Raw genomic sequence first — 72,089 nt, forward strand, 5'->3', positions numbered from 1 at the left:
ATATCCTCCAACCTACACGATATTCTTAAATAATTCAGAAAAAAATCATTGATAAAATATTTGAGTTGTCTTATTGTCTTGCTTAACTACATTAAGTATCGTTCAAAGTTTAATGTACCTCTGTCGCATGAGGAAAACTTGTGGATCATCAATGTTGATATAAATCTTGGTAAACGGAAGATTGCCAATTACATATGTATCTAAAATATTCCAAATCATAGTTAACTCATGAATAGAATAATGCATGTGAACTTTTCAAAACATTGAAAATAGGTATGAAATGCAATAATTTACTTCAAAATACTGAAACTCTGGTTGATGCCAGTATAACAATAACAGGATTCTCCAGCTGAGTTTCATACAATGCTTCATAATGTTCAGGAAATGGAGAATAAAAGGATACACAGTGCCTATTCCTGTGAATTGTGTAAAGTATAAGGAGTTATAACATTTCTTCAAAAAATAAGGAGTTATAACATTGAATATACGCAAGTAAGACACACTGAATTAAATCACACTCACAGTCTATCACTAATATTGAAGCGTATAAAATCCCTTGAACCATGTCGGGTCTACACAGTCCTCATGGCTTCCAGATTCTCAACAACTCCAACGACATCTGTTAATTTATACATTTAGCCATAAGTTCAATACAAAATATACTAATAGTTGGTATTGCTAAATCTTATAAGTTACCTGTAGAGTACATATGATGGTTTTCAGGTCCATAAAAATAGAAAGAATCGTGAAGCTCGTTCAATGGTGTGATATGAAACTTATGCCTCGGGATGAAGAGATCATTATTCAGGTCCAATACAATAGTGGTGGAGGCAGTAAAATGGATCATATCCTTCGAATGTACAGGCCTAAACAAACCAGTAGTTGGGGAAACATTCATGTTTCTGATGCAATAGATGGTGCCTGGAGTAATAATACCAGCAAAGAGATTCCAAAGCTCTGGAGCAACGACCGCGTGCATTTGGTTATTCTGGAAATTGAATAACAGAAATAGGTAATGTATTTATATAAAACTAAATGCCACATTTAGAAAATATGATAGATTATGCAATGTTGTAATGAATCATATTATAACGAATCAATATGGCAGAGCTAATAGTATTGTTCAAAATATACAGATTTATTGTAACATGCCTCACAATCTAACAAAATCATATTGTAACGAATCAAAATGCCAGAGCTAGTAGTATTGTTCCAAATCCTGGTGACACGAACTCTCAGGAACCAATCGTTCCGAGTCTCACTCAAAGCAGACAAATGACTGTGCATCTCCATATCTGCAAAATGTTCAACAAATAATGAGTATAAAAGGCTACATAAAAAAGCACAAATGTGTTTATAATGGCTGTTCTTACCGGTTGCAAAAAAGCTATTGATCAGTGGTAGTGAACCAGGTATGCGTGTTGTTTATTCTCATATAAATGATGTGATCGTGTCCTATATAACTACCATCTTCCCACGTATCATGTTTCACAATTGATTGTTAGGATATTGATTGATCCTGTAATCATGCATTATTCTGATTTATCTAAACAAATTAACAGCTAAACATTCCTTAACAAATAAACTGATAAGGGACAATCAGATATCTTTGTATATATTTCAAAATAAAGTTGTTCCCAACCCATTTTATCTTCCATTTCTGTATACCTTAAACCAAGTAATTAGGTACATTTGCATTGTTTGTCTTATAATATGCAAATCGTTATAAATATTTGATTGTGCTAATCATATGGAAATTAAGAAATTACCATATATGATTAGGTGATAAGAATGTAACCTGATTTTGTTAAAGTCTAAAATATATTGTTTAAACATAATAAATAAGTAATAATAAACTTAAATCATGTGATCTATGTGCTCCATATCGGAGAGAGCTCTATATATATATTATATGACTTCATTAGACTTCTTGATAAAATCACTTTACACATTAAATTTTAAATAAAAATTTAAATATTATTAAGTGATTAATAAAATATATATTGGAAAAACCTAATAAGGCATATTGTTTAATATTATACTTTGAACCTAATCGAACAATTTTAAAATTATTATTTTATATATCAACAAATACTTGATTCTACAAATAACATGTTATATTTATGGTTGTATTATAATAGTTGCATTTACATCGATTACAGAGGATATGTAGCAGCAGAGACCATGTAGTTCCAAATTATTATAGCTATATTATTACATTTATTTAATTTCTTGAAATATTATTTAATTTATACATATTAAAAATGTTTTATGATTTATCATATTATATATTTCACATTTCTATTATAATTTGTTATATATTTTGTTATCCAAAAATTAATAAGATAACACTTATTTCATAGCCAAATATACTTTTTCCGTTTGCTGTTTTACAATTAGTATTAGAAATGATCGGAGCAATGGTAGAACGTGCGGAAAAATAACTTCAACTGTGACAGAAAGCCCAGAAAGCCGTTGATGCAAATTAATGAAATGATTTATATTATAAGTTTCATTATGTGTCAATACATACTTTGTTCCGTTTATAGGATATCATATTTCCAGTTATTATTATTATTATAATATAATAGTTGCATTTATATCATGTAATATGGAGAAAACACAAAATATGGATAGGATGAGAAGCAACAGACATCATGTCATTTATGATTATTATTATGGATCTTAGTTAATTTTTTTATTTTTTTATTTTAAATTTTTGAGATAATAGTAATATCATATTGTCTGTTGGGATATAATAGTTACATTTAAACTGCTTAAAGGTAGAAAATACGAAAAATGGAGAGGATAAATAGCAGCAGCCACCATATCTATTAACTTTTTATTAATTTAATTTCTTGAAATATTATTAAATATAATAAGATTTAGAATTATGTTGTACATCATTTTATCACATTTTAATTGTTTTATAAGTATAGATGTGACTTAAATGTGACTTGTGTTATAGACATGGGTATTAATGAAATATTTGACTGTAAAAAATTTAAGATTACGTTATTTCTTACAATTTAATTAGTTCTCTCATTTTCCATCTGATATATTTCAATTACTTCATTACTAAACATCTTACTACTCATGATATTTTACAATTAATATTCGACATGAAAAGAGTAATGGTAGAACCTACGCTGAACATATTGGATAAGTATTATTGTGACAGAAAACCGCTCATGTCAATAGATGCTTGTTTCTGCAAATAACATATCAAATTTCCAGTTGTAATATAATAGTTGAATTTCAATCGTAATCTATGGAGAAAACACACAAAATGGATACAAACCAACAATAGACAGCAATCAGAATAATGATTATTATGGACTCCAATAAATTAATTTTAATTTATTTAATTTTAATTTATTAATTTAAATCCTTGAGACATTAATAATATCATATTGTCAATTGTATTATAATAGTTGCATTTACATTGTACAATCATGTAGAAAAAGTGAAGGTTGGAGAGGATACAAATAAGCAGACACCTAACTCTTTCTGAATATTTTATTTATTTTATTTTATTTCAGGTAATTTTTTAATCATAGAAAGTTTTTAAGCACTTTTTGTTCTATTAAGTTATAGTTCAACACTTGATGTTCATTTGAGTGGATAATGATAAAAAAATATTACGTTCTACCGCGGTTATATAATATATCCGTATAATCTGATTGTAATGTATATTTCTTGAAATTATAATATTAGTAAAATCCATTAATGACACAGGTTTTATGTTAGTTGAGTAAATTATCTTACATATAAAAATATAGGATATTCATAATATATTTTCATTATATATTAACTAATAAAGTGTTATTTAAAAATATAAAAAATTATTAAAATAATCTCACATATTAATTTAACTGTACTGTAGTCTACTTGATATTTATTCTTTTGGTTCATTTTGGTTGATAATGATGAAAATATTACGATCCTTAGAATATTAATTTAACCTATATATTTTAAAATTACCCATACAGTAAAATTCATTAATGACAAAGATTTTATGTTAGTTGAGGAAACTATTTTTAAATTTATTTTTAAAATATCTTATATATTTATATTTATTTTTAAACTACCTTACATATTTATATTTATATTTACTTTTAAAATATTTTACATATTTATATCCCAAAACATTGGGACACAAAACCATTGCATGCAGATCTAGGAGAAAACGACCGGAAAAGAGGGAGAAGAGAGAAAAAACCGGTTGAGCGAACAACTTTCACTTCGATTAATCAGGTTTGCATTTCTTCAAGATTTATCTTTCAATTAACACTCAATTTTGTCACTAATTGAGTTTGATTTAACTTCATCTGCTTCAGTAATATCAATAAGTTTGTATAATTGCTCAATGTGTTGCATTGACCAATGAATATTGTTAATTGGTATTGACAATAGGATTGAAGTTGTGAGTATTGTATGCACGGGTGTGATTATCACTGAAAAATAGTGAGTATTGTGAGTATTGTGATTATTGTTTGTATACACTCTGTTATGTATGTTTGTAGATTATGTATGTTCTGCATCTTTATATGTTGTGTGTATGTTTAAGTTCTTATGTATATTATAGAATTTGTATAATAATGTTTGTACTTGTGATATGTATTAAGACTATTACAGTTAATTGTTGGAACAAACTCTCCTGCGAGAGCAGCAGACAAATGCACAAACTGGTGAACAGTTTGGGATTAGATTCATATAATGTTTAATCAATTAATAATCTAATATATTACTCGATATGTATATGACAGATACCTGTTAAAATATGGAAGCATGACGAACAAACATAAAGTTACTGGAAGATTCAAACATCGTCAGTAAAGCTATTATTTCCATTCTTTAACAGTCCTTTTACGTATATAAAGTTAGTTTAACCTCATTTAACCTAAGATCGGTTTCACAAATGAACTTGAATTTTTTATACTATAATTTATGTTTTACATTATAGCTCAAGTACTATAGCAAGGACTATCCTTCATTCCTTGTTTTTCTGCCTGGATTTAGAGAAGACAGAGAGCTTGATGTTGTGGTGAGATTTTTTTTAATGCTTATTATGTTCGAAATATATTAAGTCTTTGATACATATGCCATATTAAATTGTAAAAAACTTTAATACTATCGCAGAGGCTACTAGAAAGTTTCATTACGGATGTTCGGCCAAAGATACCAGGAACTGTTATAATACAAATAGCCAATGGACATGAGTCACATGTTCGATTCAGGAAAACAAAACAATCTCTTTATAATATGTCAGAATTTAATAGGGATTGTCGTGGTTTGTTTGGATCAATAATGATTTTCTCTTATAATGGAAATGGAAAGTTCTTTGCAAGTTTTTTGAAAGATGACTTTAGTGAGGTGATTTATTTCCTGAATCGAACTATACCACGTGGCACGTTTTATGATCAAGGTGACTTTCTCATTCTCAATTCTGAAACTTAATCATATTTGTACTTGATTTATTATAATAGTATACATTTCAACCTGTAATTTGAATCAAATTATAATTTCAGATCTGACAACTGGGTTTGGATGGAAGATACTTGTGTTTCTCAACAGTGAGGAAATTAAATTTGGAGAAATAGTAAGTAACTTTCGAATAGTGTTTTCTGTGTTTTTTTCCAGCAAGTGTTCATGTAACTAAATTTTAAGATTTCATATGATTTTTAAAATTTTAAATATTAATTTTAGTGTAAAGCTATCATAAATTTGTTTGTTCGATTATATTGCCTAGGTTGTATAATGCGCTTTAACATTTCAGTGTTTTTCAGCCAATTCCGGGACGATTCTGGAGACAGTTTGGAAAAGTGCTTCCACCTAATTTATCATTTTTTCTGAGAAATGGAGATCAGTATGACGGAACCTGTTTCCCAAATTTTCGAAAAATATATGGCATCACGGATCTTATGGCTGACTATGGTTTAACCGAGTCTGATAAAATCCTACTTACTTACTTTGGCAATGGAAACTTTTTAATAATGATATTTAACAGTTCAGACGTCGAAGTTATGCTGATGGACAACCTTTCAAGTGATACAGGTCATTGTGATTTTTTTTATCAATATTTATATTGCATTATGCAGCAAATCTATCTAATTTCATCTATCAACTTGCTTTAATATTTTTTAGATATAATTAATATGACAATTGTTTACTTAAGTTGATTAATCAATGTTTATTTGAATGTGACAGAATTGGAAAATGATATCGAACCTGGGGAACCAGAGAACGATGAGCTTGATCTGGAGGCTGGCGTGGAGCACATTGCAGAAGGAATACAACAAGTAGAATTAAACATTGATCCTATCAATTTTACTGTTGTGATGAGCCAATCTAATGTGGACAACACAACTCATGGACCTGTACATGAAATGTATAAATCTTAAATTAATGCTTTAAAAAAAAATCTTAAATTAATATAGTTCTCTGTAACATCATATTGTTTGTATTATTCTAATATTCTGTAAATAACAACTATAGTTCGCTTTTGATTGTGTTGGATTCATCAGTTAAATAAACAACTCTCTTTCTGTAGTATATCCCAAAACACGTCAGTCCACGAAATCGGTCTTTCAAAGTTGGCGACAGAATTGTCCTGAGGACTCCAGATGGCGAATGGAGTGTTGCGATTGTGATATCCGGCAGAAATTTTAGGATGTCAGGAGGATGGAACTAGTTTGCAAGAGATAATCATGTATCTTTGAATGAAACTCTGGTTTTCACCCTTTTGGAAGAAGATGATGTTGTGCTTCTTGTTAGCTTCCCCGGTAGAAATTAAGTAACCAGCTATCTGTTAAGCTGATTGAACTTGCTTTTATCATGTACGGTATTTCAAAAAGACGTTGTGAAGGTTTCTATTATTCTGGCATTTCATAAATTGCCATAAACTATGTTCTAATTCTATCAAGTATTTCAAATTATGTTGGTACGTGTGAGTAATATACTCCGTTTATTTGTCATTTTATGAATGTTGTAGATAATTTTATGCATCATCAACTGAAATCATGTTACATTCGATTGCTTTGTTTAATTTTGATTAGTGTATGGAGACATCTCACAATGGATTATTTTCTTCTATTAAATGTATAATAGAATAACACATATTGTTTAACGATTCTTAGAAAGATACAGAAATATTGATCAACACTATGTAAAAAGTGGAAATATTATGTTCAAATCTTTGTAAAAATACTTTACATATGGAAGATCAAATATCGATTCCATATTACTATAAATTAGGCTTTAAATAAGGCAATAATGAATAACGTAAAGATTAGGAAAGTAAGTGATACATATCCACCCTATAAATTAGCAAGATATTCTACATAAAAAGTTCTTATTAGAGATAAATGTAAATTGTGCAGTCACCGATTTTGATTATCTTTGCTCGGCAAATTATAGAAAACTTCTTCAAAAATTACATTAGTCGTTACATTTGTATATCCTCCACTATCACTGTCAATCAGAATATGTAAGCCTGAAGGAGAAGTAACTTTCGATACAACAACATAAAGTTGTCCATGTGTAAACACGGATCTCGGCAAATAAAGTCCAACCTTGTGAAGTGACTGTCCCTGACTCTTATTAATCGTCATAGCATAACACAACTGGACTGAAAATTAAACTCTTTTGAACTCAAATGGCCATTGAGTATCTGAAGGTTCCATTTCTATCCGTGGAATAATGTGAGTTGTTCCAACTTGAGAACCAGTAAGTATATCACATACTATACTATTGGGAAAACACTTTTTGACAATCATTCTTGTCCCATTACAAAGTCCCATGATCTGATTGAGGTTTCTCATGAGCATAATCACGCATCCTTCTTTAATTTTCAAATGATGTTTGGCAGGCAAGGCATATTAATGGAATTCAAGTATTCAATTGGAAAAGCAGAACCAAAATTATTGTTATCACCTTCACTGTCTACCAAGGAATCTTGACTAAAATAAGAGTGCTCCTTTCCTGGAACCTGATCAAGAATGTATGAATTTATATCACCCATAATGGCATTCGTTGGAGTAAGAATTTATTTTTCCCTCAAATAGTCAGCATTCTTTATGTTCTTTGCAAGATCGGGATAAACTACGTCAACAACAGCCTTTAGTGGGTTCTCTCTTGTTCTAATCAGAAATTTATCCGGAATTACTACTTCCGGATCACTGATTATATCATCTGGATGAACATTGGGAAGAGTACCATTACTAACATCAAGTACCCACCTGCTAAATTCTGCGATTTCATGCTTTTCTTGTTCTGTTTTCCCAGAGGAAAGACGCATATTTTTTTCTAGTAAGAATACCCGACAATGATCCCATATCTTTGAACTATTTAAAGAAGCACTCACAACCTGTGCTTTTAAAGCTTTTGGTATCACATGGAGGGTTTGCCGAAAGTATCCTCCAAAAATAATAGTTATACCGCCAAATGGTAGGCTGGCTCGTTCAGGATCCACTGATGTCATAATATCTCGTAAACTGCGATCAACACTTTCGGCAGCATGTCGGTGCTGCATGGGAGCTTCATCCCATATAATCAAACTGGTATGCTTCAATAATTCACCAAGTTCAGTACCATGCTTGATTCCGGCAACCGAGTACTCATCAACCTTCAACGGAATGTGAAACCTTGAATGAGCTGTTCTTCCCCCTAGAAGCAGCGTAGCTACGATGCCGGAAGAGGCAACAGGAAGAACTACTTTTCCAACACTATGTAGTTTACAACAAAGAGTATTCCACAGGAAATTTTTTCCACATCCTCCACTACCGTATACAAAAAAAATACCTCCTTTGCCATTTTCAACGCTATCAATAATAGAAGCGTAGGCATGAAGCTGCTCTTTATTAAGTGATTTATAAAGTTTATCATGTTCCTCATGCTCGTGTTCCTTGTTGTAAGAAAGTTCATCAGACAGTAATCTGTTATCGAGTCCATGCATAAAGTTGTCATCAGGAAAAGGCATCGAGTTGTAATCTTTAAGACTTTTGCCAACATCGTTAAAGAGTTTTTCAATTTCTGCAATGTATTTATAAATCGGAATTGATGAAAAGATTAACAGGTTAAATGTATCGTATAACTTTAAAGATGAATTTTGTTGAACTATAACCAATTTAGAAGATACCTGCCAAATAAAAATTCTGAATGTCTGATTGATTAAGATGCAGTTCATTGTTGTTGGTTATCCGTCTTCTGATCAACAGGATATCCTCATACATGGATTCCCAATGTTTCTCCCATAGTTTTAAAGAGTCAGCAATCTGATTGTTTGATAATATATGCACAAATAACTGTCTGAGTTGACGTGGCATTGCATGAACTGTATTTTCTGACATAGCAACATCCCACTGTCTATCATCCTTTAGAAGTCCAAGTGCATCACATGCTTCTTGAAACAAATTATGAACAAATCCATTAATAGTCTTGAGATCTTGGTATGATGTGGCACCTTTGATGTGCATGAGTAACATCCTTAAAAAAAATCATCGGAATGCGAGTGAACGTCTAATAATCGACCAAACACCTGACCACGTTATCATGCCTTCCATTTACATAAGTCTGCCTTCCAAGTAAAATATGTTGGAAATTCTTCATAAGTGTATTGTCTTGCCTCTGGAAAACTTTTATTTGCTTCAAACCAGCCTCCAAGTTTGGTAAATCGAATTTTGTCTCTTTCAGCAACATCTCCAAGATCATCGTGTGGCTTAAACAAAACACATTTCTCATCTTCCACGTGTACAGGTAGGCGCTCAATAGAAGGGAAATGATGATGTATTTCAAAACCTAGTAATCTCCAAGCTGCTTCCGACGCACATATATAACGACCATCAAGGAAATTTTTTATCTCATCCTTTGACTTTGCTTTGGTAGTCGTTTCATCCGGTGTATCTTTTTTATTTTTCTTTCTAAGAAGCATTGTGGAAGTATCATGACCTTTCAAGTAGTATTTAAAAAGATATTTCAAAGATCGCGAGGAGTTACAGACCTCGAGATTTTTATGACAATGAAAGCGCAATAATAAATTTCTATTGTATGGTACAACATACTGGTTGTCAAGAAGAACTATTTTCTTCAAAACACTTGCTTCAGTCCGCCATCTACGATACACAGGAAATCCACAATCATCGAAGAAAGTTTTTGAGTTATACCTTTAAGCAGAGAAAAAAAAATTAAGCGATGCTTGTTTCCGCGTATATGATCAATTGCAGTATTCAATTAAAATTTAAAATCCTTGCTTGGATTCCTATATTTTTAACACACACTTACTTTTTAGGAAAATGACGTACACACTTTCCTTTCACCATACACGGAGAATAAGAAAAATCTTTACCACATGGTCCATGTATCATATGCGCTTTAACTACGTTGTACCCGATAAGATCTATATTTTTGTCTGGTATTTCGGTAGATATCAACTGATCAATCTGTTGCATATTTTTTGGTCTGCTTTGTGGGTGCAACCATATTAACATATGACAATGAGGAAGTCCATGCTTTTGGAACTTAATAACATGCATAACTGATATTAAAAATAAAAAAATAAAAAAACAAACGTGTTAAATGCATAAAAGACTACTGTTAAATTTAAATTTGTTTAGGCATAATGAGTGTGTGTCATGCAAACTTAAAAATTCGTACCAAACCTCCAATGCATTTCCTGAAGTAGTTCTTTTTCTTTATAAGGTCTAGGAGTTGATCAAGTTTCAGCTTAAACACTCTAGCTATCACATCGGGTTTGTTAACTACATCCACTCCGGGAAGATATTCCATCATTTGTTTAATTTCCGGCCATTGAGTATTACATGTCATTGTCAAGAATAATGATGGATGTCCAATCGTACGAAAAATAGCCAAAAAATCTTTGAAATACTGGTTCATGTATCGTTGAGAACCTGTATGGGTTGCTGGTAATATGACATTCTTATCAATGTTTCCAGTATTTGTATCACCTTTAGTAAGAGAATCACGAATAGACCTGTACAAATCTGAACGAATAGTGCTTTGTTGATTTCTAATCCAGTCCAATCTGTACTGTTCTACTACAGCAAATGCATCGACAACAAATTGTTGCCAAAGACGACCACCAAGATGTAGATTCATTCCTAAAACAGCATAAATAGTATAACGTATAAGATAAAAAGTTTCCTGCATTTAACATGAATTAAAATGTAACGGATAATACCTTCATCAGGACGTATCATAAGCTTATAAGCATAGTATTCCCTCATTGTGACAATAGTTCGGTGTCTGGTTTCGTCAGGATGTTGATCATTAACCGCTTTAGCAGGCACGTTCTGCTTCTTGTTCTTCAACGGTATATTGAGATGGAATCCATCATCACCATACGAAAAAAGTAACGGATACTGCAGAGACATGAAGTGCTTGCATGTTTCAAAAACTCTCTTAAGAAATTTTTGCTTTGTCTCAACTACAATGTCTCTAAATGGACATGTATCATCACTGTCACCAACAATTAAGGCAGCTACTTCATTGGATGGTCCAACCTGATTTTTTCTGTCGGATGCAGATTTTGAAGATACCAGAACCAAACTAAAATCATCTGTATCCGGAATATTAAGGCGATCACGTGCATAACGGAATCCTTCAGAGAGCTTATTATTCTCATCCAACATCTTTAACAGTCCTTCGACGATCTCTGGATCAAGACAATCAGATCTAGGGACCGTGTCCATCCGATTCTGTATTTCATTGTCGGTGTCATACACATAGAACTGAGCAAACTTTGGTGATTGTCCTTCCTTTGGTTTAAGACTTCCAATAAGATGATAATTTTGACCATTCAGCTTAAAACAATACGGACCTCCTCCATTGTTGATTTTACGATCTATTTTACCTCCAAGTGAGGTAAATTGAAATAAGGAGTTGTATGTCCTTATATTTTTCAGGAAATGAGCAGTCTTTTCAGATCCAGAAAGCAAATAGTAGAGGAAAGGAGGAGGACGTTCTTTAGTAAGTTCAACCTAACCATTTTTGCAGCAAATTGAGAATGTAGGTGGACTGTTTTTATACGTTTTATTATTCCTCTCTTCATTCCACATCCTTGCTTTACATTTTGCACATATTTTCGATGGTGGTCCAAGATCCATGTATTCTTTCCAAAAATCTGGAAAAATATTTATAAAGATTAGTATATGTTTTCACTAATTTCTTTGTATAAAGTGGATAGGTGAATTAATTGAATTGCCATATACCTAAATCCTCATCTATATATTCATCGTTACAGTCCGAGAAATCTTCACCTTGGCGTTCAGTTGCATCAAGTTCATCATCTGTAAAAACATTCAGCATGTAAAATTATCAACATTCATCTTTCATGGATGTTTCCTAAATTATCTGAAGAATATTAAATATGTGAATGTGACATTATCAGTTATGTATTGCTCATATTCAAGCATGTCTTCCAGTACTACATCACTTGCATCATTGAAAGCATCCAGCAGATTTCCTCTGCTTGTAGAGGTTCCTTCTATATCAAACACTAACTTCGAGAAAAATTGCCGAAAAAACAAAAATCATGCTAAAATAAATACCTTTAAAAATAAAAAGATATTCAGACATAACTAACCTTCATTACGGGGAAACCAGTCTGTAGAGAAATTTTAAATTTAACAATATCAATATAAAAACAATGAAAGAACTACAGATAAAATAATTAATATATTAATATTAAAATGACCTGGTAGTGGAATACCAAGATCACCAGTCTCTGGAATTGTAACTAATACTATATTTCGTCGTTCTCTTTTCTTAGCCATGGTAGAATTCTCAGTAATGCGAGCATCAGTCTGCGCCTTTCTGTCTTTACTGTGTAACTTTGACGGGGATCGTAAATTCTTAACAATATGAACTGGATCTTTCATATTTAAGTTTGGATTATTGATTGGTATTATCCTAGACGCAGGGAGCTCAAACATACTGTGTTTCTTAGCCATTGTTGGCCTATTCTGTAATATTCGAGCTACTGGACTTTGCTGCAAGACTTGACAAACATTTACTGAAAAAGTTAAATGTAATACTAATAACTATCCGAAAGTTATAAAGTTTTTGAAAAGTAATAGTTATACTTGAAGACGCTGACTGTTTAGCACTATATGGATTAGCCGATGAGTTTATGTGCGTCAATCCAGATTGAGGTGTTAAATCAAATAAATTAAGCCTTCTTTGTGATGGTGTAGTAGTAACTGCAGGATTACTTGCATGACGGAGAAAACCTAACATACGAATATTATAAAAAATGCGTGAACGGGCAAGATATATGTTGGCAAACAAAGATGCAAGTGAATGGAATACTATATTTACCGTTTTTACTTGATACTGAAATATTGGGGTCTGCATTCTCATCAAGTGAACATTGACTGAACAATTTAGATTGTTCAGAATATTGCGGAGTTCTTTTCCTCGAAGCTGAAAATATGCTCAAAATGTTTTGTTAGTTTTATTTATTAATTAATCTAGGTTAGTTGCATTACTACATTTTAAAAATGGCAGAACTTTAGGAGCGGACGAAGGAGACAATGGTCCAGGAGAGATTCGCTTATGACCTATTGTAAACAAATTCGCTTATGACCTATTATAAATGGGAGGAAGATCATTAATTTGCAAACAAATTGTAAACAACATATCATCCAACAAACCTGATGATGATTCATGGTTCACATGTCCTTCCTTTATTGAACCCGTTAATTGAGTTGTTCCAGAGTGTTTAGCATGCAAGAAGCGTTCATCCAAGCCTAAAAAATTCAGTTACAAATGCTGAGAATTTTGATGAATACCCAAACCTATAAAAACAGAACACGAATTAGATCATAACCAAACCTTTTGATGAATATGTCTGAGACAGTGGGCCAAGAGAATTTCATTTAATACCTACAAAAATAGAACACGAATTAGATCATTTAAGATTGCCACAAAAACAGAACATGAATTACACATACCTGAAACAGAAGATCCTTGAACATTGTGATTGTGTTTCTCAAGAACCTTAGAATTAATAGAAGAGTTCTCTTTACCAACTGAAAATGTAAACAACTGACTGGTTGTTTTTCTCCTAGAACCTACAACAGATCATGCCATAAACACAATCAAAACATGATTATTCGAATAAAATTTTCACGGGCAAGAGAGTACTACCTTTCTGTGCAGAAGAAGGAGATAATGGACCATTGTTACGACATTTCTGTGCAGTTGGATTATCCTCTTCAATCATGGCAATATGCTACTGTGTCATGGAATCAAAAAAATCAAATATTGCAACTGATGTACTGTTAATTGATATGAAGAAAGAATATATTTGAATTTGAATTATATGTTTACACTTGATTGAAGCATTAGTGTTTTTGAATTTGAATGTTACTTAAATTGAGGAGTAATCTTAGGCATGATCTTGTTATCTGTTACTCAATATTTGATATGGTTTTACATTAATAGACATGGGTTTTATCCATGAAAACGGATTATCCATCTTTTTACCCAAAAAAGTGTAAAATAAAAGAGCTGGTTTACCCATTTAAATATGGACTATCCATAGCTGAAAGTGTATTTACCAAAATGGGCATAGAGTAGTATAATTTTTTTTTGCATGGGAGGGTATCTAGTGTAATTTGCTTTTTTCTTAAGAACCTACATACATTAAGAAATCAAAATTATATTTCTAAATTAGTCCTTACGTCCCTTGTCCAAGCGCATAAAGCAGCATGCTGAACCAAGCTGACGATTCAAGTCTATATTTGATTAGGTGCTTGCATGTGTCTGAAATCATGATACATGTACAATATTCTTCATTGTGGAAGCAGTTGTTTCGTTCTCGCCAGATGCCATGGCTTATAACTGAAACACCAAAACTCAACTTGAACAGTGTAATGGGTAAAAACTACGGTGTATTTAATACCAGGGTTCGTGAGCTCAAGACTCGATTTGACTGCTCTCGTGTTTCATTACTCAATCTTCCTCCACAAGATGCTTATGTACCTTGATATATGTTAAGAATCAATTCAAGTTCTGATTTATAGGGTGAGGCACTTATATAGGCAGGGATGCCTTAAATTGGATTAGGGTTAGGAGACTTGGTGGGTAAGTCTCGGATTTAGAATAGATTTTAGAGTCCTAGATTGTAGAGATTAGCTTCCTTATAGGACTGTGTGGCTTGAGAACTACTCTTTTGAGAGTTTGATTCTGATTTGAACTTATTTTCTCAGTCACAACTTGGGCTGAAACAAGGCCTACGAATTTTAATAATAAATACTTGGTTTACGGGCCTTTGAGCCCAATTAATGACATATTAATTATTTCGTCTTTCAACCAAATTTGGCAATCAAGATTATTTGTATCCCCAATCAAATACTGTTAACAATTTCATCCCGCATGCGTTCTCATAAGTCTTTCCTAGTCATGTCCAACTGATTTCTTCCTTGATAAACATAGTTGTAAATAGTTTCAGTAAATGGGCATTCAACTTATGCAAAAATAGCATTGGTCTGAAGTGACTATTCCAAATCTTCTAAGCCTTGCCAAGGGTATTTACTATTATATTCATCATCAACCAATGTAAGAAAGAGTATCTGGGAACCATTATTTTGTGACAAACACTCGACTCCTAGTTAACAATCTGATCTCTATGCCGTATGTTGTGCCACAAGCTCCGTTACTCAAATATTTCTAGATACAATTCCATCACAGGCGATGTCATGTTTTTTGTGGATATCAAAGTGTAGTGTAGTGTCAAAACTCTATCTCCAGACCAGTATATCTTGATAGTTAGACTGAGGTAAAACCCAGCCGGTTTCGTAGATTATATCTGTTACTGTAGTTGTTGTTGGACAAACATAGTATTTTAGACTAAGTTGTGAATCATTTTGAGACTCTATATGAGTGAGACACATTATGTGTTAGTGGTGTGTATTTTATTGGAACGTATTCTCCTCTTCGAGGGGATTCCAACGCATATTTACACGCTCAAAATGAGTAAAAGGTGAATGAGAACTGATGTTCCAAAGTTTTACCTTTTAATATGGAAAGTGGTTTTGTACCACATCGAGAGTAGCACAAACCTATTCCTTAGTTTTTCTTATAAATACCATGTACCACATCGAAAAAAAAACAAGTCCTTTCAAGCCTCTCTTTATAAATAGAGTCTTAGGGCATCGGTTTTATTAAGTCGAGGAAATAAGAGTCATCTCTTTCATTCTCGGTCTCTTTAGTCTTAAATTTTTCCAATATTCCGGTGATAGTTCTCGGGCTCAGTTCAAGTTCACTGAGAGTATATTCGATCTATCGATTATACTAGTGTCTTGTTTTATCCTGGAAAGCAGGTCGCTAAACACGGATGGTGCGGGACGATACTGCTTTAAGGAGATAGTTTTCTGGACTCGAGATTAAATCCAATCCCTGTTTGTTTTCTCAAACCCTTCTCCTAATTTAATTGTTAATTCTCATATGCTTATGTGATTTAAGAATTAGCAATGTTCTTGTGAAGTAGTTATATATTCAATATATATATATATATATAATAATGTCTTTATCGTACAAGATTGATAACAATCTTAAAGCAGTTTTCTTCAATTTTCATACTTTCTTGTGAGTAGACGCAAAAGTCAATTTGATTGTTTAAATTGGATTTATTTATGAGTATATGAGTGGCCATTATTTGCCTCATTAATTAAATTAAATTTAGTGCGTTAATTTCTTTGATCACTTGTTGCCATGTGCTTGAAATTAATATAAATTTGATTTTAAGTGGTGCTTTGTTTAAGCATAATAGGTACGAGGCAAAAGTAAGCATAAAGTTGTTGGATAATTGGTTTCTTATAAGGCTATTGATGCTTTAATGTTTATTGATTTATGATCAACTTATATTCAAGTGGACATATTTGGTGACATCTCTCTCGGGTTGATCATTATAAATTGGTAGATCAAAACCAAATTTATAATTCGTCCATGTTTTCGCTATTAATGGAGAGCTTATTATGTTTTGTTAACATGGTGATTGATAATATATATGAGCTAGAGTTTCTTAATTCTGAATTGATTTCACAATTATTAGTATACTAATACAAGAATCGTATATGGTATGGTTTACCTGCGTGTTTGCAAGTTCATAACATGATATTGCTATGCAATTAAATGATATGGCTACATAAATGTGACCCTTCATGATGGAACTTGATTATTTGGTGATTAATTTTTTAATCATTGTTGAGTGATGATAAGGCATCAATTATTATTGTTTAATCTTTAATAATGGAGTTATATCACAAACTTGTAATACTGGATATAATGCAGTAACATGTTTGTTGTTAAATAATGTGACGAGTTGTGCAGCTGAAGTGAACCAGATTTACAATTGCTCAGGATTCTCCACATTATAAAACCTAATGGGCCTGGAGTACAGGTTATGGGTCGGCACATAAATTATATTTTTCTGGTTGGATTTTTCCTCCAGTTAAATAGTAATTTCACGTGTTGGTGTCGGTCTGCTGTGGCAATGACACACGAGCCTATTATAGTGATCCATATGATACTTAATACGGCGAATATTGATATCAGTATTTATGCTGAACTTCGGAGAGAATCCGAAAAGTTGTTAACCCTAACGCATCAGTTGATCAAGGATCACTGAATGTGGGGTTATTGAAGATTTATGTTCTTTCTTGGGCCTTTTCTGGTTGTACCAGTAGGTGATCCAGAAATGTAGGTTCGTGTGAACCATATAAATATTTTAGAGAAATTCGGTAATTGAATTTTTAATGATAAGAACCACGGGAAGTTCTTTAAACATGATATTAAAATCTTATAGGTTTTAATGAATGACGTAAAACCTGCTCAGACGAGAGGTAGTGACACGATACGTGTTTACTGTCTGGTTTGATAGTAAAACATTTATCACTCGTACTCGTAATCGAGTCAATATTGAAGCTAAATAGAGAGATGTGTGCTTTATAAACTCAAGGGTAAATCCAACTTAATACAGATAATTAAGATGGTAGTGAATAAATTTGATGATGAATAATCACCGGGCAAATTCTGTTTGCAACGTGAATATTCATGAGGTCGTTGCACCTTACTCGCATTAAATAAATAGAGTAGATGCAGGCTTGAGTTGCGCTCTGAGAGAGATGCAAAATTATTGTGATCAGCTCAGACTATCACTGAATTTGAGGATATTAGTTACGAAGGGCTAATCGTTCCTTAAACATGATACCACAGAAGGAAATAATTAAATTTCCTATCAGTTTTGGAATGTTTTCTGACATTCTGTAAAATATTAAAATTGTGGGGTATCTAAAATAGAAAATTATTGAATTTTCTATGAATAGTGGAATGTAATGAAACATTCTTGAAAATAATTGAAATGTGGGGGTATCTCGAAACTTGATACCAATACCTCTGTTGGTAACATAAGATCCAAAATCAAATGAGATATTTTGGATGGATACATAGACAATGGTTGAGTCTAATAATATCTGATATATGAATCTAATTTTTGAGATTCGTAAGAATACTATTACAGAGTTTAGGAATGCTTATGCGATAAGCTAGATCCTAGTAGATCTATAATTAAAAGTCATCTAAAAAAACTTACGAATTATTGGATGAATATGAGGATGAACCTGCAGAGAGTAAAAGACTTGGATAATTTCTAGTCCCGAATGTCTTGATAATTTGCTTGAAGGTGAACTCGTAAATTTAATAGAAGCAATGCGCTTCTCGTATAATTCCTTGATAAGTGAATATATCAAGAGAAAATTTGACTATTATTGAGAGTCAATAAATCAAGATTTTCTAGCACGTGTACTAAAAAATGGATTGTGCATGTTCTCTATATATCCTTTGTGGGGGAAAGGATGTTAAGAAATAGAGAGAGTGATTCTGTTTGACAGAATCTTGTTTAAAAAATATATAGATCTTCTTACGAGATAGAAGCATTAGGACCCAAATGAATTTTCAAATTGGGAAAATATATCTGGGTCTGAAGGAAGTATAAGTTCAGACTGATAATAAAATATTCAGTCAAAAGTGATGACCTTATATAATTTATGAAATATTCTCGAGTTTTGAGAATAAGGTTCATTAAGATGATACTAAAATTATCGTATTGTAAATTTAAAAGTGCATCAATGAACATTGAGATGGTCTTTCTAAATAGATATTTGGAGAAATATCTATTTACTTGAACCCGAGGGTTGCTCTAGATAAAGCAAGAGTAGAAAATCTGTATTTTTGGTGATCACGTTGAGTGAAACAACATTGACACGAAATAATGGCATATTAAATTTGATATTGCTATGATAAGCAATGGCTTCAAATAAATGACATGGTTGCCATTTTGAGGACGCTCAAAATTGGGTGCTATGTGAATAAGGATTTCCAGTTTAAGGACGCTTAAACTCGGTAATGATGCAAACTGAAATTGCTGGTTTTTGGGACGCTAAAAGCTGGTAATATCAATAACAAGTGAAGCCTTAAGTAATAACTAGTAAAGTTATTTCATAAATGTGAAATATGTCAATATGAGATGTCAAACTGATTCAAAATCAGAGAATTGACAGGTGTGCATGTGTTATTTACACATGATATGCAAGTCATAATTGATTGCATGTGAGTGATCTGATCATTAAGAGAAGTAATGACAAGAGGATCATCTCTGAAAATCTTGATGAGATTGAAAAGTTTTGATTTGAAGATTACAATCTTCGTGACTTTAAAATTTTTAAATGATACATGTCACATGTTGGTGATGTGAATTTTGAAGAGATCAATGAAGCTAAAGTTATCATAGCTAGAATGAATTTATATTTATCCAAGCGTAGATGAACGAGGATCTCTCAAGAAGGATTGCAAGTCTGTTGTACTTTTCAAAATTGTACAAAATTAGACATAGGCTATATAGTTGGTAAACTGTGTAGATGCACGAGTACAATGGAAATTGGTCACTTGGAAGTGATTGCAATGAGATTTAAGGTGTATGATATATGCTCGTGAGCTTGGACTGCAATACGAAAGATATCTAATTGTACTATGTGAATATAGTATGTAAATTAGATATTTGACTTTAAGACCTTAAAAGTCATTCGAGAATACATTTCACACTTAGCAGCCGTGTCATGGAAATCCTAAACTTAGCTCGATTCATGATGGAATACGAGTCTGGTGCATAAAATAAATGCAGTTAAAAGGCTGAATAGCCACTTTGTAAGGATATTCCTAAATGACAAGGAAAATGTGTCTTCGATATGCATATATCGTGTAAACAATATGCAAATTGGGAGATCACATTATTGTGTATGAAATGGTATGTCTCACATCTATGATGAGGACATAATACCATTAAACAACTATTCTCAACGAGAATTATCATGATTGACTATGTAAAGTCAAATGATAATGTTTGGATCCATTAACCAGATGGTTAAACTGAGCGAATCTGTTTAAGCCAAGGAAATCTAGTTAGACCGAGAGATAGTTGTCAAATCATCGAGAGGAATGAACCTTGCCTATTGCTTAATGGCGTCATGGCGGACACCCAACCTTGCTGATTGGAGATCCCAAGAACTTGGTTCAATGGGACAACTAAATTATGATGATCAAATCACTGTGGGGGTAACCCCTGGCCTATTTCTATGATGATGAAACAGTGAGACCCGTAAGGTACGAGGTTAAGCTTTATGCTTTTAATGATCTTTGACGAATACAAGGATTTCAAGTTTGAATACATAATATTCGGTTGAGTAAACGCGGGTTACTCTATAAGATAAAGATCACCTATGTAAGAGAGAAGTATGGCCGCTTCAAAGGAGAATTGCGAGGCACAATTCTTTAGAAACTCTTGCAGAACCAGGACGATGTTCTAGGGCCAAAATGGATATAATCATGAGAACTGAATGAGTCAGGAAAGATATAGTGATGAGTATGTCATCATTTACACAAATGGTCGAATAGTTCAAGGACATCGCGTCATACTGTCTACCAGTAAAGTCGATATACTTATTCGAGCGAAGGTTTAAGGAGCATTCTCTACCTATCGTATGCTATATCTGACCGCCGGAACTATCACCAAGTCAAGCTCCGCGTATGTCTGTCTATGTGGTGCGTGCTACTGGACCATCAATCTCATTTGTGGGGGATTGTTGGACAAACTAAGTATTTTAGACTAAGTTGTGAATCATTTTGAGACTCTATATGAGTGAGACACATTATGTGTTAGTGGTGTGTATTTATTGGAACGTATTCTCCTCTTCGAGGGGATTCCAACGCATATTTACACGCTCAAAATGAGTAAAAGGTGAATGAGAACTGATGTTCCAAAGTTTTACCTTTTAATATGAAAAGTGGTTTTGTACCACATCGAGAGTAGCACAAACCTATTCCTTAGTTTTTCTTATAAATACCATGTACCACATCGAAAAGAAAAACAAGTCCTTTCAAGCCTCTCTTTATAAATAGAGTCTTAGGGCATCAGTTTTATTAAGTCGAGGAAATAAGAGTCATCTCTTTCATTCTCGGTCTCTTTAGTCTTAAAATTTTCCAATATTCCGGTGATAGTTCTCGGGCTCAGTTCAAGTTCGCTGAGAGTATATTCGATCTATTGATTATACTAGTATCTCGTTTTATCCTGGGAAGCAGGTCGCTAAACACGGTATGGTGCGGGGCGAAACTGTTTTAAGGAGACAGTTTTCTGGACTCGATATTAAATCCAATCTCTGTTTGTTTTCTCAAACCATTCTCCTAATTTAATTGTTAATTCTCATATGCTTATGTGATTTAAGAATTAGCAATGTTCTTGTGAAGTAGTTATATATTCAATATATATATATAATAATGTCTTTATCGTACAAGATTGATAACGGTTGTACTCGGTAGACCCGATTGGGAGATAGAGTGCTTTAGCTCACTGTTGCACATTGGCCCATTGTTACTCCACGGGTCAAACCATAATGAGACATTTCTACCATCTCCAATGATGTAAGATATGTGGTCTCTTGCTAAATCCCTCATATCAAATGCTTTCTTTAAAATCCATGAACCATACTGCGGAGGTTGGATGACCCAGTAGGAGGCATCCTTGATCAATGTTTTCCTTACCCAATCTGCCCAATTTGAGGTTGATCTTGGATTCACTAGGTTCACAACCTGCTTTAAAATGAGGGCTTTATTCCATTCATTTAAATCTTTTATCCCAATAACTCCTTCCTCTTTTGGTAGTGTTAGAGTTTCCCAAGCTACTTTTGCTTTAATAGGAGCATGCCCATTCCACAAAAAGAGAGCTAGGATATGCTGCAACGACTTTGTTATATTCTTCGATAATATAAAGTGCGCACACCAGTAAGCTTGTATAGCATGGAGAACTGATTTTGTTAGTTGCACGCGACCTGATTTTGCCCATGAAACAATCATGCTTTGAATTTTTTGCAGCAATGCCCGAGAATCTGTGCTTTTGAGTTTCCTTGTAATGATAGGAACACCAAGAAATTTGGTAGGGTGAGTCCCAATGTTTAATGTTTCTACCATATTTTCCCAGAATCCAATATTGCAATGCTTGAGAGGGGGAGGCTAAATAACATGTACTTTTTTTGAGGATTTGCTCTGAATCCAGAGAAAGATTGGAATTGATGTAGGGCTTGCATCATCTGATCAATGGAATTCTCATACGCTCTACATTAAATAATTAAGTCGTCCGCAAAGCATAAGTGGTTCAGGCGCACCACCTTGGATATCCTATGGTGCTTAATATCAGTATTAACCGCACCACAAAAATTGAAACCGCGCCTTTTAAAACCAACTGAATCGATCCGACATTTTTCGGTGTGATTTTGGTGAAGAGAAGAAATTAGATGATTATGATAAGCAGGTGTACAAATACTTCAGCGTTATAAATTACTGACATGAAATGCATGTAGGGTGTGGCTTGTGGGATCATATTACACGAATAAGTAACAGGGGGGACAGATCAGGCTAGCCCCAAACAAAATTGGTGAATGATTGGGATGTGCAGCTAGATACAGAATAATACTTTGGGTATGAATAGAGATGCATAAAAAAATTGAATAGGCAAAGCCGTCCGATTCGTTTTGAAAAAAAGTCGGTAAAAATTCAATCGTAGAAAAGTCCTACCCGACTCTATACGGCCCGCGGGGGTTAACGGACCACATATTTTTTCAAAAATCGGGCCTGTCACCATCCGGTAAAAGCCCGGATTTAAGCCCAAGTAAAATTTAGACCCGATACGGTCAAAAGCCCGGACCCTATAAAAACTCGGATTTTATAGTGCCTTTTGATAAATATTCAAATAAAATTTTGAATAAATCATGTCTTATCCAAATTTATTTTATAATTGAATATAATTTTAAATAAAATTCCTAAATTTCTACTATAATTTTGAATAAAATTTCTAATTTAAATATATTAAGATCGAAGTACAGAGATGTAAATTTTAAATTCTAAATTAATCTAGGGTATAACATAAAGAAATTGTTCTAAAATTCTGATTAAGAGTATGTACGTATAAATAAAAAGCTAAACTTACAATTACAATCCAAAAAAGATATTACTTCCGTCCCCGTCATTTTTTTTACATATCTTTTTCACTGCTCAGCATGCATATATAAAGTATTGTTTCATAAATTATTTTTAAAATTTTCTTTTTCTCAATAAAAATTTAAACATCGAATTTTTATTCAGAATAATTTTTTTTAAATAATTTATGGAATGATACTATATAGAAGTTTTAAAATGTGTGCCGAATCATCTCTCTCAAATGTAAAGAATTGATAGGGACGAAAGGAGTACGAAAATCGTTTATTACTACTGAAAAAAAAATTAATATTATTTATATTAAAATTATTTAAAAAAACCCGGTGACACGGCACCACCCGATACGCAAGCCTAAACATGTCTATTTATTTTGAATAAAATCCGGTCCGATTTCATAAAAAACCCAGCCCGGCCCGATTTCAAAAAATCCGAATTTTTCAAAATCCCGCCCGAACCTGGCCCAAATCCGAATTTTGTGCATCTGTAGATATGCATATACTCCCTCAGTCCCACTGGATTGTTTACATTACCTTTTGGCATGCTTTTCAATACTCATTTAAAGTATACTTCCATAATATTTTTAAAAAATAAAAAAAATTCTGAAAAAAGTTTCATGTTTAAACTTTTATTCAAAAAAAAAATTAAAAAAATATTATGAAACTATACTTTATTGAAGTTTCGAAATACGTGCAAATAGTATACGTAAACATCCAACGGAGGGAGTACTTTTTAGAAATTATACTTGATGTACTTCCCACCACTTTTACTTCAAAAAATTTCCTTCTTCTTGCCAACTCATGTCAAGTGTCAAGGTCCATATACTCATAAACTACTTAAATACTTGATCTTAAAATCTCACGTATTCATAAATGTAAGAGGTCTTCAAGAACTATTTATTATGCAGGAGATTACAGACGAGGAGTGGTGGAATAAGGTGCGGAAGTTTGGAACTCTATAGCACAACGAGATTAACAAAGTACATGTAAAATGGTACTAAGAACTGTATTACTCTCGAAGGAGAAACGCAGAGTCATAAAACAGTAATTATATAAAGCAACCCCACAGGACTTGAACTGATATCTTCCTCTAACAGGAATTGAACTGATATATTCCTCTAGCACTCAATAGCAAAGAAAATCAAGCTAAATCGTACTGTAAGAATTAAGAAATATGTGTTTAAGGGTGCTGAGCTTCTAATGACGAACAGAGTGAGGCTGCAAATGCTCAAACACCATAAACAAATTCCCCATGTTAATTGATCCTCTCTCCTGCAAACCAAACACACACATACACACACAATTACACAACATTTCCGCCCATTTACTCAAATTCCGCAAAACCCAAGTAAAAAAAATCCAATAAATTACAAATGAAACAATGAAATAACTACAAACATTGCAGTAAAAACAAAAGGGTAAAATTAAAGGGGTGGTAAAAACGTACACGCTGGCCATTATCCAAGCTCAAACCCAATGGAAGAAACGGCTGCTGAGCACCGCCAGAGAGATGAGACGGCGTTAAAGAAGCAGTGCTCCATCAGGGTTTGATAACCCGTTGTAAGATGGGATTGCAAGAATTTGTTCCAAGAAATCATCTGAGTAACCGTCAGGTGGGTTATTTGACATGCCGGAAAATGGTTTTTTTTGTAGTAAACACCATATACTATGAGTAGGCACACTCCCCAAAAAAATCCAAAAGAATTTAGTGATAGAATCTAAAAATTCTATAAACATATAATTATCAAAAATAGAGACAAAGACCGTAATCATCATATATAATTATCAAAATTAAATCGAAGGCGGAAGCGCACCCGAATCCATGAGGCGATGATTGTGACGGTATCTGAATCTGTATAAAGTTCTTGATTATTGTCTTACTCAAACAAGTACTCCTTACGGTTTCTCAATCTCTCTCTCTGATGGGTGGAGGATAAGCCGTTACGTGTATATCGGGGACTATAACCCTTTTTATATACCACCTAATTAAATCTCTCATTATAATTTAATTGGGTATGATATTAGGTATCCACTTATTAGGTCCATACAATAAATTAAAATTTAATTGGGTTTCTTATTTGATCACTTAATTTAACCCAATATAATAAATAGCAAATATAACTGATATATTTATATGTAGCCCATTAAATAATAATAATTATTATTATTATTATTATTATTATTATTATATTAATAACAATCTCCCACTTGGGCTTCATATGAATCCAGAATCAATTATACAAACTTTAGTGCGCAACTTTATGCTATTTATCGTCATTAGATTTTACCAAAACAATTTGGTCCGTCTACTATATATGCATGAGATTCTAGCAGCATTAGTCATAAACTTTACGTGACTAAACCTTCAATGGTCACCACACAAATATATTCAACGACATAAATCAATGCATGGATAAGTGGCATGGAAATTACATATAATGTGATCTATATAATGTCTATTCCTAACTAGTCCTTAGTCAATCTTTAACGAGATCGATTCCAATTTTCTCAACTCAATGTTAAACCATAATAAGAAAATTGAACAAAAATAGAGTGACATTTAATAAAATTTCATCAACTGTATTCTGCAGAACGTAAACAACTCAATTTTTACTACATAAAACACCAAAATACAAACTCCCACTATACCAAAGTATCACATAAGGTAACACTCATATGAGCACTATGCTCGTGAAAAAGCTTAGGTGTTAACGCCTTAGTGAGCGGGTCCGCAATCATAGAGTTAGTGTCAATGTGTTCTATCAAAATCTGTCCACTCTGAATCTTTTCTTTAACAACTAGGAACTTAATATCTATATGTTTTGCATCTGTAGTGCTCCTATTGTTATTTGAATACTCCACTGCTAATTTATTATCACAAAATATCTTTAATGGTCTTTCAACACCATCAAGGATACGCAAACCAGTGACAAAGTTTCGCAGCCATAAAGCTTGATTGGATGCCACAAAATATGTTATATATTCTGCAGCCATGGTGGATGAAGCTATGAGCGTCTGTTTGGCAGCCTCCATGAAATCACTCCACCAACCAGTAGATAAACATAGCCCGGAGTATATTTTCTATCATCTTTGTATCCTCCAAAGTCACAATCTGAATATCCTATGATTTCTAGATGATCTGATTTCATGTATGTGAGCTTATAGTCTTTTATTTTTTTGAAATACGTAAGACTCGTTTCACTGCTTTTCATTGCTCCATTCCCGGATTACTCAAATATCTTACCAACGTTCCAACAATGAATGCCATGTCAGGACGAGTACAAACTTGAGCATACATTAGGCTTCCTACCGCCGATGCATATGGTATCCTTTGCATTTCCCTTATCTCAAGTTCATTCTTGGGACACTATTTGAGACTAAATTTGTCTCCCTTAGACACGGGTGTATCCATTGATGCACAATCTTTCATGCCATACCTTTCCAGTATCTTTTCGATATAGCTCTTTTGTGACAATCCAAGAATACCTCGAGAGCGATCTCGATGTATCTGAATTCCTAATACAAAAGAGGCGTTCCCATGGTCCTTCATCTCAAATTGACTAGTGAGAAATTTCTTGGTATTGTGTAATAAGCCTATATCATTAGTAGCAAGTAAAATATCATCAACATATAAGAGAAAAATATAAATTTGCTCCCACTGAACTTGTGATATACACAATGTTCCACCAAGTTCACTTCGAAACCATATGATGTGATTACATGATGAAATTTATGATACCATTAACGAGAAGCCTGCCTGAGATCATAGATGGACTTTTTTAATTTGCAAACCATGGTCTTTGAATCTCCGTCGTTTCATCAAGATTATAGTTGTCTCTTATTGTTGTTGCCTTCAAATCCCAGCTTTCAGGAAGAGCCAACAGGAATTTAAGGTTTGAATCTTCAAGATCATACTCCTTATCAACCAGTGACAAATCATTCAAGAGTTTGACAAATATATCATATAAATCAGTCAATGACTCATTAGCCTTTGAGTCAAAGTGTTCATACTCTTGAGTGAGTATTGTCTTCCTGTTCTTCTTAATCGTATCAGTTCCCTGACATCTTATTTCCAAGGCATCCCATATCTCCTTTGCAGTCTTGCAGTTTATTACCCTGTTTGACATTACATTATCAATGGCACTATGCAGTAAGTGTCGTACCTTAGCATCCTTAGCAATTGATGCGATATCTTCAGCAGTGTAGTCACTCTTCTCCTTTGGTACTGACTTTGCTGCTTCACCTGCAACTGTAACAGCGAGCTTGGTTGGTTTGTGAGGCCCTTCCTTGATTCTATCAAGATATTCTGGATCTGTAGCTTCCAGAAACATAGTCATCCTCACTTTCCATATGGGATATTCAGATGGTCTCAATATTGGAACTCTAATAGCCTCATATTGGCTATGGATTTGTATCTTTGGAGGTTCTTCAATTTTGGTGGGCTTAGTTGGAGTTTCTGCTTCAGACATGATTGTTTTTGGATCTTAAACTATTTGTGTGTTAACAGATAGGCTCTGATACTACTTGTGAGGTCACATACACTGTAGAGGGGGTGAATACAGTGTATAGCACAATCAAATCGAACTTTAATAACTCAAGTAACAGAAAACAAACTTTATTTAGAACAATAAACTTTGTTACAGTATGGAACTGTCCTCTCTCAGTGATGAACAAATATCACGAGAGCTGCTAGGGTTACAATGAATAATCTTCTCGATAATGATAACACTTCTAGTGTAAACCCTATATCTGTGTTTATATACTACACAGTTACAAGATAATCGCTAATTGATATGGAATATAATTTTGCTTCCTAAAATATATCAATCAGATATCTTTTCTTCCAAGTATTCTATTCTTCATAGAATTCCTTCTTCATGCATATCTTTTCTTATGTTTGTCTCGATCTTCTGTTCCTTCAATCAGTTGCTTTCCTTATCTGAACGTTTCCTTTAAGTCCTGATATTATCTTCTGATAAATATCTCCTGAACCTTAAGTACTGATAACTTAAGTTCTGACTTCAGTATAAATGTTGATTTCAGTTAAGTACTGATTTGTCCTGTTTAAGTAAGATCTGAAAACTAAATATAAATCATATTAGCCATGACATTATCAAATATATCTAACACACTTAGAAAATTCTTTTCTCAAAGCTACCTCTCCTTTTACCAGTACAGGAGACTGCCACTCAAAATTTAATTTTCTCTCATAGTATTTTCACTCAGTCTCACAGAAAAGCATAGTCACACATTTTGCAAAGAAATAAGAGATGGCTGGGAGGAGTAGCATGCTTGTCATATAAATAGAGGTAACCTCAAACAAGAGACTATTTATAATCATACAAACATGAGGAATAACAAAAGAAAATAAGCAATACCTGAAGGTGAGTCCTCAAGTGGAAGTGAAGATAGTGGAGGAAAAAACAACACATCAGGATGCTTTTATAAGCTAGTCAGTAGCAAGGAATCATCAGTAGTAGCTGCTTGGATGGAAAGTTGATCAATAGCAGGATTTATTGTAGCATCATGATTTGATTTGTCAGGAGAAGGAAAAAGGCCAGCATCAGTACTTTGAACTGATGGTTCTTACAGGGCCTGAGGAATATGAGCTGCTTCAACAAGTATTGGTGAAGGTTCTTGTGTACTCTCCTCAAACATAAGATCAGTAATAACTGCATCCACCTTTAACAATACATCCCGCTGAACCTTTTTTTCTTGCAGCAGTTGTTCAGAGTCAGCAAGGAGATCACCTTGAGCAAAATCAATAATGATTTATGCAGCCTCTTTGTCTACATCTTCCCTTTGAGAAGATGGTTCTTGTGTGACTAGATGTGTCTCAGTTGTTAAATCCCTTTGAGACTTAGATTCTTGTGGACTGACATTCATAGCAGAGGATCGAGCTTTTTTCTTCTTTATAATGTACCTAACCACGTCTTCAGCTTTTCTTTTCAACTTGCTCTTGCAAGATGTCTTAGGCACAACAGTTTCTTTCATTACTGAAAATTTTTTATCGGAGCACTAGTATCAGTAGTTGGCTCATTAGTTCCAGTTGTGTCAACAAAGTCATCAGGAATTGCAACTGTTGATTTCTTTATCTTCATCCTTGACCAATGGGCATCTGATCATCAGAGTTAGAATCATCTTGCATGATCAGCCTTCTTTTCCGGACTGGAAAATATTCTTCTTTCTTCTCACTCTCACTCAGTGAGGCCTGTTGAGCTCTCTGTTCAGATTTAACAGATTTCTTAACCAGCCTTTTCTTTGGTACAACTGATGCCTTTTGGGAGACACTAGAGGAGGCTAATTTAGGAGCTGGATTAGAGTTCTGTTTAGGAGAAGGAATGCTTGGGTTATAAACAAGATGGGTAGTGTCTTGTTCCACAGCATCAGGAAATGTTACAGAAGTGCCAGCATCAGGATTTGCAGGAACTTGTGAAGGAGTAGGTCTATTTCTCAACAGAAATTGTCTGACCTCCTGAGGGAGGAAAGGAGGTCTTGAAAACTTATTCTTTTCATCTCTTTTAATATGATCAGTAATAGCCTTCTCAGAAATTTGAAACACAAGAAATAATTCATCATTAGGGCATAAAAAATTAAAAATCAGTTGAAGAAATCTAGTATACCCTATTACTCCTGATGTATCTCCTCTCCTAGAAATTTTGAGTTGAAGAATAGTATTACCATAGTCAAAATTACCAGAGTAGAGGAGAGAGTACCCAATTTTCAGAGAAGTAGACGGAAGAGCATCAAAATTTGTTGTCTTATTCAAGAAACATCTGCTAATGCAGTCAAAGAAGAAATTTCATTCTCTCTTCAATTTTGTCCTTGTCAATTTGCCAATTGTTGTGATTTCACCTTTATAGCTCAGAATTCTGAGCATATCAAACAGCTGCTCAGTTGCATAATTATCAGGAGCACCATCACAAGCAGGCAATCTCAATGCTTGAACCAGGACATCAGCATCAACCTCATACCTGCGTCCCTTATATTCAAAAGAGAAAGCAGTGTTTATTTTATTAACTAGATCTGTATTCCATACCTGCATTACAACCCTGTATGACACTTTAGTAGGATTTATGAGAATATACCCAATTGGACATTGGAGTAAGAAATCCAGTATACCATGAAAAGATTGTGGAAACTGCTAATGTGTAAGAAGAGCTAAATAATTATTTGTGCCAAAAGTGTTTCCATGAATGATAGTGGTTTGAATGAAGAAAGGTGACCTCAGAAGATGACATGATGTTCGTAGAAGTTGAGGAAGAATATACGTGAGATGTGGATAGTGGTACTGTGTGTATGATGATTTGTGTCATAGAAGTTCGTGTGCATATATAAGTGTACAAAGCTAAATTGTTAGTAACACACACGAAGAAGGAAGCTTAGTGAATTAGACTTCTGACAGAAGGTAATTACTGAATAATAGGATTTGAAAGTGGAGTAAAGTGCGGAATTGGTCACAAAATACGCACAGCTCTTGCAATAACTTACTGTGTGAATTTGTTCAACAAATAATCCATTATTAAATAATAATTAAATAAGAAATTCAATTTGCAGCACTAAACAATTCAGAAATCATTTTTTAATAATATTCTAAATTAAAACATGCTGACCTGTCGTCAGTATTTGGAACCTCTTAACTGTCAGGATTTGACAATGTCGGGATTTGGTGATTCAAATTCATCAGGATTTGTCAAAAAAACTCAAATTTATTAGAAAACCACAATTTCAATCTCAAGAATCATCAAAAGATACATGTTAAGTGTGTGATTTAGAGATTAACAGGATACAAATAAGAACAAGCACATGCATACACAACTAAGGAATATAGATTAGGTCTTGTAAACAGAACAAACAAAATTTTATTAATAGTTCATAAAGTTTTGATTACATGCATATGTGATTACAAGAGAATCCTAGTCTAATAGAGGAAAACAACTATAACAACCTTGGTCTAAGAAGCCTGACAAAGCTGATTGTGAAGAGAAACAGCCAGAGGATGTTCAGGATTTCTTCCTGCTTTCAACAGAGAGAACAACAAGACGAATGATCTTCTTTTGCTGACGAAGGATGTAGAGATGAAGATCTCTTTGAAACCCCAGATAATCATTTTTGGTGACTTCAGGAAGTTGAACCCAAATTTTATGTGGAATGGCATTGATATGATATTGAGTTTACATTTTCTCACGAAAAAGTGTCACAATATTAGTGCCAACGCTGTAAAACCAAGTGAAATTTGCCATTGATCGAGAGAAGAAGGAGATGTGAGAAATGAGAGTGATGAGAACGATTTGTGTTGGGAAAGATATGATTCGACTTGATGATGAATGGTGGTTTAAATAACCGAGAGAGAGAGAGAGAGAGAGAGGGAATATCAAAGGACTAGGGGTTTGATTAATTGTTAAGGCATAGTTAACTTAATGATTTAACCAAAAAATATCTTATTACAGCGCGTCTCCCTAGACTGATTTGCAATGATGATAATGATATATATTCATACCTACACATTTAGAAAATAAATTCACTTAATTTATCATGCATATAATAAAATACATCAAAAATTGCAAACGTAATATCTTCACCAGCATTTAGGACACATCAGGATTTGATCAATATACATCAGGATTTGATCAAATATAAAAAAAATTATATTTCCCAACTAACCATACCAAGTTCATTGACAAGCTTTGTAAATGTTGCTTCAGGTAATGGCTTTGTGAAGATATCAGCCAGCTGCTGATCAGTAGGAACAAAATGAAGCTCAATTGTTCCTTCCATGACATGCTCTCTTATAAAGTGATATCTGATGCTGATATGTTTAGTAAGAGAGTGTTGCACTGGGTTTCTTGTCATAGCAATAATACTTTGATTATCACAATAAATAGGAATTTTAGATAATGATAATCCATAGTCCATGAGCTGATTCCTCATCCATAACAACTAAGTACAACAACTCCCAGCTGGAATATATTCAGCCTCAGCAGTTGAAGTAGAAATGGATTTCTGCTTCTTACTAAACCATGAGACAATTCTTCCTCCCAAGAACTGACAGCTTCCATATGTGCTCTTCCTGTCTATCTTGCATTCAGCAAAGTCAGCATCCGAACATTCACATAATCCAAAATCAGCTTCCCTTGCATACCAGAGACCAAGTGATACAGTACCCTTGAGGTATCCGAAAATTCTCTTCACTGCAATAAAATGTGGCTCCCTAGGATTTGCCTGAAATCTTGCACACAAACAGGTGGCAAACATAATGTCTGGCCTACTAGCCGTTAGGTACAAAAGAGAACCAATCATACCTCTGTAGTTTGTGACATCAACTATTGTACCTTCATGAGGATCAAGTTTTGTAGCAGTTGCCATAGGAGTAGTTACAGTTGCACTCTCTTGCATATTAAATCTTTTCAACAGATTCTTTGTGTACTTGGACTGATTAATTAGATGCCATTATCAGTCTGTTTAATTTACAATCCCAAGAAATAGCTCATCTCTCCCATCATACTCATTTGATATCCTGATTGCATCAACTTTGAGAACTTATCACACAATTTTTGATTAGTTGATCCAAAAATGATATCATCCACATAAATTTGAACTAAAAGCAAATCTTTAAATTGATTCAGATAAAATAAAGTTTTATCTATTGTACCTCTTTTGAATCCACTTTCAAGCTGAAACTGAGCAAGAGTCTCATACTATGCTCTAGGTGCTTACTTTAGTCCATAGAGTGCTTTGTCAAGTTTATAAACATAGTCAAGATGTTTAGGATCCACAAAACCTGGTGGCTGTTCAACATAGACTTCTTCTTCAAGTTCTCCATTGAGAAATGCACTCTTGACATCCATTTTAAAAACTTTGAACTTCTTATGTGCAGCATATGCCAAGAAAATTCTAATTGCTTCCAGCCTAGCAACAAGAGCAAAAGTTTCATCATAATCATTGCCTTCATGTTGGGAATATCATTTAGCCACAAATCTTGCCTTGTTTCCGACAATGGTTCCATCAGAATCAGTCTTATTTCTGAAGACCCACTTTGTGCCTACAATTAACCTATTTTTGGGTCTCGGCACCAGCTTCCAAACTTCATTTCTTTCGAATTCATTCAACTCTTCTTGTATAGCTATGAACCAATCTTCATCCTTGAGTGCATATTGCACTTTCTTTGGCTCTTCTTTTAAAAGTAGATTGTGATACAAACATTCATTTACGTTGCACTCCTTGTCTTTACACCTTCATCAGGATTTCCAATGATCAGATCAGGAGTATGATCATTAGTCAATTTTCTGGCACTAGGAAATGTCCTTCTTTAGCTAGATGCTCCCCCTGAATCATATGCCTTATCAAATGCATCTGAGCCTCCCCCTGAATCAGTGTTGTTATCTCCTGATGAAGTATTGGGACTTGACTCATGTCCATTTGATATTGAATCGACATTAGATTCTGAATGACCACATTGAGAAAAACATTGAGTTGATTCTTCAGTGTTAGTACTATCAGTTGAACCTTGCTGTTGCTCCCCCTCAACATGTGTCGGTTCATTAGTAAAATGATCATCTTCAGAATCTGAAGGAGTATCAGGATTTGGATCATCAGTAATTGATAGTCCATTAGAGTTTGACGTAAATTCCAGCAGTACATTTTCATTTACAAAGATTAGACTTTCATGAGAATCTTCTTCAAAACCAGGAATCTTCATATCATCAAAAGATACATTGATGGAGATAACTACAGTATTTGTTCTCAGATTGAACACCCTGTATTCTCTTGATGGTGAGTAACCAACAAAGATTCCTTCATCAGCGTTTGATTCAAATTTTCCTAGCTGATTAGTATAAGTTCTCAGAACAAAGCACTTACATCCAAATACATGAAGATGTTTGAGACTGGGCTTCTTTTCTTCCATCATTTGATAAGGAGTGACACTATGTATGTTTATTAGTGTGATATTATGAGTATAACAGGTTGTGTTTACTGCTTCAGCCCAAAAGTAAGTGGGTAGTTTGGCTTCTTCTAGCAGAGTCCTGCTAGCTTCAATCAAGGTTCTGTTCTTTCTCTCAAAAACACCATTTTGTTGGGGTGTGCCAGGAGCTGAGAATTGTTGTTTTATGCCTTTGTACTTGCAGACTTCCTCCATTTTTGAGTTCTTAAACTCAGTGCCATTACCACTTCTCAGTATTTTCACTTTGAAGGTGTATCCATTCTCAATTTGCCTTATTTGATCCGGAAGAATTTTTGGAGTTTCATTCTTCCTGTGTAGAAAATAAACCCAAGTGTAGCTAGTGAAATCATCAACAATTACAAGTGTGTACCTTTTCTTGTTGATAGACATTATGTTTACTGGTCCAAAGAGATCCAAGTGTAACATATGATATGGCTCAGAGATAGAGAATTTTGTTTTACTTTTGAAAGATACTCTTCTTTGCTTGGACTTTTGACAAGCATCACAAAGACCATCAGATCAGTATAACATATTTGATAATCTTCTTACTAGCTCCTTCTTGGCAAGTTCATTGATTGAATTGAAGTTGAGATGTGAGAGCTTCTTGTGCCAATTCCAGCTCTCATCTAATGATACCTTTGAGATAAGGCAAGTAGCTTCTTACTGAAGACTTTCATACAGTCTTGCTTCATACATGTTTCCATGTCTGTATCCCATCAAGACCATCTTCTTTGACGTGTTATGAATAACTTCACATTAAGAGTCATTGAACACTACATGATAACCCATGTCAGTGATTTGACTGATGCTTAGAAGATTATGCTTCAGTCCTTCCACCAGAGGTACATTCTCTATTACTACCTTTCCAATTATTAAGTTGTCATATCCCAGAGTGTATCCTATATTTCCATCCCCATAAGAAACATCTGGGTCAGCCTTCCTCTCAAATTCTGACAGCAGGGATTTATTTCCAGTCAAGTGTCCTGAACATCCACTATCCAAGACAAGAGTATTTTTCCTGTTACCCTGCAGTCAGAGGAGTGATTAATTAGAAGGATTTTTAAGGACCCATACTTGTTGGGCCCTCTTTTTGGACAACTTAAGTCTTTGTGATTCAAGCTCACTTCTGACAGTTTTTTCCTTGTCAGGATTTGTCTTATCAGAGGTAGATTTAGTAGAACCGAAAGAATTAAGCACATAAGCAGTTTTATTGAATTTAGGCAATGGTTCATAATAGTTGTGATACAGCTTATGATAGGAACTACAAGTGTAAATTGAATGCCAACTACTACCACAATGAAAACAAGGATTTTGTGGTTTATAAAATACTGATCTACCCATAACATCAGACTCAGGAATAGCAGTTTTCATTTTCTTACTCCTCCTGCAATCAATAGCAAGATGATTAGTATTACCACAGTTAAAACAAGTTGTTTAAGGAGCATTGGGAATAAACTTATAATTAGAATCCTTAGAAATACATTACTTACCCTTCCTAGTTCTTTTAGGACTTTTTACTTGAGGTATGTCAATAACCTCAGATAATTTCTTTTTTAATTGCCTTTTAGACAAAAGTCCTATGTTCTTTTCTTTCTTAACAGTCTTAATGGTTTCCTTGTTTTCCTTTCTTTGAGATTTATCACTTACTAACTTTTCTTGGAATGCTGAGGTTGAACCCTTCTCAAAGGTAGATTTGGGTTCATCAGCTTCTGGAGAAATAAACTTAACAGGAGTCTTAAGGGTAGTTTTATTTTCAATGTCAACATCCTTAACTCCATCTACATAACCAAGACATTCTTTCCAGTTTTTCTTAGAGATCATCTCATGAACCTTTTTTTCCTGAAACAATCCAGGCTTTAAGGGTTTTCCTCTCATTTTCTAATTCATTTTCTAACATACTATACTTAGCTTCCAATATCTTTGTTGTATATTTAGCTTTCTCATATTCTTTTTGAATTTCAATCTGATTTACTAAGTCAGACTCCAACTGATCATTCCTAGATTTTAAAACTTGATTTTTCAACAGTCTATTGTTCTCTAGAATCTTATTTTTAAAATTTCCATGGAGAGACTTAAGAATAGATTTCAATTCAGATATATCTTCAGTATCAAGAGAGAGGAAGGAAGTTGATACCTTAGAATCATAGGAAGCAAGAGCATCAAAGCTAGCCATCAGTGCATAGCATGTTTCTTCATTTTCAGAGTCAGTGGAATTCATCTAATCCTTGCTTGATGTAATCAAGGCTTTGTTCTTCCCCTTGTCATGCTTTGTCTCTTTGCACTCTGTAGCAAAGTGACCAGGTTTATCACCGTTGTAACACTTGATTTTTGATTTGTCGACTTTTCCAGCTTTAGAGTCTTTTCCTTCTCTTCTTCCAGATGACTTCCTTTCTCCTCCAGTGAACTTCTTTCTGAAGCTTCCTTTCTTCTGAGACCTCATAAATTACATCTTCTTGAAGCCCTTAACTAGTAATGCATCCATTTGCATGACATCAGAATATGTCACGTTCTCATCAGCTTCAGAATCAGTATCATCATCAGGATTTGATGATGAATCATCAGTATCTGATTCTGGCAGATTGTTCTTTTTCCTTGCAGCTTCAATAGACCTGTCTTTTGAAGCTTTAGCATTCACTTTCAAAGCAACTGATTTTCCTTTGTTGCTTTTCCTCTCTTACCTTTGCTGAACCTCCAAATTATGAGTTCTCAGCATGCCATAGATTTCATCCAAAGTGACTATTTCCAAATCATAATGATGTCGTATGATTGAAGTCTGAGTCTCCCATTCCTCATTCAAGGCTCTCAGAAACTTGGTGTTTGAATCTTCCAGATCGTACACCTTTCCCACCAAAGATAGGTTGTTTAGCAGAGTGAGAAACCTATCATACATGCCAGTGAGACTTTCATCAGACTTGGCCTCAAAATGTTCATATTCTTGAATTAAAACAGCCTTATGTTCTTCTTGATGGCCATGGTTCCTTGACATTGAGTCTCAAGAGCATCCCAGATATCTTTGGCAGTCTTGTAGGCTATAACCTTGTTTGACATCACAGAGTCAAGACTGTTATGCAAAATGTTTCTTACCTTTGCATCCTACAGCACATCAACTTTTTCTTCTAGTGACCACTCACTCTTCATTTTCAACTGAAGATGTTCAACAATAGTAGGAGTTGTAGGCACCAGTTTTGCTGGCTTATAGGGTCCATCATTGATTACATCAAGGTATTCTGGATCTGTAGCTTCCAAGTGCATGAACATCTTTACCTTCCATGTGGAATACTCGGTCTTTTTCGGAATAGGAATTTTGATACTTTTATACTTGTTTAGAGACATGTTTAGATCATTTCTGATAGTAAATTATCAGTCCGCTCTGATACCAATTGTTTCCCATGAATGATACAATTGTTTAAGGGGGTTGGATACAATTGTATAGATGTTTCGAACAAGTATAAAAATATAAAAGTTCTTTATAATTCTGATAAAAACTGTTACAAACTCTCTCAAGAAATACTGATGTTCTTGAGAGCTGCTAGGTCGTACAATACTCGAGATTCACACTATGTGATGACCTAAACTGTGTTTATATATTACACAACTGCTACAAATCAATCTAAGATATGCATTATCAAATACTAACAGAAATTGATACATTTCTTTAACTGAATACACAAAGTCCTATCACTCAGAACGTAACAGATATCTATCCCTCAAAATAAGGAACACTACTAGAAATTTGTCAATAGACATCGCTTATTAGCCGATGTCTATTTAAAATCCGAGCGATGTCTTTGTATGTGATGAGAAAGGTAGGTGCATTACACATCGCTTATTAGCCGATGTCTATACATAGTTTAGAAATCCTTTTCCTTAACAATGTGATGTATTTTTCTTGAATGTATACCTTCACTATGGTTTCAGTTATTCATTCATATGTCATGTATATCATTTTAAACTTATCACATATAAAGCAATATGATATATTAACATTGAAAAACTTGTTAAACTGATGTGTAACTTAACATTTTACATCAGTCTTTTATCAGAAGCGATGTCGTACCTTTTTTTTTAATGAAACCGATGTCTTTGTGTGTGTTTAACATCAGTTCTTTCAAAATGTGATATCTATTATATTGTTTTACATCAGTTATTTCTTGTTAGTTGATATATGTGCCAGCTTATGACATCAGTTTATTGTATGAAATGTCTTATTTGACTACATTTTACATCAGTTATTTTGTTCATGAAGTGATGTTTGTTTATTTTTTTTATTCATGAATCTCCTGTTTCAATCAAATGCCCAAAACCCAAACAAGAGTCATCCAAAAACATACCAACTGCCATATTACCATTCCAAAACTAACCAAACCAAAACAAACACAAAAACAAACGCAAAACCAAACATACATTCATTCATTTACCATAGATTATACCAAGTACGTACATATATCCACCACCAACCAAACTACATAATCCAAACAAACTACATAACTGCAAAACCAAGAACTAGACATTTCCACCATCGATCATTTACATAGTTCATCCCAAACAGAAATTTACCAACTAAAGTTCCCCCAGTTATCAACAAAAACCACTAGTAGCTCTTACAAATTCAGTCCATATAAAGGAGCTACAGATTAGGCCTTTTTATAAGAAGCACTCGATATGGCTAAGAGTCTCACATCGAACCTCGTCCAGCTCAGCCTTGGGAACAATCACCTTTTAATTCTTCGTCGACCACTGAAAAGTGTAACACACAGGAATTAGTAACAATTAATTCTACCACAAATTATATGTACACCAATTATATCAATAATGAATTAAGTAAAAAAATATACCTTTTTGACAAATATCATTTCATTATCCACACTACTAGAAAATGTAGAATAGACATCGCCTCTTAGACATCGGTTGCTTTTGGCACCGATGTAAAAAGTATTTTTTATATCAGTTTTAATCAACCGATGTCTTTGTGTAAGATAGACATCGGTTTGTTAATCCGACCGATGTTGTAAGTATGTTTTAAAAAGTTATTCCAGCGCGCCCTTCTCGTTTCCCCCCTTAGATAAATATTTCATTTCCTTTTAAAATTCCCCCTCATTTTTGCCTTGGAAAAATTTAAACTGATATACCCCTCTTTTCAACTTGACAATAAATATACATATCTAAAATTAAAATTAAAATATTATTTCAAACATACACACATACATATCAAAAACTTAAACCAAAAATCAAAATGTTAAAATATCACACTACTTTCTCTCGACTCTCTCTCATGTGCTCAACTGAAGATCAACGCTCTATCTATTTCTCTGCTCAACTTGGCTATCTCTGGCTCTCTCTCTAAACTGGACTATCTCTGCTTTTTCGATCTAGTAGCTCTCTCCCCCAACTCGATCTGCTCTATTTTTTCGGAGGTTGAAAAGCTCAGAGGTTGAATTGCTTAACACAAGTCAAAGTTTAAGCTCAAGTCGAAGGTCAGAGCTTTAATTGGGTAAGCTCTAAACCCTAATTTTAAATTGGGGATTTTAATCTGAAACCCTAATTTTTTAATTAGTTAATTTTAATTAGTTTTCCATAGTTAATTTGAAACCCTAATCTTTTTAAATCAGTTGAGCATGTTAATTCTGTATTTAGTTGAGTAATTGTTAGAATTTTTTATGCTGGTGTCAATTTTGATGTATATATGTTTGTATATTATGTAAAATATATGATTATTTTTCTTTACTTTTATAGTAGTGTTAGATTTGACGTTCCTTATTTTTGTGAATTTCAATGTGCGTGTGTAATATAATACAGTATGTTATGAAATTCAGATTATTTGTGAAATATTATTATGCATATGAGTGTAACTTTAAAAATATAATTTTATCTGTCAAATAGTGCAGAGCTTCAAGTAAAGAAATAAACAGTGATGCTTTAAAAATATTAATTCGCCGGAGGGGAATTTGTATACTCTGAAGATGCCTGAAGTTGTTTGGTACAAGGGGCAGAAATATGCTTGTGCACCTGATACTAAACAGGATCCACCCAAAGTGATTCCAGGTAAATTTCATTTAAGTCTATATATATTTAATCATCAGTCATAAGTTTAAGTTTATGTTTATGTTTTCTGGTTTCATTTTTACAGTCTTATACGATGTATGTTAGTTTTTGTTTGTTTTAGTATCAAATTCTGCAGGTTTCCTATCATGCTTTTCCGAGATGTTTTTTTTATTCATTAAGTACTTGTGGCTAATAAAAGTTGTCGCCCATTTACCATGTATCTCCTTTTCTTAACAGCGTGAAAGAAAAAATACTGTTGTTGAGGATTCTATCGATGCTCCAACATATGATATCTTACAGAAACCAATGACATTTAGTGAGGGAGCTTCATACAGTCTTATCACTCTTGCAGGTATTGAAATAGCTGCTACTGCAGCTTATACTATTTTCTTGGAGATTATATTTAATCCAAAATAGTAAAACTTATAAACTTATCTAGCATTTCCATCTAATCTTTGAAAAGTGAAATCTTAGGGATTGATTATGTCTTTCTTTATATATTGAAATCGAGAACTTCTTTTATACACAGGTACAAGGTCTTTGGAATAGCTCTGAAAAGGGTTCAGAATGACAGTCAGGTTTCTTTAATACTAAAATTAACTTTATTATGTTGTGATTTTTTTAGTCTCTTGGATGTTGTACCCTTTAACATAAAACTAAAAAAAAACTATGCAACTAAATTACTGATGTATATATCTTTACCTATGTATCGAAATCATATATGTTACCTATTGACTAGTCAGATCTCCCTTACCTACTTGCATCATATGTTCCTTTACATTATTTTCTTTACAAAAACCTTAGTCCCTCTCTGTTACCATTTAGTACCTATGATGTTTCTAGTATCTTATTTATATTATACAATCATCACGTTATTATATTTGATGTCTAAATCAATATTTTGTTAATAGCTCAATGTTAAACATGATCTTGATCTTGCTTTTCAATTGTAATAATTTTAGCTTCATTTTTTGCAGGAAGTGAGATATCTTTTTTCAAAAATAGGATTTGTCAAGGGATTGCTTTTAAGTATCTCTATGGTGGTCGTTACTACGTTGCTGCTTCGATGTACACCCTTCCAAATCAACCTAATTTGGTTCCAACCGTAGCTGCTGAAAATGTGGTTGCACTATCCAAAACTACTTTGTAGTCTTCTTCTTCTTAACGATACAATTTATGAGGCTTTAAAAGATATATCAAGCAGTCCAGATATAGGTACTTTCATGTCAAAAGTCATCCTTTGGAGAACTAGTGATAGCGAGTACACATCTGACATGGCAATTTATGTTAGTCACACTTTTTTTAACTTTATTAACTACATTAATATCTCATTTATTAGCTGTCTTCATTTTGTCGTTTCGTATTTTTCTGAAATTAGTGAACTTATTCTGATTGTCAGTGTTCTTTACTTTTGTTTAAAATTGTACAAGAGGTTGCAGATAACCATTGTGTGAACAGGGAAGAAATAAATCACTCTGTTGGGGAGCCCTCCCAAGGGTTGCAGAATGTTGCTGCAGATCCAACCTTTTGTACCCGGGAGGCCAGGAGGCATGACTTTTTATTTAATTTTGTTCAGCTTCTGCTGCTCTATATGTGTATTATATACTCAGCGTGTTGTTTACGTCAATGATGTGTAGATGTTGTTCCTAGTTGGGATAATGTTGTCATTGCGTATGAATCTGTATGGGCAGTTGGAACTGCAGGTAAAGTTGCCTTACTACAACAAGCTCAGGAAGTACATAAAGTTGTTCATCATTGGCTCAGTAAGAATGTTTCAGAAGAGGTTACTTCTAAGACACGTATAATATATAGAGGTGTGTTTTAAAAGTTGCATGTGCTTTTCTTTAAAACATTTGAGCCCATAAATGTTCCAAAATCTGAGAAATTTTGTATATATTATGCCTATTTCATATTCAATTTAAAATCCTAATTTTTTTTAGGATCTGTAAATGGCCTAACTGGCCAAAGAGGAAGATATCGATGGATTTCTGGTAGGCGGTGCTTCATTGAAGGTACCATTCATTGTCAGATAACTATATATAAGTGGTGTGTCATCACTCAGTATTCTTTTCACAAGAATAACATACCTAATGCTGTATATACTACGTATATGTTTGGAAAAAAAACAGAAAATTATCGCCCTTATTCAAAATTATCACATGTTTCAAATTGCAAGTATGTTATCTTGTACAATGAATCACCACTCACAGTATTTACATTATTTTGTAAAGAATAATGTCATACATATGTTGAAATTGGTGCATTAAATATGATGAAAATCGAAATTCAAGTTTCCTATTATGTGGAGGATAACAAATGGAGAATCTAGTTTCATCTAGTATGCAAGACTAATATAACAGTTTTCACTGTGCAGGGCCATGAATTTGTAACAAATATCAATTCCGTAACATCAAAGAAGGTGGCTGCTTGATCTTTAAAGTGGTTTGATAGCAAGGAAATAATTTGGTTAGAAGGCCATCATGCATCAAACTAGCAGAACAAACTGGTTTGATAGGATATTAATAAGTATTTATACTTTCTGAAGTAGGATTCCTTAACCTTTTGATACGAGAAATAGTTGTCATTTATTACATAGATGTATGAATGGTATTATAAGCGTAGTTATGAGACTTACAAGTTGTTGGTTTTTTCATCGTTGTAAGACTTGATTAGTTTGATTTGGTAATGATAATTGGAGTTTGATTTTAATAGTTTCTTCTTTTGACAAATTTTTTGGCATCTATATTTTTAAAATGTGAAACTTTTATTTCAATGAAAAATGATATTAATTTGACATGATAACATCAGTTTTAATAGTATATATACACCAGTTTATTCAGAAAAACTGATGTTAAATACCACAACAGACGAAGGCTTTAGATTAAAAACCCGATGATAAAGAGTACATTAGACAACGTTTTCTTACAAAATAGTGACATTAATTATACTGATAGACATCAGTTAATCTACTATAGAAATCAGTTTTTTAAAACAAACTGATGTTAAAGCTATTGGTAACATCATTTTATTATGAAAATCGATGTCAAAGGTATTAGTAACATCAGTTTTAACCAAATTATACCGGTCAGAGGCAAAATTATTGCTTATCCAACATATCTTTAAATTGATAAAAATATCATTTTATAGTAATATATAAATGATAGAGGTGCATTAGAAATTTAACATCAAGATATAGATATCGGTTTCATATTAAAAACCGATGTGATATGTCCCCTTTTACATCAGTTTAAAACCGATGTTAAATGGGGGGGTCTTTAACATCACCCACGAAGACATCGGATTTTTTTATTTATAGACATCGGTTTTTAGCCGATGTCTATTGACGTTTTTCTAGTAGTGCCATGGCAATTTTTTTCATATACCACATAACAACATAGCCGCATTCAGTTCCACCGGGCTGTTTGGGGCATCCCTATTTAATCAAAAAAACTAAGACCAGTTAATAAGTAAATTAATGCCCCTATCTAACCGAAAAAACTCTGACTAATAAGTAAATTAATGCCCCTGGTTCTTACTGTAATATATTTGATAGTCGGTGCTTTATTTCCCCTTCCGGCCTGAACATTGAACGCAATCACAGCCCTGTCATCTTAGCAGTATCAAGAAAACAAATTGATTGATATCTCAATAATGAAAATAATCACTCGAAATTAAATGCAAATACCTTGATATTGCTTTTTCCAACTCGGGAAAGGTAGTTGAACGAGGCAGAGGATTGAGTATGAAAACCTCGCCCTCCCAAATCACAACCAATATCCAATGACAACTATTTTTTATAAATATTTATAATAAACAGAATTAATATCAGAATCATATCATTTTGATTTTCATGCTTATAAATAAATAAATAAAGCGATTTATAATAAATATGGAGACATTTTTTATGTACTTACTTGCTATTATGTGGCATAAAAAAGAGACGATCAGGATTACCCTCTTTAAATCAACTAACCAAATTATCTTCAAAATTGCTGTTCAAGGTAAACGAGACTCCGGGATCACAGAAAGCAAATTGCTCCAAATTTTCATTTTCACAAACCATGAAATACAAGTATCTGCATTGCAAATAAAATGAAATTATAAAAAAACAAGAATATAAATGCAGAAATTATCGACAAGAAGACAAGACAATAATTAAAAAAATTATACTACTCACGCCATGTATGCAGAAATTGCTGCTTGGCCATTCATTTTAAACTCAAGCAAAGCAATTATGTTTTCATGCAAAATGAAATTTTTTTTCTCAACACCAAACACCTCCGCATCGCACGGGATTTGAATGGAGTTTCCAGTGGACTTCATGAATGTCGTTGCATGTTTATACAACAACCGAAAGCGCTTCAGAACATTTTTATTGATTTCCATATTCTCAAATAAGGACTGAACCTTATGCAAATCAGTAAAAGGATCTTTCCCTTTCCTTTTACTTTTCTGAAAATATTATCAAATTTATTAAAACAAATATAGAGTTAATATAATAGTGCGAGATCCAATAAAACATAGATGTAAAGATATATACCGCGGTAGCAGGGGCATCTGGGAATATGATTAAGTCGCGGGTCCATGAGACGTAGGAGCCAACAGCCTGCTTCTCTGTTTCAATCTCACTGACTACCGGAATAGGAATCTTGGCTTGTCCTTGGATTGGCCCATCCACTGAGACACGAGCACAACCAGGCTGCATTGGCAATCCGTGAATAGATTTGTTCATGTCATCATCGTCAAACAACAAGCCAATGCCACCTTATTTTCTATTGTGCCCACAACCAACTCACATTTTAGTGGACCAGCCTACACACACACACACACACATATATATATATATATATATATATATATATATATTTAACGAGTAACTATGACGAATGCTTGAATAATGTAGAGCTAAATTAAATAAATGTGCTTGTTATTTTACCTTGTTCTCTGGTGGAAAAGGATCCATTTGATCATCAACCATAAGTGGTTCCAGGTCTTTCACCACCCCTGCCTTGGCTTCTTTGACACCACTTGCATCACAACTTGCTTTATCCGAAACCAGAGGAGATGAAATATTTGCTTTACTGAGCAAGCCCTTCAGTTCAGCCAACTCCTGCCTTGTCTTCTCCATTTCCTTCGCTATCTCTTGCTTGGCCTTCTCCAACTCTGCATCCCTCTCACGATCCCGGGCCAACAGCTCAGCTTTGGTTATTCTACTTCTTTTTCCATTTGGTAAATTAAATAAAATTGATGGGCTAACAAAGCCTCCAACTCCTCGAACCCTCCCCGAATGTTCGGGAGTTTGCAAGGCCGTAGTTAACATATCTTGACTCCCAGATGGAGTGAATTCCCCCTTACTTTATAGCTCCAGTAAATTCTCCTGTCATGAGAATATTAACATATAAATCAGAACTGAATGAACCTCCTCATAAAAAATATTAAAACTAGAACTGAATTGAATTGAATTAAAAAATTTAATGTTGCTTGTTAAATACTCACAATTCTTTTCCCTATTTCAGCTAGCTCTGGATCAACCTCCTCATCATCAATTTTTCCCTTACGAGCCTTGTGCCACATAAGAGCCCGATCAGGTTCTTCATCAAGAGCCAAGGTTCCTTTCTTTTGCTGATTAAAATCAAAAAAATATTAAAACAACAATATATGTAGAATGCAACTATTTAAGTTCAATGCTTAAACGGAGGTTACCTCTTCTTCCAACAATCCAATATAACCCTTTCTAGATGTGCGGTGAGGTAATTTTCGATTGCTCACCCGCTCCATTTATTTTTCACAAAGTGACTACAACAAACTTTTTAAATAATATTAACATGCTATTTTTCCTAAAATATTTGTAATACACAAAAATATCAGTTCACAACATAAATAAAACACAGATATAAACACATGATCTCTTTTGCGTATACCTTCCATGTCGAGGTAGTCCTTTCAGCAACAAAATTTTTCCAAGCCTCCTTACCAACAAAAGCATACTTCACTGGAGGCTTTTGTAGTTTCTTCTTCTGTCTAAGATACGGCTTAACATAATCCCTTGTTATATTTGCTTTACAATTTCTCCACTTTGCTCCTGCAGACCTGATCAGCCCCTTCTGAAGTTGCTTGGGGACTTTAAATGTCTCCTGAAACCAATGTTATGCTCTACATGAGTACAAGAAAATGCAAAATTTACAAAGTGCATAAGAAATTGCTTATTTATATACCTTCACATCGATCCATATTTTCTCCTTTAGTTCATCGGGTACCTTTGACCAGTTAGGATAATCAATCGGAATCATCGTCCTAGCCAACATTCCGGTGTAGGACTGTAGACTGTGCCTTGCATTCCCGACTGGAACTCCATGTGCATTGCACGATACCTTTGTTTTCTTGCCCTGCGCCTTCCTCACCACCACTTTGTGCATAGCGGAAACCCCTTGGGCAGATCTATACCTTTTCTTTGTAGTTTCGGAAGTAGTGATTGTTACTTGCGTGTCTTCCATAGAATCCATATTTTCATCTTGAGGTTCTGTTTCCGGCACCAAGATTTTATCCACCTCCTCATCTGACTTGTTGGGGCCTTCTTGGAATTGTACTTTAGATTTTTTTTTATTTTCCATTTATCTTTTTCAATCTGAAAATGAAACATATATTTCATTAGTCACAAGCATATATAAATAGTTATAAACAGTCATAACTAAACTAGTGAAGTATGCATACATAAACAGTTATAAACAGTCAGACACGGTGACTATGCATTCATAAACAGTCATAAATATACGAAAATTCAAATAATATCATTAGGCATAAACAATGCTAAACAGTTATAAAAAAGGAGATACATGACTACAAATAATATTTTTACAGTCATAAAGCTATAACAAATTTAATTTACACGATTCAAATAAAAAGGAAATTTAATAATATTGTAACATTACAATAGTCTCATCACAGAATTAACAAATACATGACTTCAAATAATATTGTCACTTCTTAACCCAAGTGCCCTTAATATTTTCTCTAATATTTTTTCAACATCTTCACCGACATCACATATAGGAATTTGGAAGCAGAATGGGGGATTTTCCATGGTTGTGTCTCCTAAATCATCGTCGTTATACACATCTTGGTAGTCTCGAGTTGTAGAAGTTAATACAATGGACCACTTGGCATCCACCGGATCTTCAATATAATAAACTTGCTTTACTTGATCCATAGACACATATTTATCTCTCTTGTGGCCTTGTCGACTTAGATCGACAAGTGTGAACCCAAGATCATCCACCTTAATTCCCTTGTCATTATCTGCCCAATTATATAATAAATAACGGGGCTTTGAATGCATGATAATCTAGCTCCCATATTTCTAAGATAACACCGTAAAATGTCAAGTCACTTTCTACGGGGTTCAAATCTTTAGCGCTAGACACTTGGACAGTTTTAGCAACTAAATACACTCTGCTGTTTTGAACAACCCTCACACCGTGTACCTCTTTTGTAAAGTATCGGACCCCGTCTACTAGATAAGCTTTGTAAGTCAAAACTGAAAATGATGGTTTTCCGGCTATCCATCTTATTGTCTCTGAAACTCCTCCAGGATTCTCCACCATTTCACTACTAACCTACACATTTTCAGAAATAAAAATACTTCTAAATTCCATATTACTACGAAGCAAATAAATTAGGCACAAATGAAACTATAAAAATACTAACTTTTTCTAGAAACCAATCGGCAAAAAGGCGATTGTGCTCTCTCAAGAGCCAATGAACACTTTTCTTTTTTCCTTGATGGATTCCCTCTAGATACTCCTTATGCATTCTAACAGAAATTATATAATCATTAACTAGCCAGTAAATATATAATTTATATATTAATTGAACAGCCACAAAATTAATAAATTCTTATAAAATATATGGTTGTACTTCAACGTTGTTTAGAAGAACATGTAAATGAGCTTCATCCCGCTCTTTTTCTTCGCTTGATTTCAATGTCACAACAGATAATGGACCACTTAACTTGCCTTCATCTTTACGAAGACCAGCAGTGGTGCAAGCTTGCTTGACAAACTCTTGGCATAATTCTACTGATTCTTCTCCAAGATAACATTCAGCTATACAGCCTTCGGGGTAATAACGGTTGCGTACATAACTCTTCAACACCTTATTAAACCTCTCAAATGCATACATCCATCTTTAAAATACCGGCCCATATAACCGTAATTCCCGAACCAAGTGCACTATGAGATGTATCATTATATCAAAAAATGATGCAGGAAAGATTTTTTCCAGCTCACACAAAGTTACTATTACATCTGATTGCAATTTATCTAGTTTCGATACGTCTACAACTTTTCTACACAAAGCTTTAAAAAAGAAACACAACCTAATTATGGTGACCCTGACTTTTTTTGGAAGTACCGCACGAATTGCAATAGGAAGCAGTTGTTGGAGTAAGATGTGGCAGTCATGGGAATTCATCCCAAACATCTTTAATTCTTCCATGGAAACACAGTTTTTAATGTTCGACGCGTGTCCATAAGGAAGTTTCATGTGCATTAACGATGACAACATTTTCTTCTTTTCTGCCTTGGACAAATTAAAAATCGAAGGGGGTAAGTAGGTTTTTTTCTCCTTTTTGTGGAGCTAGATCAGCCCTAACCCCCATGTCAATCATGTGAAGACGAGAAGCTTCACTATCTTTAGACTTATGTTTCATATTTAGTAGTGTGCCGATCAAGCTATCACACACGTTCTTCTCGACGTGCATGACATCTAAACAATGACGGACATGGTGAAACTTCCAATATTCTAATTTGAAAAAAACCGAATTTTTCTTCCATGGACAATCAACCTTCTTTGACTTCCTTACTTCCTTCCCAAACTGAAATTCAATTTTATCTTGCTGCAATAAAACCTCTTCTCCAGACAGAGGTTGACGTGCCTGCCCTAATTCTTGTTGTCCATTAAAAGCGGCCTTTTACTTCCTATATGGATGATTCCTAGCCAAGTAACGCTGATGGCCTTGGTAACACATCTTCTTGCTATGGCTTAAATACTTGGCAACTGTATCATCAGCGCATACTGGACAACATATATAAACTTCATTAACGCATCCGGACAGATTTCCATATGCAGGAAAGTCATTTATTGTCCACAATAAAATTGCTTTTAAAGTGAAATATGACTTGGTGTATGCATCATAAACATTTGGTTCACCTTCTTCCCACAACTTCTTTAAATCATTGATTAAAGGCTATAAATATACATCAATGTCATTTTCAGGCCCATGTGGACCGGAAACTAAAATTGTTAGCATCATAAATTTCCTCTTCATACATAACCACGGAGGAAGATTATAAGTCACTAATACTATTGGCCAACAAGAGTATCTATTGGTTAGACCGTTAGTATGTGGGTTTATACCATCTGCAGACAACGCCAAACGAATATTTCTTACATCACTACCGAAGGCAGGCCACCTATAGTTGATATTTCTCCAAGAAGGAGAGTCGGCTGGATGCCGCATCTTTCCGTCTTCTATTCACTGCTTTGAGGGCCATGTCATTAGTTTAGATGTAGAGGGAGATTTAAACATCCGTTTGAATCTCGGTATAATTGGAAAATACCACATTACTTTAGCAGGAACATTAATCCTTACTTTACCATCATTTCCTAAATTTCAGCGAGATAAACGACACTTAGGACACTCAGAAGCATCAACATTTACCCCCCAATACAGTATGCAATTGTTTGGACATGAGTGATATTTTATGTATTCTAGGCCCAAGTCGGATAAGGTTTTCTTGGCTTCATATGCATTAGGTGGCATCACATTGTCCTTAGGAAGGAGAGAGCCAATGGTAGACAGCAAATCATTAAAGGCACTATCACTAATTCCGAACCTAGCTTTCCAATTGTGCAATTTTAGCATCAACTCCAACTTGGTACATTCACTACCCTCATACAAAGGCTGTTCAGCATCAGCCATAAATCTCCTAAACTGATATGACTCATTATCGTACTCACTCGAATTATATGCAGCATCACAAATATTGACTGTTTCTGATGCAAGGCCAGGGGAAGGTATCGGTGCGCGGGCAGACGTAGGTGCAGGGGCAGGCGTAGATGCAGGGGTCAGAGCATTGCTATCAACTGATGACCTACTTGCAGACCCTTGTGTATGCCAAAATCCAATCAAGGTACCCCAGACTAAAACCATTTTCATATAAATGTCCCCTGATAATCTTAACTGCAAATTTTTTGAAGTTAGCACATCTTTTACAGGGGCAGGGGATTTTTTTAGGATCACTAGCATTTTCCTCGGCAAATATCAAAAACTTTTCAACCCCGATTTCATAGTCAAGTGTGTCCCTATCTTTGAAAATCCAAGATTTGTCCATGTTATTCTCAAACTACCTGATTGTCAAATAAAGTATTAATTTACTATATACTATAGTAATTTACTACCTAGTATAATCAATATAAAATTCCTATATTCACTCTAATTAGGAAAAAAAATATAGAAACAATAGCTCAGTCTTAAGATTTCATCTAGTATTCACTCATAAACCATGCTACTTACAACGACAAGCCCCAAACACCTCCTTCGATGACGTTCAGTGGCTTTTGTAATCTCTAATTTAGACCTAAAATAAACAATATGAAACACATTATACCTCTATATATTTACAAACTACACAAACACAAATATGTACAAGCACTTGTTATTACATGTAAATCCGTATTTTAACTTCACAGGGGTCTATAAAACATAAAAAAATACAAAAATTTCTAAGAGGACAATTTGCAAACAGTTTTATACAAATAACTACACATACAACTACACATGCAACAACTACACATTTCAATTTCACATGCATACATACAACTACACAAATATATACATGCAGCCCAAATAAATATAAATAGATATGTAAAGAAGAATATACCTAACAAAGCAAGCTCCAAAATCCCAAAAAACTAACTCCGAAGCCCAAAATCCAACTTAACTCCAAGCTCCGAGCTTTAAGCTTTAACAAACCCTTAGCTCCAAGATTTAAGCTCCAACAAATTCTACTCCTCACCTTAAACTTCAATGAACACACTTCACTCCTTAATCTTCGAATATGTCACAAAAATTGAAATAAATGAGAAAAAAGAACATTTGAAAGAAAGACAGTAAGAAAGTAAGAGATGAGTTGATGAAATTGAGAGCTTTAATTGGAGATTGAAGGTCTAATCGGAAATTGAATACATTTAAGAGTTCTAGGTTTAGCTATGAGCAGTCGAGAGAAAGGGGGAATGAGGTGAGTGTTTTGTCTGAAAATGCAAAACCCATTTTGTTTTATAATTTTTTGTTTTGATTTTGATTAATTTTTAATTTTATGTTATAATCTTATTAAAGTGAATGAGTGATAGACGGGAGGGGGAAATATACTAAGGGGGAAAGGAAAATATTTGGCTAAGGGCGGGGAGCAAAAGGGAGAAGTAGCGGGCTCTAATTTTTTAAAATTGAGCTTCGACATCGATTTATTTGTCAACCGATGTTAAAAGTGAATTGGACATCGGTTTATATGTTAACTGATGTAACGTAGTTTTTAAAAGAACAACTTAGACATCGCTATACTGAAAAGCTAATGTAAACATACCAAAAAGACATCACTTATTTTTTATGTGATGTAAAAAACGCTTTTAACATCAGTGACTTTTCTGACTGATGTCTAATGTGCGATGTCTAATGCTGATTTTCTAGATTGCATCAACTTTGAGAACTTATCACACAGTTTTTGATTAGTTGATCCAAATATGATAGCATCCACATAAATTTGAACTAAAAGCAAATCTTTACATTGATTCAGATAAAATAAAGTTTTATCTATTGTACCTCTTTTGAATCCACTTTCAAGCTGAAACTGAGCAAGAGTCTCATACCATGCTCTAGGTGTTTGCTTTAGTCCATAGAGTGCTTTGTCAAGTTTATAAACATAGTCAGGATGTTTAGGATCCACAAAACCTGGTGGCTATTCAACATAGACTTCTTCTTCAAGTTCTCCATTGAGAAATGCACTCTTGACATCCATCAGAAAAACTTTGAACTTCTTGTGTGCAGCATATGCCAAGAAAATTCTGATTGCTTCCAGCCTAGCATGAGGAGAAAAAGTTTCATCATAATCAATGCCTTCATGTTGGGAATATCCTTTAGCCACCAATCTTGCCTTGTTTCCGACAATGGTTCCATCAGAATTAGTCTTATTTCTGAAGACCCACTTTGTGCCTACAATTGACCTATTTTTGGGTCTAGGCACCAGCTTCCAAACTTCATTTCTTTCGAATTCATTCAACTCTTCTTGCATAGCTATGAACCAATTTTCATCCTTGAGTGCATCTTCCACTTTCTTTGGCTCTTCTTTTAAAAGTAGATTATGATACAACCATTCATTTTAAGTTGCACTCCTTATCTTCACACCTTCATCAGGATATCCAATGATCAAATCAGGAGTATGATCTTTAGTTCATTTTCTGGAACTACGAAATGTCCTTCTTGAGCTAGATGCTCCCTTGAATCATATGCCTCATCAAATGCATCTGAGGCTCCCCATGAATCAGTGTTTTTATCTCCTGATGAAGTATTGAGACTTGACTCATGGCCATCTGATATTGAATCGGCATTAGATTATGAATGACAACATTGAGAAGAACATTGAGTTGATTCTTCAGTGTTAGTACTATCCGTTGAACCTTGTTGTTGCTACCCCTCAACATGTTCCGGTTCATTAGTACAATGATCATCTTCAGAATCTGAAGGAGTATCAGGATTTGGATCATCAGTAATTGACAGTCCATTAGAGTTTGATGCAGATTCCAGCAGTGCATTTTCATTTACAAAGATTAGACTTTCATGAGAGTCTTCTTCAAAACCAGGAATCTTCATATCATCAAAAGATACATTGATGGAGATAACTACAGTATTTGTTCTCAGATTGAACACCCTGTATTCTCTTGATGGTGAGTAACCAACAAAGATTCCTTCATCAGCTTTTGATTCAAATTTTCCGAGCTGATTAGTATGAGTTCTCAAAACAAAGCACTTACATCCAAATACATGAAGATGTTTGAGACTGGGCTTCTTTTCTTCCATCATTTGATATGGAGTGACACCATGTATGTTTATCAATGTGATATTCTGAGTATAACAGGCTGTGTTTACTGCTTCAGCCCAAAAGTAAGTGGGAAGTTTGGCTTCTTCTAGCAGAGTCCTGCTAGCTTCAATCAGGATTCTATTTTTTCTCTCAAAAACACCATTTTATTGGGGTGTTCCAGGAGCTGAGAATTGTTGTTGCATACCTTTGTACTTGCAGACTTCCTCCATTTTTGAGTTCTTGAACTCAGTTCCATTACCACTTCTCATTATTTTCACTTTGAAGGTGGATCCATTATCAATTTGCCTTATTTGATCCAAAAGAATTTTTGGAGTTTCATCCTTCATGTGTAGAAAATAAACCCAAGTGTATCTAGTAAAATCATCAACAATTACAAGTGTGTACCTTTTCTTGTTGATAGACATTATGTTTACTGGTCCAACGAGATCCAAGTGTAACATATGATATGGCTCAATGATAGAGAATTTTGTTTTACTTTTGAAAGATACTCTTCTTTGCTTGGACTTTTGACAAATATCACAAAGACCATCAGATGAGTATAGCATATTTGATAATCCTCTTACTAGCTCCTTCTTGGCAAGTTCATTGATTGAATTGAAGTTGAGATGTGAGAGCTTCTTGTTCCAATTCCAGTTTTCATCTACTGATGCCTTTGAGATAAGGCAAGTAGTTTCTTGCTGAAGACTTTCATGCAGTCTTGCTTCATACATGTTTCCATGTCTGTATCACATCAAGACAATCTTCTTTGACTTGTTATGAATAACTTCACAGTGAGAGTCATTGAACACTACAAGATAACCTCTATCAGTGATTTGACTGATGCTTAGAAGATTATGCTTCAGTCCTTCCACTAGAGCTACATTCTCTATTACTACCTTTCCAATTATTAAGTTGCCATATCCCAGAGTGTGTCCTATATTTCCATCCCCATAAGATACATCTGGGTCAGCCTTCCTCTCAAATTCTGACAGCAGGGATTTATTTCCAGTCATGCGTCCTGAACATCCACTATCCAAGACAAGAGTATTTTTCCTGTTACCCTGCAGTCAGAGGAGTGATTAATTAGAAGGATTTTTAAGGACCCATACTTGTTGGGCCCTCTTTTTGGACAACTTAAGTCTTTGTGATTCAAGCTTACTTATGACAGTTTTTCCCTTGTCAGGATTTGTCTTATCAGAGGTAGATTTAGTAGAACCGAAAGAATTAAGCACATAAGCAGTTTTATTGAATTTAGGCAAAGGTTCATAATAGTTGTGATACAGCTTATGATAGGAACTACAAGTGTAAATTGAATGCCAACTACTACCACAATGAAAACAAGGATTTTGTGGTTTATAAAATACTGATCTACCCATAACATCAGACTCAGGAATAGCAGTTTTCATTTTCTTACTCCTCCTGCAATCAATAGCAAGATGATTAGTATTACCACAGTTAAAACAAGTTGTTCAGAGAGCATTGGGAATAAACTTATAATTAGAATCCTTAGAAATACATTACTTACCCTTCCTATTTCTTTTAGGACTTTTTACTTGAGGTATGTCAATAACCTCAGATAATTTCTTTTTTAATTGCCTTTTAGACAAAAGTCCTATGTTCTTTTCTTTCTTAACAGTCTTAATGGTTTCCTTGTTTTCCTTTCTTTAAGATTTATCACTTACTAACTTTTCTTGGAATACTGAGGTTGAACCCTTCTCAAAGGTAGATTTGGGTTCATCAGCTTCTAAAGAAATAAACTTAACAGGAGTCTTAAGGGTAGTTTTATTTTCAGTGTCAACATCCTTAACTCCATCTATATAATCAAGACATTCTTTCCAGTTTTTCTTAGAGATCATCTCATGAACCTTTTTTCCTGAAATAGTCCAGGCTTTAAGGGTTTTCCTCTCATTTTCTAATTCATTTTCTAACATACTGTACTTAGCTTCCAATATCTTTGCTGTATGTTTAGCTTTCTCATATTCTTTTTGAATTTCAATCTGATTTACTAAGTCAGACTCCAACTGATCATTCCTAGATTTTAAAACTTCATTTTCAGTCAATAGTCTATTGTTCTCTAGAATCTTATTTTTAAAATTTCCATGGAGAGACTTAAGAATAAATTTCAATTCAGATATATCTTCAGTATCAAGAGAGAGGAAGGAAGCTGATACCTTAGAATCAGAGGAAGCAGGAGCATCAAAGCTAGCCATCAATGCATAACATGTTTCTTCATTTTCAGAGTCAGTGGAATCCATCTAATCTTTGCTTGATATAATCAAGGCTTTGTTCTTCCCCTTGTCATGCTTTTTCTTTTTGCACTCTGTAGCAAAGTGACCAGGTTTATCACCGTTGTAACACTTGATTTTTGATTTGCCGACTTTTCCAACTTTAGAGTCTTTTCCTTCTCTTCTTCCAGATGACTTCCTTTCTCCTCCAGTGAACTTCTTTCTGAAGCTTCCTTTCTTTTGAGACCTCCTGAATTGCATCTTCTTGAAGCCCTTAACTAGTAATGCAGCCATTTTCCTGACATCAAAATCTGTCACATTCTCATCAGCTTCGGAATCAGTATCATTATCAGGATTTCATGATGAATCATCAGTATCCGATTCTGGCAGATTGTTCTTTTTCCTTGCAGCTTCAACAGACCTGTCTTTTGAAGCTTTAGCATTCACTTTCAAAGCAACTGATTTTCCTTTGTTGCTTTTCCTCTCTTTCCTTTGCTGAACCTCCAAATCATGAGTTCTCAGCTTGCCATAGATTTCATCCAGAGTGACTATTTCCAAATCATAATGATGTCGTATGATTGAAGTCTAAGTCTTCCATTCCTCATTCAAGGATCTCAGAAACTTGGTATTTGAATCTTCCAGATCGAACACCTTTCCCACCAAAGATAGGTTGTTTAGCAGAGTGAGAAACCTATTATAGATGTCAGTGAGACTTTCATCAGACTTAGCCTCAAAATGTTCATATTCTTGAATTAAAACAGCCTTATGTTCTTCTTGATGGCCATGGTTCCTTGACATTGAGTCTCAAGAGCATCCCAGATCTCCTTGGCAGTCTTGTAGGCTATAACCTTGTTTGACATCACGGAGTCAAGACTGTTATGCAAAATGTTTCTTACCTTTGCATCCTACAATGCATCAACTTTTTCTTCTAGTGACCACTCACTCTTCGTTTTCAACTGAAGATGTTCAACAATAGTAGGAGTTGTAGGCACCAGTTTTGCTGGCTTGTAGGGTCCATCATTGATTACGTCGAGGTAGTCTGGATCTGTAGCTTCCAAGTGCATGAGCATCTTTACCTTCCATGTGGAATACTCGGTCTTTTTCAGAATATGAATTTTGATACTTTTATACTTGTTTAGAGACATGTTTAGATCATTTCTGATAGTAAATTATCAGTCTGCTCCGATACCAATTGTTTCCCAGTAGTGATACAATTGTTTAAGGGGGGTTGGATACAATTGTATAGATGTTTCGAACAAGTATAAAAATATAAAAGTTCTTTATATTTCTGATAAAAACTGTTACGAACTCTCTCAAGAAATACTGATATTCTTGAGAGCTGTTAGGTCGTATAATACTCGAGATTCACACTATGTGATGACCTAAACTGTGTTTATATATTACACAACTGCTACAAATCAATCTAAGATATGCATTATCAAATACTAACAGAAATTGATACATATCTTTAACTGAATACACAAAGTTCTATCACTCAGAACGTAACAGATATATATCTTTCAAAATAAGGAACAGAATCAATCTTCATAACAGATTGCCTTCAGATGCTGATGACATGCAAATACTGATGATGCATCAAATCCTGATGACACATCAAATATTGATGACATCTAAACACAGTCAGATCCTGAGCTCCTTCTATTCATTGAGAATCAGCACGTAACAAGGGGAGTTTCTTTTGAAACTATGCTCAAATATTTAAAATAAGTCGAGATATATTCATCGACGATCTGAAAATATTCATATGATTTTCTGAAATCCAGGATTATTTTAAATCAGGTTTTATGATTTTTAAATTATATTAAATCATTTAATAAATAAATAATAATTAAATAGTAATTATTAAATAATTAAACCTCAAATAATTATATTTTAAAAGAATATTTAAAATAATATTCCTCAACTAATTTATGTTTAAGTAATTAAAGTAATCTTTAATAATATAATTAATCGAGTCCGAAATAAATAATCGTTGGAGAATAATTCTCCTATATTAAATGAATAATTGAAATAATATCCATTATTCGAGTAATTAAATATAGTTGAAGAAATATGATATTGGGAAATCGTTTTAATAAAAGTTTGAGGTATTTAATGTTTCGCAAGTGGACATTGAGTCCCTTAGAATAAAATAAGTACGGACTTTAATCGTCCTAAACATCTCCGGAATGATTCCCGGGTTTTCGTATTAAAACTCTGACCGACTCTCGGTCTTATAATCATACATCACGCTCATGGTGGCGTTAAAATATTCTACGACATATATACATCGTAACACAATTGTTATTTATGCGAAAACTCAAATACTTAGTATCATGGCAAGCATGGAATTTATGCAAAAGATAGTAAAACAATTCTTTCACAACACAACAGTATATGGAGTTGGGTTCGTAAACTTGCCTGGGTACTTTGAGGTGGAGGATGCTCTAGGGTCCGCTCGGAAATCTATAATTATAAATATATATCATTTCGTTAGATTCCGTTCTTATTTATGGCGACTCATACACACGCGCTACTTATTAGTCGTTCTCACAACTCATTTTACCCTTATTATTCATTTTAGCGAGATTACAGTTATGATCCGAGTTTCTTTTATGTCTTAAATCATTATACTACCACCAACAATCATCAAATCATCATCCCAACCCTAAATCCTCTCAAGAACATCATGTTATTGAGGCAACAATCATCAACCTTAGCACTAATTAACTAAACATCAAGATTACAACAAGTCAACCACTAAAACTAAGTTTATAACTAGGATTTCAAAGGTTCTTAAAACTTAAACCTTAAATAAATATTGGTCAAAGATTTATACCTTTATTGAAAGCTTGAGTTGTTTTCTTGATGATGGTGGAGTCATGGGAATGCTTGGTAGGGTTTTTGGAACCTAAATCAACCATTAAAATCAAGAAACCAAAGAAAAGTTACTATTCATACTATTCATTATCACTTTTCTTGATTTTATTTCACCCATCAAACCTTGATAAAATGAGCTCAATAATTTATTTTACCTTATTTTAGGATGTATGAAGCTTGGGAATTAATTTTGTATTTTTGCCATGGCTAGAACTTGGAGTTTTGAAATTGATTTCCTTGTGTTTCTTTGTGTTTGGCCGAATGGAGAAGTGGGGAGGAAGAGAGAGAGTTTTCTGTTGTGTTTCTTGGATGCTCTTGGACAAGTGATGTGTTTGTGTGTGTATATCATCATAAATATGCATATTTTAGTACATATCTTGCTAGCTTGCACAAATTCAAAGCTAGGTTACTAGCTAAGTACTCCCTTACACTTTTCATGGTTACTATTTGCTAGCTTAGGTTATCATTCCTACCTAGCTAGGTTACTATTTAATAATTTAACCATGGTTAGTTTCTTACCATAGTTAATTAGTTTAGTTAGCTTGGTTCGATAAGTTTATTTATTCGTTTACGCATTTGCTCGGTCGCTTATTTTTTTCGTAATAAATTCTCGTAAACAGTTCGCGGCGTAAATCATTTCTAATACGTTCTTTATGTTTTGAAGTATCGCTCTTGGATTTGAATTCGTAGGATTTTAAATTTGTAATTATATTGTGATTCCCGTAATCCTTGATGGTTTGTAGATATGGCCATTTTTCAGAGTTCATTTTCTTCGAAAACTAATAGCGTTTACATACACTCATTTGGTACGTATAATCATATTATTAACTCCGAAACTCAATTTCTCATGCACAACATAGTGTGGGCTAAAAAGTTTTTTTCCCGTCTGTCAGGGTTACTATTCATTAAGCGTTTTACAAAGTCTCAAAAATTCGAGTTATTACATCCATATTAAAATTTGATCCAAATTTTAGGCTCATTAGTCTAATTCAATTTTAAATCCTAGTCCTTATCTAATTTGAATACTTTTTTTATTATTCTATTATTAATCTAATTCTAAAAAATTACGGGATATTACAACAACCATGAAAAAATGTGAGTATAATTAGTGTTAGGTTTGGGTTTCCGATATATATACACGATACGAAACGAAAGTACACGGATTATAAATAGTTAAAATTTTAAAAATAAATTATATATAAAATATAAATTTATATAAAATACCAAATGTGAATAACCTATCCTATATAATATATATATAAATACTAAAATATATTATATTATTCTACAATTTTATATTTCCTACATTTTATACATATTATTTTATATATGTATATAGTTTTTTCAATCCTGGACTTGTTTAAATCTGAGAAAAGTGAATTTGATAAATATTTAAAAGAGAAAAGATTCAATAGAAATGTGGAGTTTGAGATCTTAGGTTATTGAAAAACAAACCATTATCAATTTTCTAAGATATTTGATCATCAAACATATTTTCTAACTATTAATTTTTTCGTATATAATTCGTGTACTTTAGTGTACTAAACAGACAACACAAATAAATTATTTATTGGTTATTGCCACCAAATTGGTACACGAATATAAATTTGGGTTGAATTTAAGATTTAATATATGAAAACACAAAGTACACCTAATATTTGTACAATCTAATTAGAGGTGCTTTCATAGTCAAGTCAGTAACAGTCAAGCTAGTGCAGTCAACATAAGTCAAACTCGTTAGTGACTTTTTTTTACAGGAAACTCAGTAGTCATTAGTGACTTAGAAGAGCAACAACTGCAACACTAATATAATGCAAAAAGCATATTCATTTCAGCTAGCATGCATGTCATTTCGGTTAGCTGCTTGTAACAAACATTCAATCAACGGGTATAATTTTCTTCTTCACTTTGTGAGTCTGTCTTCTTGTTCAAGCTTGCAATATTTAACGATTTATAATGCAATTCTCGAATTATATATCAGTTTCTACATCATCTAGATTTGTCTTAAGCTTCGTAATTAGTTAACGTGATTGCTTGTTTTAGATAATACTGTCATTGGCTTCATTTTGGGAATGAGCAAGCTCATTTCATCTAACTAACGTGCACTTTTGTTATTGTGCAGTAGAATGACTTTCCACCGATAAAAAATTTTAAATCATTATTTTAAGATTTTGCTTGTATTAGTTTATGAATTTGAAATATTTCACGAGGCTGTAGAATCACATTATTCTAAATAAAATTACATTTTAAAATTTTATAATTTTTCAAATTTTAAGTGTTCGACTTTTTAAAATATTTATATTAAATATTATTTTACAGTAGCATGAAAAATTGGCCATAATATCTACAAGGGGTGTATTCGATTGGTATTTTAAAGGATACTTTTTAATTATGAAAATTATAGGTTATTCGATTTGGATTCTGAAAAAATCTGATGATTTTCCATAAGGAATGAAACATTTTCTAAAATATAAATGTATTAAATTTAGATTTTAAAAAGTTCATTAAAATATTATTAGATATTAAATGCACAGAAAAGTAACACAAGTGGGGAGTGAATGTGTTTCTTGGATTTTTGTTTGTTTTTAAACTCTTTGGATTATGGTTGAACAAAATAGATAAGTTATGTAAAGATATTATGTTTCACAAAATCACAAGAAGCACACAATATCAAAAACTCGCTTAATTGTATTAATTAAGTTTGTCTTGCTACAAATCTGTATTCTTGAATAATAAGAACTCAGCTTCTATCTTGAGAGAATACAAGAAAATCTAGATCTGTTTTTTTTAAAACTAAGGGCCCGTGCATGCTTAATAGACTAGCAACACGGTTTAAAATCTTGCACTAAATTGTACTAAACCAATTTCTAAAGCAACCTTGTCTATTTCTTTTTCCCGTGTTTACAAATCTGTGTAGAATCTTGCAGGTATGTGACCACCCTTTGTCCAGAGAATCTTGGCCCTTGATCTTGTATTCTCTAAGCTACTTTTGTAGACTTTCCAATTCAGTGAATGAATTATTTGTTGACTGTTAATCTTGAATCTTGAACTTGTCTGTATTCTGAATTTGAGATAGTATGTCGAGATGTCTTTTTGGTTCTGTAGAGAAATGACATATCTATAAGTAAAATGACTTATCGATATGTCTGAGTTCTCGACATATGTAAATGACTTATCAAGGTCTCTAGTTCTCGACATGTAGAATGACTTGTCGACATCTATGAGATCTCTATATACACCATTTGACTTATCGATATCTCTGAGATCTCTATGTGAGAAATTAACTTGTCGATATCTCCAGTTCTCTACATCTTCATTTGACTTGTCGATATCTCTAAGATCTCTACATGCAAAATTGACTTGTCGATATCTCCAGTTCTCTACATCTTTATTTGACTTGTCGATATCTCTAAGATCTCTATATACAGAAATGACTTGTGGATATCTTCAATTCTCTACATCTTTATTTGACTTGTCAATATCTCTGAGACTTCTCTACAAGTCATTTTGGACTTCTCTACAAGTCATTTTGGACTTCTCAAATGACTTCTCGATTGACCTGTGACTTGTTGATATCTTGACTTAGAACATTTTCATAGAACAACATTATTCAACCCCAAGCTTCTACATCTTTTCTCTGAGGCATGATCATGACTTGATCTTCTTCCAGAGTTTATTCTTTAGCTTGAAGTTGTTCACAGAAAAATCCCCCAGTCTAATCTACTAAACATTTTTACATACTCAAGGAATACAATTGCAGTATACAAATATTGATTATCATACAACTTAATCTTAAAGTTGTCAATATGACTTGGTCTTGTTATTATACAAGCATGTCTTGCATAACAATCTCCCCCAATTTGTGAGAAGATTGCTTATCACAAATTCATGCTTGATAAGATGACTAACCCCAAGCTAAAATTAAATACATTAAAATTAACAAATTGACAAATACACTTTCTATATATTGATTAATTACATCAGTTCAAAATTATATACATCGGGTGAATTTCACATAGCCAGGTTCTTTCCTAATGAGGTATTTAGGATTTACTAGCACTTCAAGTTCTTTAATAATTTTTGTCTATCTTAAGGCTTCCACCAGTTTGAGCCATTATTCCAATGAGTAATTGTTGAGATAATTAACCCTGAATCTTGAAAATCTGCCAACTTTAATGTTCATAAAATGTCCATCTTTTAAAATTCTACTCAACCCCTTTGCCTTAAGTTCATTAGATCTTTCTTCAAACATCTCAATCTTCTTGGAATATTGTCTTTCTCTTTCTTCCCTCTCAACCTTTATCCTAACAAACCTTATATCCCTTTCTCTCAACCTTTTAGACATCACAACCTTCCACCTTCTTTTGCTAGAATCCTTATCCTTCATCAAACTTATCACTCTATTCAATTCTGTGGTTGAAAATGTTTCCATTACTTCTCTGCTCAGCAAAATGAAGGAGCCATCCAAGTAGTAGATTTTGACTTCTCCCAGAGAGTCAATCCAAACTTTGACTATCTCCTCAGCTAGTTGTTGGTGATAGTCATTATCTGTTATGCTCCCAGATATAGATAGAAAATCATCTTGATTGAAGTAGTTCCAGATAGCACCAGCATTAGCTTGAATTTTCTTTGGTTTTCTCCTAAAAGTTTTGAAGTGAGTCTTGATTGGAGGCTTGAATGAAGGTAGATATGAGAAATTATTTTAAAGAGACATGGATGGTTGTGATTGGTATTTTGAGTAAGGAATTTGCAGTTTGTTTGCAAAGGTATTTGGGCTTTGAGGTTGGAGTTTGTTGAGTGTTTGATTGGCTAGGTTTGGAGGTTTGAGTTTTGGTAGTTTGTGATAATTGGATTCCTTGGACATCTTTTTCATTTGCTACCCCTTCTCCATCCTTTATTCTCCTCCTACTCTCATCCCTCTCCTTCTTCTCTTCTTTTTCCTTTTTCTTATCATCGTTTTTCTTTTCACTACCCTTGCTGACAGTTGCTTTGCTAGACTGACTTGGATTTGAGATAGAAGATTTTTGCTCATCTTTCTTCTGCTCATCATCATCTTGTTAGGATGAAAACACGCGCTAAAATTCACGCAAGTATACGCGTTCTCAAGTAATATATAATACTTTCTTGTTCGTTCCCACAGAGACTCTTTTTGGTTAACTTAAGATTATGCACCTATGCAACAATAATATGGCTATCGTTCAATGCTAAGACAATTACAAGTTGAGAGTTTTATAACTAAGATATTAACTAACATGCAAATAACTAAGAGATTAAAAGTGATTGAATTACTATATGAGACAAACATGGGTTTCTAACATCATTACTACTTCATTCAAAGTCATTATTCTTAGTCTTAGCATGTGATGGTGATGACAACTAATCAGATAACACGAAACTAGTAAACGCCAACTTTCGTTGCCCGAATACCCTACTACCAAACATCCATAAAAGAGATAGAAGCTGAATAGACACCAATTATGTTGAGACCCTATATGTCTATAGAATTTGACAACATAAGGGTTTAATGAACAAGTTATCTATCGTAATTACATAAGGCAAGTAAGATGGTTAAAATTACCTACGAATCATGCATAATAAATACATGAACCTATGCTAGCATGGTAAGTTCTAAATCTCTATATTCACTTTCACTTCAATAGAGATTAACATGTTATCTTATATGTTAGCTACGCACATAAGACGAATAAGTGCAACCAATACTAAGAAATCAATCAATCACCACACACTAAGATATTGAAACAAATTAACTATAGAAATCCATAAGTAAATCCGTTAGAACCCCATGATTACTATTAGTTCATAAACGAACTCATCGTCACCATGGGTTCCAATGAAAACATGATAATAAACAGTATAAGAGTACTAGGGTTCAAAGACAAATCGAAAACAAGCATCCAAATATCAACTATACTAAAGAAAACAAAAATTTTCTTCTCCGTAGCCGTCTCGTGCTCTCTAGGTCTTCTATTTCTCTCTCATGGTCTCCTTGTTAAAAACATCTTTTTATTTATATATATAGGCTCCACGATGACCATGACTCTCAAAATCTTCAATTTCGACTAAAATCAGGATTCTGGTGCAGAAACATGGCGCGGGCGCGCTACTTTCGGGCGCAGCCACGCTGGAATAGTGATTTCTGGAGCGCAGGCGTGCTGGCCTTTTGGAAATTTTCTGACAATTCTTTTTTTGGCCGTATCTTGAGTTCCGCTCGTCAGAATTAGGCGATTCAACTGCCCACGCGAAGTTAACGAGATTCTCTACAACTTGAAAATGTCCTTGGATTCCAATTCTGATATCTTTTCAGAATATTTATTTGAGAAGCTTTCTTCATTTAACTGATGCCTGAAATGCAATAACACAAAAACATATCAAAAATACCAATAACTTGAGTCCAAAACACCAACTTAAGCTTGTAATGAAGCGTTCCAAGTAGATATAAAATCCACTTATCACACCTCTAAACTTGAATCGATGTTTGTCCTCAAGCATAAATAGACTCAAAACTACAAAATAAACCTAATGCATGAATGCAACTACGTAAATGCAACTAAATGATAATGCAACTGATCCCCTCAGAATAACCATAACCAACCAATAAGTGAATGCCTCTAAGAATGCACCGACTTAAAAAAGAGTTCGAATAAATCTCACAAACCAGAATCGTGCGTGTGTGCAACGCTTAAAAGATATACTCTCGGTACTAGATCCATAACCATAACTTATCTATCATCAAAACAGTCACAAGTTTATAAACAGAATAGACGTTAAACGCATAATGACAAACAACACCTCCTTTCTACTAGAGTTATATAAGGATTTATGTTATTATTGAACACATAACCAAGATGCTTATTTGATCGTGCAATGAGTGAGGTCCCACAAGACTTATACAATAATACCCATGTAGCGAGCGTTAGGTTATCGGATCCCAGACTATAAAAGCCTTAGGTCACTAGGCACAAAGTCCCCTAGAACTTAATAACTCGGGTATTAAAGAGCTCACTCTTGATCAATTATACATAAACATATATATTTTTTTCTTTTCTCTTTTTTTTTCTTTTGTTCTTTTTTTTCTTTTTTTTCAACAATTTTTGAATGAGTGTGTTTCGCTCCATCTCATTCAACCCTAGACTACTCATAAAAATATGAGCCGGCTACTAGTCATTTGACGCCTAGCCTTATTCATAACTAGCAATGAAATCCAAATTTTTCTCCAGATTAAAATTCAGTATTTTTACGTCATTACGAGAATACCAAAAATTCTAGATATAAGCAAGTGATTCAATCTTAACAACTAAACAAATATGATCATGATCTACCTCAAAAGCAATCATATAAGACTTGTGAATTTTTTTTCCTAGCATGCAAATCAATTCATTAGACTTAAATAACCCTCTATTCGACATCACCACACTCAAATTAACATCAACTTATCAATCAAAAACAGCTCAACCTAAGGGATCATGTTATATGCGTGCACATGCAACTATATGAACTCACATAAAAACACAAATAAAAAAATGTCCTATATGAACAATCATGCAAAAATATGCATGAAATACAACTAAAATATAACATGAATATATATGGACACAACACACACTACTAATGAAATACAACTAAACATGCAACATGAATCTATATAGACACAACACACACTACTATCCTTACATTACACCCCCAAACTTAAAATTTTCAATATCCTCATTGAAGGTAATAATAAGGATTATAAGCATACCTAGTTGTCAGGAGGATCACCCTCCTCGGGTGGAGGATTAGGTGATCAATCAACCTCGACACCAGTGTCTCGGAAAACAGTACTGAGGACATGTGTCAAATCTTCAGCACAACATCGGTGGATGTCATGCATGGCCTCAATATGCCGAATCAACAATCTATACTGCTTATCACCAATACCAGTCCTATCAACTGCCTGCTGCACACGAGAAAAACCCTTTGTAGGCACGGGAGGATCCGTCCGGCCACTCTCTACATCATCAAAAATATATCCCAACCTCGTATCATGGGGTGCACCTAAGAATGCATAACTCAAGTGATCTAGTAGTAGGTTAAACTCAAGTGTGGGAGCTTCTTCAATAAACGGCTCGAGACGCTCCTGAGAAATTTTCAGCTCTGCTAACCTAAGAGAATCGAATGGCATATCCAACTTCCTCTTCCACGGAGGTGCATTCAAATCATGCAGTTGCTCTGCTCCTTCTTCATCTTCAATAACTGATTCCCCTATTAAGGATCTCTTTAAGGTATCTGACTTTGGCAATTGCTCAAGCTTCGAATTCACGACAGAGTCGACCCACTCTACTTTAAAGCACTGCTCTTTATCTGTGGGTAACTTTATTACCTTGAACACACTAAAAGTGACCTTATGATCTTAAACCTTCATCGTAAGCTCTCCTTTTTGCACATCAATCATAGTTCGGCCTGTAGCCAAGAATGGTCTTCCGAAGATAATGAGAATTTTCTTATCCTCCTCAAAGTCTAGAATGACAAAATCAACAGGGAAGATGAGCTTATCCGCCTTAACCAAGATATCCTCCACTACTCCTCACGGATAAGTGATGGAACGATCAGCCAACTGCAAAGACATGTTCACAGGTTTTGGATCAGGTAATCCAAGTTTCTTGAAAACTGACAAGGGCATCAGATTGATGCTAGCTCCCAAGTCACACAAACACTTGTCGAATGACAAGTTTCCGATGGTGCAAGGAATAGTGAAGCTTGGAGGATCTTTAAGCTTCAGAGGCAACTTCTGTTGCAACACAGCACTGCATTCCTCCGTAAGAGCAATTGTCTCTAAGTCATCGAGCTTCACTTTGCGAGAGAGAATTCCTTTCATAAACTTTGCATAGTTAGGCATCTGTTCAAGAGCTTCAACAAAAGGTATGTTGATGTGAAGTTTCTTGAACACCTCTAGAAACTTAGCAAATTGCTTATCCAACTTCTGCTTCTGCAGCCTCTTAGAAAAAGGAGGTGGAAGATAGACCTGACTCCCCTGTAATACCCTTAGAAGGAGTGTGTTCCACAGTTTTCTTCCTTGATTCCACCTTGTCATCCTTCTGCACCACTTTTTCAGCTATAATCTCATTTTATGGATTTGGCAAAGGTGCAGATGCACCTGCATTTTGGACAAAGTTTTCACACTCTTCATCTTGCTGAATTTGGGGGCTTGCGACCTTTCCGGATCTCAAGGTGATGGTGTTCACCTGTTCGTTAACTTTCCTCTTGCCTGGATTGGCTTCTATATCACCAGGAAGCGTACTTGATGGTCGATTCAATAAGGCGTTAACAATTTGCCTTATTTAGTTCTCCAGAGTCTTGATAGAAACAACATAGCTTTGGCATATAAGAGCCTGGTTTTTGCACATAATCCTCAACTCCTCCAATTCATATTTTTTATTTAAAGATTGACCTGCACCTCTATGAGTTTGTTGTTGGAGTTGTTGTCTTGGTACAAATTGTTGCTGAAAACCAGGAGGATTGAATTACTTGCTTCCAAACTGCTGGAACGGCTATTGCATCGCATTCTGATTGTTGCTCCAGCTGAAGTTAGGATAATTTCAGTTGTCAGGATGATAAGTGTCTGGAACTGGTTGCTGCGATCTCTGAAAGTTGCTCACAAACTGAGCTAATTCACCAGATATAGCGTATTGCTCCTTCGTATGCGAACCTACACACATCTCACAAATACTGGTTATCTGATTAACACCATAGTTAGCCAGAGAATCGATCTTCATAGACAACGCCTTTAGTTGAGCAGTGATTGTCATAGCTGTATCCACTTCAAGTACTCATGCTACTTTGCCCTGTGGAAATCTCTGGGTTGTGTAATAACCCCCAAAATTTTCAACTTTTTGTAACCCTTATGAATAGTGTTTTAGCTGAATGAGAAAACTTTTCATGCCACACTATGTAGGGGTTCTGTTATGGATATTCTGAGATTTTATTAGTACTCTATATGGTATATAAGTGTATGTAAAGATCGTCAGAATCCAATTCCGAACACTTTAATTTTTCCCGGAAATCCACTAGATACGGAAAGAATTGAGTATAAGGTAACAGGATAAAAAGGATTTAAATTAAAGGTTTATAAGAGAGGATCATAAAAGGAATATAATATATTGAGAAAGGTTAAGGGAACCTAAGTAATAAGATCCCGGGTATGATCCCTCAAACGATAAATGAAAATGAAAGTTAAGCAAACCGTATAACAGATCAGCGGTCATTAGGCAAACAATTAGGAAGTTAATCAAAGGGATTAGAGAGGATGATGTCACCCAACCAATGAGAAGAGGACAAGGAGGGGAAGATGACATCATAGCATGACATAAGCATGACATAAGAAGGAAGGAAATGTGGTGGATTGTTAACCACACAAAACCAAGGTTAAATTGGTAATTAACCTAAAATAAAACAAATCTAATTCAATCAACCAAGCCAAACAAATCATTTCTCATCAAAACAAAATTTTATTCTTCATCACCAAGGCTTGCTCTCAGCTTTTTCCATTTTCAAAGAAAACAAATTTCAAAACTCAAGATCAAGGCTTCCTAAATTGGTAAGATAATTCCCTAGTCATCCTTATGCATAGTTATGGCTATCTTATGAGTTTAAGCCTTCAATTCTTTCTCAATCTTCTTCAAGAAATCAATGAAGAAGACAATGAATAGTGATTTCAAAGTTTTTAACTTGTTTTTTTCTTGTTTTCCTTTAAGATCCAAGCATCCCTAAGACTTCTCAAGGCTTCTTAAGGCTTCCTAGCTACTCCCACCACTTCAAGGAAGGTATATCATCTCCAAACCCTAGATTCCTTTGTATAATAAGATGATTTTGATTGTTATGGTGATATAGTAGCTTAATGCTTGTGGTTTAGAGTTTGGGTTGGAGTGGTAGTGAAATGGAATGGTGAATCTTGTTGTTTTGGTTAAAAGAACTTAAGTATAGTTAAATTCAAGCTTAAGCATAAGTATAAATGTTAATATTGAATTGATTGGGGCTGTTATGATGTGATAAGGATGTACTTTGGTTGTATGAATGGATTGAGGTTGAATTGTGATGGTTTTTGAATGGTTTAAATTTAGGAAATCGCGTAAACATAGACGTCGTAATGTCCGATTTACTTTAGACTGCTTTTGTTCATAACATTTGGACCCGAGAACTCCCTGCTAGATTATGACCATTGCCATGTTTAGATAGTTCATGTTACGAGCTTCGTTTTGATATGTAGTTGGTTTGATTCCGATGTACGGTTTAGGAGAAACGACCGTTTCAAGTAACGGCGTTCGCGAACGAAACTTTTCCCCTCGCCTTATTTTGAAACATAGGTTAAAGACCAAAAAGGGTTAATTAGTGTATGAAACAATTATGGTAAGAGTGTTAGGCAGTTGGTAAGACACTAGCGAAGGAATCGCCTTAAAACTCGTAATGGTTAAATTATTAAAAATGGTGGAGCCGAGGGTACTCGAGTGACTTAAGAGAATCAGTAAGCGCAAAGTGAGCGTTAGAGTCTAATTTGGTTAGAGTATAGAATTACAAGTGACTTTGGTTTAATTCCAACTTACTTGTTGTTTATAGGTTACCAGACTCGTCCCGAGCCATTCGTAACCCCCAGTCGCTCAGGCAAGTTTTCTACCCGTTATACTGTTGTTGTGATGTATATGTGTATATGCATGATCTTGCGATAAATACATACTTGTTATTAGCAAATTCTTGCGATATATTGTAGCATGTGATATGGTATATATGCATGCCTGTTTCATATTCTTGGATTATATATCTGTTGGTTAAAATGCTTACAGTTGCATAATACCTATGCTAGAGATAAGCGGTATTTGAGTTTACCCTTAGTATAGGGGATCAAAAGGTGAACATATTTCTAAACCGGGAGTCGATGTTCCCGAGTATAATATATATATTTTTATATATATATGGTTATAGTTTTCAAAACTATTAATCGAATAAGGTTTATTCGATAACTTTAACTTTATTTTATTATTGAATATTATTCCGAATATTCATCCGAGGACTTATGACTCCTTTATTTTATTATTGAATATTATTTCGAATATTCATCCGAGGACTTATGACTCCTTTATTTTATTATTGAATATTATTTCGAATATTCATCCGAGGACTTATGACTCCTTTATTTTATTATTGAATATTATTTCGAATATTCATCCGAGGACTTATGACTCCTTTATTTTATTATTGAATATTATTTCGAATATTCATCCGAGGACTTATGATTCCTTTATTTTATTATTGAATATTATTTCGAATATTCATTCGAGGGCTTATGACTCAGTTTATATTATGTAATGATTATTAATTGGATAGTCATTTGAGGATGTATTGACCCCTTTATTTTATTTAATGAATATTATTTATAATATTCATTCGAGGTATTATGACTCCGCTTGTTATTTATTAATATTCTTTATTTTATTAAAGAATAATGTTTCGATAATCAAACTTATTTTCGATTATTCAAATAAAGATAGTACTTTCGTATAAGTATATCTTTGGTTATTTAATACTCATTTCAAGTATAAGTCTTACAACTTCTACTTCAATTATTTGTATAAAGATTATTCTTTATTGGAATATTATTTAAATAATAATATTCAGACATTTTCTAAATATATTGGGACTGATTTACTTCATTAAATCAGCATTACTCCAAACACTCTTTAAAGTGTTTTCGAGTCTTCGAAATGATTTTTAAAAGTTAGAGCGGATCCCAAAACTCATTTTTATATTTAAGATCTTCCTTTTAAAAAGGGGATTTAAATACTCGCTCAAAACCTGTGGGATCCGGCTCTATGGTGTATTTTATATTCACAACAAGGTTGCAGTTTTGGTAAATGAATTGATTACTTACCCAACGTTCGGGAAGTAAGTCCATCTATCGAGTCGGCATAAGCAACATGGGCTCAGTGGGCGTCCATGATAGTGTAAGTGGCTCAGTGGGAGTCCATCAAATGCATAAGTGGCTGAGTGGCAGTCCAGCATAAGGTCCTATTGCGACCAGGGTGATGACCAGTGGGGAATTCGTCCATCTACTAGTAGAAAAGGTTACTTATTGGTATTTTTTCCTGATCAGCAATATATCGGGTTTATGCCATAATTCTTTTTCCCTTCCAAAAAATTCATTGGGTGTTACAAACTCTGTTCATACTTTACATGACAGAGGTTTTCAGGGACGGTATAAAGAAGATGTATATGTGGATATATATATCGGAGCTTAATGAAGTATATCATAACTTAATTTCCT

At 33.9% G+C, this 72,089-nt stretch overlaps 1 protein-coding gene and 1 long non-coding RNA gene across 2 annotated transcripts; both read right to left on the minus strand.

The window, feature by feature from the left end:
- Nucleotides 1–8,047: 8,047 nt before the first annotated feature.
- On the minus strand, nucleotides 8,048–9,485 carry LOC141661164 (uncharacterized). Its single transcript, XM_074468147.1, has 2 exons — nucleotides 9,140–9,485; nucleotides 8,048–9,033 (listed from the first exon to the last, which is right to left on the minus strand). The coding sequence occupies exons 1-2, from the start codon at nucleotides 9,483–9,485 to the stop codon at nucleotides 8,048–8,050; spliced, it is 1,332 nt and encodes a 443-aa protein (XP_074324248.1).
- A 15,104-nt stretch (nucleotides 9,486–24,589) lies between these two features.
- LOC141723924 (uncharacterized) lies at nucleotides 24,590–25,233 on the minus strand. Its single transcript, XR_012576395.1, has 2 exons — nucleotides 25,006–25,233; nucleotides 24,590–24,830 (listed from the first exon to the last, which is right to left on the minus strand). It is a non-coding gene; the product is annotated as an uncharacterized LOC141723924 (long non-coding RNA).
- Between the last annotated feature and the right edge of the window lie 46,856 nt (nucleotides 25,234–72,089).

This window comes from Apium graveolens, chromosome 5, assembly GCF_009905375.1.
Source record: "Apium graveolens cultivar Ventura chromosome 5, ASM990537v1, whole genome shotgun sequence".
NCBI lineage: Eukaryota > Viridiplantae > Streptophyta > Magnoliopsida > Apiales > Apiaceae > Apium > Apium graveolens.

Coding starts and splice junctions, on each gene's coding strand:
- LOC141661164 (XM_074468147.1), bottom strand. CDS start 9,485: ATGTTACTCATGCACATCAAAGGTGCCACATCATACCAAGATCTCAAG. Junction 9,034..9,139: donor TCAGAATTTTTATTTGGCAG/GTATCTTCTAAA, acceptor AATACATTGCAG/AAATTGAAAAACTCTTTAAC.